This window comes from Myodes glareolus, chromosome 4 (assembly GCF_982192425.1).
Source record: "Myodes glareolus chromosome 4, mMyoGla1.1, whole genome shotgun sequence".
Classification (NCBI taxonomy): Eukaryota; Metazoa; Chordata; class Mammalia; order Rodentia; family Cricetidae; genus Myodes; species Myodes glareolus.
Genome location: NC_142029.1, coordinates 20471419 through 20543029, shown reverse-complemented (window position 1 = coordinate 20543029; position 71611 = coordinate 20471419). Strand labels below are relative to the sequence as shown.

Genomic DNA, 71611 nt, shown 5'->3' with positions numbered 1-71611 from the left:
AGCCCTCACGTCTCTCCACAGGCCTGGAGAAACCCATCTGATGTCTCTGCACCAGGCTGAGGAGGGGCTTCTGTCCTGGACAATTTTATGTCAACTTGACACAAGTTAAAGTCATCTGATAAGGGAACCTCAATTGAAAAAAAAATGCCTATGTAAGGTTAGGCTGTAGGTAGGCAAGCATGTAGGACTCTTTATTAATTAGTGATTGGTGGGAGAGGGCCCAGTCATTGTAGGGGCCACTCCTGGACTGATGGTCCTGGGTTCTATAAGAAAGCAGACTGAGCAAGTCATGAGAAGCAAGCCAGTAAGCAGCACCCGTCCATGGTCTCTGCATCAGCTTCAGACTCTGAATTCCTGCCTAGTTTTGAGTAACTGTCTTGACTTGGTGCTCAACGGACTGTGGTTCAGGCTATGCAACCCAAAGAAACCATCACAGCCAAAGAAACCAAACAAGCCAAAGAAATCATCACAGCAATAGGAGTCCTGACTAAGACAGGCTCCATGGGTCCAAATATCTGACTCCTCCACTGGATTGTGGCCCTCCTCCAAGGCATGCCGTCATCTCAAATCTTCCTTTCTTATTTTTAAATGTGGCAGAGATGTTTGGTTCTATGGTTTCCTTTGGACCACAAGAGGCATGGAGACTATGGCTCCTTATGCCCACCACAAGCATTGATGGTCATCCTCGGCTGACACCTTCCGTACACTTAGGTATCCATCTCTAATCTCTACAGCAAGGTGCTTTGACTCTGCAGTGAACCCCCTTCTACACTCACATAGTTCCTTCTGAGCTTTGTTTCCAGTGATACCTGGGATGGATAGGATTCTTACAAATCAAATCTCAACATCCCAAGGTTCGTCTCTGTCTTGAGATGAGAGGTGTTGACTCATTCATTCTTGGCTAATGTTTGTTTTTAATTTTTATCTATCTGTCTTCCCTTCCTCCCCACCTTCCCCTCTTTCTCTTTTTCCTTTCCCATCTTTTAGGTATCCCAGGTTGTCTTCAAACTTGCAAAGTGACCAAGGATGACCTTGAATGTCTCATCCTCTTGCCGCTACTGTACTTCAGTTAGTGGTTTGTCCACCTAGCAGACCTGAAACCCTGGTCTCAATCTCTATAAATCAAGCATGTTTAAATGCACCTGTAATTCCTGCACTTGAGAAGTGAAGGCAAGAAGACCAGAGGTTCAGCATCATTTTTGACTGTGCAGAGATTCAAGATCTTCTTGGGCAACAGAAAACCCCATATTAAAAAATGGGGCAGTGCTTAGGTTTCAAAATATTTAAAAACTGTCTCTTAAACTTAAAAATTGCATTATTTCTCTGTGAGTGCAGGCATGTGTGCATACGCACACCTGCACACCACACACACACACACACACACACACACACACACACACACACACACACACACCATAACACAAATGTGGAAGCCAGAGGACAGCGTGTGGAAATTGATTCTCTCCTACTGTGTGGGTCCTAGGTATTGAGCTCAGGTTATCAGGCTTGGCAACAAGCACCTTTATTCACTGGGCAATCTTACCAGCTGGGAAAGTGTATTTTGCTTATCTTTTAAGGTAGGAAAAGGACTGGGGAGGTGGTGGGCAATGAACAGTGGAGAGTCTGATGAGTCTTTCTATCTGGAGGAGGAAGAAGAGAGATTTCGGAAATGCCTAGCAGCAGAAGAAGACAAGGGCTTGGCAGGAAGCAGGGTAGAAATGGCACAGGATAGGAACTGCTCTGCGGAGAACATTGGCATATGTGCTGCGCTCTGTGGCTGTCCATCAACTCCCCTCCCTCCTGCAGGAACGAAGCATCTCCTTCCCTGCCTATTGAATTATGACTCGGGGGTGTGACTTAGTTTGTCCAGTGACTTATGAGAGGAAGTGACCCACTTTGGGCTACAGACACTTTCAATGTAAGCATGGATGTCACTTAGCTCCCCACAGTGGCTGCTTAGTCATCCCAGGTTCCAGAAAGAAACAGCAGCAGCAGTGAGCATGACTTGCAGTTACCAAGCTCTGGGTGCCTGAATCCGTTCCCTCTTGGGCAGAATTATTTGTTATTGAACCGCACCCTAGCCTAGCCTGATTAATGATACACTGTAGTTGGGTGCGGATGGAAGGGAGTCTGTGTAATTAGGTATCAACTTCTTTCCTTGTTAATTGGCTCATGTAGGAGTCCCTGGGTGGTTGGGGCTAAAGAGGAGCCAATATGAAGGACCTTGGGCACCTCATCTGTCCACCACAACCTCAGAGACTAAGAAGTCAGGAGTCAGAATGGGAAAGGCGTGGGAAACAAAGGGAGGTTCAGAAGCCCCTTCTTGCTAGTTAATATAAATGCAACTTTACAGAAAAATAAATGGCTCTTTTTTTTTTTGGTTACCACAAATGTCACTATTATCACAGATGACATTAATTTTTAAGAGAAAAAGAAGAAAATATGTCACAATTCTGTTTTGTGCATATGCTGATTGAGTGAAAAGTTTATAGCAGATGCCAGCTTCAAATAAGGACATATAAATATTTAATTGTTTGTCTTCATGTATACATTTCTGTATACACAATATGTGTTTGCGTGCACACAGAGCCCTGGTTCTCAAGTCGCGGTGGTTTCATTTCTAGGGGACACTTGCCAATGGCTGGAAACATTTTTGTTTGTCCTAGCTGAGGTCTGGGGTGCTCCTGGCATCTGTGGGAAGAAGCCTGGCACATTGCTTATCTTTCAAAGCCCAGGGCAGCCTATGTTATTTGGCTCAAATGTCAGTGGTACTGAGGTTGAAGTCAGATATTGTGGTGTACACTTTTAATCCTAGCACTTGGGAAACGGAGGCAAGAGGATCAGGTATTCAGAGTCATCTTCTGTTAGGTGGCCAGCCTAGTCTAAAGGAGACCCTGTCCTAAAATAGTCACTTTAAAAAAATAATTAAATGAAACACCAAACAGCAGTGTTGACGTTGAGAGATCCTGGCCTGGGTCCACATCTGTGATGGACATCCTTGGTTGCCAACTCTACTGCATGTGGGATTAACTAAAACCCAAGTGCCTGGGTACAACCTCCAGGGATTTTTTTTCTTAAATAAATCATTTGGAATGGGAAGACCAACTCCTAATCTGGATCTTTGAGGTGGCTTCCCAGATTCATCAGATCCACCTTTAGTCTGGACCACACCTTCTGCTGGCAGCTTATATAAAAGACATAGAAGAAGGAAGCTCTCTCTCTTTGCCTGCTTGTTCTCATTCTCATTAGCAGGTCCACTCCTCCACTGGCATTAGGGTCTACTTCTTCAGGATTCTGGAGTATACCGCAGACATCCAGCCTCATGGTCTGAACAACTACTGAATTCTTGGACCTTCCATTGGTAGTCAGTCATTGTTGGACTAGGTGGACCACAGCCCCTAAATCATTCTAATAAATCTTCCATATATATAATATATATGTTTAAAATTATGTGTAACCTGTATGTATATATTTCTGTGTATGCATTGATATATATAAAATTTGCATGTATGCATTTCTGTGTACACAATATGTGTGTATCCACATTCACAAGGGATGTATATGTGCATGTATACATTTCTGCATGTACATTTATATATGTATATATAAAACCTGTATGTATACAGTTCTGTATACACAGTATGTGTTTATGTGCCTATAATACACACACACACACACACACACACACACACACACACACACACATTCTTTCAGCTCTCTTCCTCTAGAGAACGCTGAATAATACAGCATCTGAAACCAGAAACTATGCGGGTGGAATGTATGAGGACATGGTGTTCTTTCTCTTCAAGCCTGGCCATTTACATACCTGCTAGAGTCTTTTAACAGCCCCATCTTGGCTTACTCTCCTGACTCACTACCATCAGCCCTCACGGTCTCTGAGCACAGACTCCATAGTCTTGGTGATGTTCTGACTCCAGGGGAAGATGCACAGGTTCAGAGCACAGAGCTGGGTTCAGCGGTCCCACTGCTATCTTAGGAGAACTGCTGATTCACACCTGTGTACTGTGTGGTACCCGTGGGAGCTCACCTATGAAAAAGTGAAGCTGTGGAGATGGGGTGGGAAGGGAGATTGGGAGTAGAAGGGCAAAGTATCTAATAATCTTATGAAGATAAGGATTTTGCTGCTTTTATTCTATTCTTTTATTCTGTATCTATATACATACGTAGGCTTTTGTGTGTGCATGAATTGTGGAGGCCAGTGGCCAGCCTCCAGTGTTGTTCTTCAGATAATGTCCACCTTGACTTTTTGAGACAAAACTTGCACTGGGACCCAGGACTCCCCAGTTCGAGTAGTCTACCTGTCTAGAAATCCTCCTGCCTTAGCTTCTCTGCTTCTGGGATTAAAAGAACATGCCTAGCCTTTTTGTAAAAGCAGGTGCTGGGAACGGAACTCAGGTCCTCACGCTTGCTTGGTGACCACTTTACTGACTGAGTCATCTTCTTGACCACAAGATATTAGATTTTCATGCACTATTTTAAACCTTGCCTCCTGGAGAATGTTTAGAGAATTTTTAGGTGTAGCTTATTTCTGTGCGGATAGAGATGTAGGATTTTGAAACCATATGTTTTATATATTGATATATGTTTGTCTATCTGTCTCTCTCTATATATGTACACACACACACACACACACACACACACACACACATACACACACACATGAATCGGACTGGGTACACACATTAGTAAGGAGTGGGAACTCATACTGTCCTGATAGTCACTACCACAGTCTCACAGAGGTGAGGAACTGTCATTGAGAGAGCACTGGGCTAGAGAAGGACGGTAAGCAAACAGCAGCTGCTCTGCTGGGAAGGCAGGAAGTTTTTAAGTTTTTGCTTCTCAGTTGAGGGAGTCAGAAAAAAAAAGTTCAGAGCATCTAGAAAAATGGTGAGGGCTCAGCTAGCAAGATGATGAGGGCTGATGCGATGATCCAGCAGGTAAAGGCACTTGTCACTGAGACTGACAACCCTAGTCTGATCCCTGGAACCAGTTGGTGGAAGAGAGACCCAATTAATTAAAGTCGGCCTCTGCCTTCACATGGGCACCATAATATGTTCTTGCAAAAGAATAAATAATGTGATTTTAAAACTGGTTAGCTACTGGGATGTTCAATGGGAGGTGGAGCCCATTAGAGACATGGGGTGGGGGAGTGGGGAGAGTAGGAAGGTGTCTTAGAATCGGAATGTGCTGTGTATTATATTTCTAGGTTTAAACAAACAAACAAAGCAACATATCTGTCAGTACTCTGAAAGACATCTTTTCACTCCATCCGATGCCCCATGAGCTCATGTGTTCAACTGACTGCAGGAGTCTGGGCTTCAGGTTCTATTCATGTGGTCTGAGCAGAAGAAGGAATCCAAGATTGAGCCATGCTGAAGTCTTTACCACAGTCAAAGAACCCTGTTGTTCCTGGTTTGAATATGAAACATTCTGAGCAAGGTTCATGTGTTTGATCAGTTGATCCCCAGGAGGTGGTGCTGTTTCTGGAGGGTGAGGGAGCTTGAAGAGGTAGGGGCTAGCTGAAGGAAGTTGGTCCATGTGGGGAGCAACCTTAAGGGTTATTAGGTCATCTCTCTCCCAGATGGCTTATTTCCCCTGTAGGTATAAAGTTAGAAGCTTGGCCTGCTGCACTGTGAACTCTTGATTAAGCAGACTGCTGTAAGTAAGGGGATGTCAGGGTTGCTTATGCTGGGTCAGATGCCCCCAGTCTCTCTTTCCTAACCTTCAGGGCACTTTAAGCCTTGGACTTGAGTTGGTGCCATGACAACCCTTACCTTCCAGTCCCTTATCCTTCTGATGTTCCTTCCTAGACTGCAAGAGCAAGAAAGATAAAAATGACATTTTTGCCAGCTCTGGTGGTACAGGTATAAACTCAGGAGGCTGAGGCAGGAGGATTGAAAATTCAAGGCCAATTTTGGCTTTGGAGCTAGTTCAAGGTCAACCTTGGCTACTTAGACCCACCTATCTCAAAATAAAAAGTCAAAGGAAGGAGGCTGTGGACGTATCTAAATGATAGTGTGCTCCAGGTTCCCTGAGTATAAATGAACAAATAAACTAACAAGACAATGTTTAAGGCAGGAATAGTGACATGTGTCTGTGATCCAGGACTTGGGAAGCTGGCATTTATTTTCTAGACTCCCTTGCAGCTAGATCTGAGACAGCCACATGGTGGGAGCTCTGTGAAGGGTTTAGGCCTCAGCACCAGAGACAGACAGCATGATGGGATCTCTGAGGAGAGAAACCAGAGCCCACATAACGGGAGGAAGAATCTGTTCTTGTACTTTCAGAAGATGGGGAGTTTTCAAAGCAAGAGTCAGCAACCTGGCTCTTTCATTCCCAGACGGGGCAAGGAAGGGGAATGGGTGGCTTTGGTGCAAACTCACTTTCCAGGTGAGAGTCCTGGCACCAAGGAGTCTGTTAGCAGGGGACTCACAGACAGTGTCTCAGTAGGGTCCTGTGAAACTGGGAGTGGCGGCTGCTATGGCTGCTGTGGCCTGGATTCTACAGTGAGGTCATCTTAGTGTTGCTTTTTGCTACTTTCTATGATCAAATACATATTCTCCATATTCCCCAGTGTGTTAGCATCCAGGTCCCATTCTTGCTCGAACCAAGAAAAGCAATAGTGATAGATTTGTAATCACTGGCCTTGGCTAAGGGACAAAGTGGTAGTGTCCTAATTCTCTACCTTAGCTATGTCAGAAGTGACAGCCCCCTGTGGGTCAGCTTCCATTTTGTGGTGTCTCAGAAGATGCTCTTGGAAGCCCAGGAAACACAAAATGAAGCACTATTCACAATTCTTTCTTTTGTGTTCTCTCTCTCTCTCTCTCTCTCTCTCTCTCTCTCTCTCTCTCTGTGAATACACATGATGACTGGAGTTGAATGTTATGGCTAGAGTTGAATGTTGGGTGTCTTCCTCAGTTAGTTTCAACCTTTTTTTAAAAAGTTATTCATTGTTGTTATGTGTGTATGCAGGTGTGCATGCATGTGTATGTATGTGTGTGTGTGTGTGTGTGTGTGGTGTATCTCTGCATGCATATGTGTGTTCCCATGCACATTTGGGCATGCACATTTACTTGCCATGTGTGTGTGTGGAGGTCAGCGGACACTCACAAAGTTGGTTCTCCTTTAACTTTTGCAGGGATTCTGGAGGTTGAACTCAGATCCACAGGCCACGCAGCACTTTACCTGCTGAACCCTCTACATTATCTTTTGAGGCAGTGTCTCTTGAAGCTCAATGGCTAGATCGGCTAGCCAGAGAAGCCTAGGGATCATTCAATCTCCACCTCCCCAGTGCTGGGATTCTACTGGTGCTGAGGATTGAACTCATGTCCTCATGCTTGCCCGGCAAGCATTTTACTGACGGTGTGATCTCTCCAGCCCTTGTTCACGTTTTTTAAATCCCTGCATTAAATCTCTCTCTTTTGAAAATGGCTATCTTTTCCTTCTTTCCTGCTGATTGATACAGGACTTTCTAGAAGACAGGACAGTTAGAGCCACTGAGCTGACACACTGGACTTCAAACCTCAGAGTCACAGCCAGAGCGTGCCATGAAGGAGGTAGAAGAATCGCAGTTAGTCAGCGGAACGACCCTGTGCTCACGGTCAGGGTGACTGGCTTTACCACTCTGGCTTTACCCAGTTTTGGCTTTACCCAAGTTGGCTTGGACTAGGGTGAGGCAAAATGCCCAGACACAGCATTCCAAGTGCTCACCATTGGGGTCACGTGAGTACAGGCCCAGTCAATGAGGAGTGCAGTGTATCAGAACTCTCTCTCTCTCTCTCTCTCTCTCTCTCTCTCTCTCTCTCTCTCTCTCTCCTGCAAACCTGCCCTGTCCTGTCCTGCACTTGCCTATCTCATCCTGTTTCTATGTCGTCCTGGTTTTGTCCTCAGGATGGAGGATCACAAGCCCCATATTTTAAAAGGGACCCACTAGTTGTTGCAACATGACATTTCCATGCAGCAGCAGCAGGAAGGCAGCTGGGGACATCAGTCTGTAAAAAGTTCATGCCAGGACCCAATCGCAAGGTTGAATTAGTGAGGGAGGAGGGTTCTGAGTGCCATACCAGCTGGTCAGATGTGTCTAGAACAGTGGTTCTCAATCTTCAAATGCTGAGATCCTTTAATACAGTTTCTCGTGTTGTGGAGATGTTTCCCAACAAATGGGTGAGCTAGCAAAGGAGTATTCCAGCTGCATGGAAGATGCATGGGGCCTCGCTCCTGTGCAATGGTAGTGCTGACTTATGCTCTGCAGAGTTTAAGACATGACCTTTGAGGGATTTCGGAATTGCTATGGCCCAGGAGCTCCTGCACACCATCCGGCCCTCCATTATTGAAAAAGATGGTTGATATTGAGGGGTTTCAGAATTGCTATGGTCCAGGGGCTCCTCAAGGCCACCCGTCCCCCCCATTATTGAAGAGGATGGATAATATTGAGGGGTTTTGGAATTGCTATGGTCCAGGGGATCCTCAATGCCACCCATCCCTCATTATTGAAGAAGATGGTTGGTATTGTCAACATGCTAGGAACTAGAATCTCGTGGAGACAAATCCCTGTCGTCACGTCTGTGAGGGAGTTTCTAGTCTGGGTTAACTGAGGTGGGAGGCACCATTCCAGGATTTAGGGTCCTGAACTGAATAGGAAGAAAAGCTTGAGGTGACAGGGCAGGTCTGCAAGCCAGAGAGAGAGAGAGAGAGAGAGAGAGAGAGAGAGAGAGATTGAGAGAGAGAGAGTTCTGGCACACTGCACTTCTCACTGATTGGGCCTGTACTCACATGACCCCGATGGTGAGCATCTTGGGATGCTGCTGTGTCTGGGCACTTTGCCTCACCCTAGTCCAGGCCAACCTGGGTAAAGTCAAAACTGGATTAAGTGTTCATTTCCTCTCTCTGCTTCCTCACTGTGGGTGTCATGTGACTGGCTACCGCATGCTCAGGTAGCCATGCTTCCTGGGTCGTGATGGGCTGCACCCTGAAACTGTGATGCAGGCGAAGCAAGCTCCTTTAAGTGGCTTTTGTCGGGTGTTTTATCATGATGAGAAGGAAAGTGACTCATGCATTGATTGGCAGAGTGGGAACTGAGAGTCATCATCCTCTGGGGCTGCAGTCCCCACCAGTAAGTACCTGCAGGGACAGTAAAGTCGACTGTAACATGAGGGCCGGCTTGTTTGTGTTTTCTGTGCCTCCCAGTACCCCATAGCTGTTTAGTCCCAGAAAAAATCAACCACAGAACTCCGTAAGTTATAAAGCTGATTGGCCCTTTAGGTCAGGCTTCTTATTAGCTAACGCTCTCATCTTGATTAACTCATTTTTCTAATCTATTTTAGCCATGTGGCTCAGTACCTTTTTCAGTGGGGCAACTCACATCCTGCTGCTTCAGTGATCTGGGCAGGAGTGGGAGGAATCAACTTCCTCCTCCCCAGAATTCTCCTGCTCTACTTGCATCATTTCCACTTCCTGTCTGGCTTTCCCGCCTATACCTACTGCCTTGCCAATCAGCGTTTATTTAAAACATGATTGACAGAATACAGACAATTCTCCCCCACCAGTCGACTGTCTTTGCTCGAAGCCATTGACTTTGGAGGACATTGCTGGGCAGCGGTAGATAATGTACACAGCTTTGCTAACCTGATCTGCAACATGTCCCCCTTTCTTGCATATGTCCATATTCAGGGTGAGGTAAGGGTGGTACCTAGGGCTACCTTTCATTTTTTACTATCTTACCCTTGTCCCAGCCCTGTATCTGTTTTACAGACTGTGTCCTGACGGTCTTGTCCTTGACCTCACGCAGACTGACCCTGTCTTTAGCCCTTCTGCCTTAACTTGGCTTCCTGTGGAGAGATCTGCCCAGAGCTGTGTGGAAAGCCCCTGTGGTCCTTCATTAAACCAGGAGTCAGGCATGATGGCCTAGGCCATAATCCCAGCCCTTGGGAGGTTGTTATAAGTCAGAGGTCAATCTTGGCTGCATAATGAGCTCCACGTACACCTGGGATATAAAGAGGAGACCAAACCCAACAGCATGCATGGTAGGGAGGCTGGCAGCATCAGATGACGACACTTCCAAACTCTGGGCGTCCATGAGTCTTGTACTGCCCTGAAGTGTAAATTAGGTAACTACAGGCCAAGGGACAGCCCAAAGGAGGTCACAAGAGAATGCCCTTCCTCAGAGGAGAGAAGAGTTCCCTTCAGGATGTCATGAAGACACAAAGGAAACACAATCATCCTGGCAGAACTCCGACTGACACCTTGTACTGAGCGTTCTGCCTGTGTTATTCAATACTCCCTGCAACCTCATGAGTCACACGTGTTTTCAGATCCCATGTAAGCCAAGTCCCTCACCTCCAACCTAAAACATCAAAGAAGCTATGGCAACCAAAGATTTACGGTCTTAATTACCTGCTGACTGGAAATATCTATGTTTCCCTGAAGACAGACTGGTGCAGACCAGAACTTTCTGGGCATTATGTAATACCATGATGTAGCCTGGAACACAGGAGGATGTGGAGGCCAGAGACTGACCTCAGGTCACTGTGCCCCTCACCTTGCTTTAGACAGGGTGTCTCAGTGGCATAGGCTCACCAATGAAGCTAGGCTGATTGGACAGTGGGCTCCAGGGGTCTACCTGTCTCTGGTTCTTCAGCACTGGGATGACAAGTATGTGTCTTCACACCTGACTTTTTTGCGTGGGTCCTGAGGATTGAACTCATGTCCTCATGCTTGCACGGCAAGCACTTTATGTACTGTGGCGCCATGGCCCCAGCTCCTTACCCCCAGTTCTCTAAAATGGAATGTTGTAAAAATCTCGAAACATTCGATCCACAGATGCAGTATAGCGGACCATCATTCTTTTCATGATACAGATAAGGGGAACCAAGGTTCTCTGAAGAACCAAACCCTTGCCAAACACTGGAAAGTTAACAACAAGAGTCTGTTCAAGTACAGCCTTGAACCGGAGCTGTCTAAAGCCCAGGAACAAATGCTGCTTTGTGCACACGTGGATTCAGAGGTCAGAATGGCAACATGTACTCACTTCTTGCTCTGTGATATCCTTCCCATCCTCTGGTTTGTTTCTTAAAATTAATATATTTGGGACAGGGTAGCAAATGTGTACTCTGGTGCTCATGTAACCTCTGGTGGAGGTCAAAGGGCAAGTTGTTGGAGTACCATGTGGGACCCCGGGATCAGATTTAGGTCCTTAGGCTTGGCAGCAAGCACCTCCGCCTGCTGAGCCACTTCACGAACCCCCATCCTTTGGTGCTTGGCAGAATTATGGCCCCCACGCTGAGACGCCACTTTTCTACCTCCGCCAGCGCTGGCTTTGTAGAGCCATTTCTGTTATTTCTATACTAAACTTCAAAAAGCTTTCTGTGTTTTGGATGTTTATCGTTTCTGGACCCAGTGGCAAGCAGACATTTATCCACAGAAAGCCTGGAGTTTAATGAAGCTTTTGTACTGCAAATATGTTCATGGGCTGGAAATAGAATAAACCCTTGGGCGTGTCTTCTCATCAACCCCCTTCGTCCCACCCCCATACAAGCCCTCGCTTATCCGGTGTCTCTGCCAGCACTCCCTCTGATCTCCTCCTCTCCCAGTAACTGGAAGGGCTCAACAAACACCGAGTCCCCACTTCAGCTGACAGTGCGGCAGGAGAGGTTCTGTGGCTTGTAGGAAAGCTTATGGGAGATGGAGGTGTCATTTGCTAGGAGTAGTGAGACAGCCGCCTTCTCTAATTTGAGCCTGAGTTTAACTGTGCATGAAGTAAGGAGAAACTGAGAGAGCTTAACAAAGACCACTGCCGAGGTGTGACACCTCATGCTCACAGCACCCCATGATAAAAGAGAGTGTGGGCTGTCTGGTCCACAGTTTCCTTGAGTATCTTCCTCAGGTGACTTGCCTCACAATGACAAAAGGGCTGCCTGTACCACCTGTGGCCCCTGAAGAGAGGCACCTGTTTCTGAGCTAAGCAGAGCTAACAAAATGGTTGCTTCAAGCCAGCTCTGCTCTGACCGAAGCTGCACCGATTCCCTCGCACACAAGAGCAGATTTCTAACTGATTGCCCTCACCCAGAGTTACCTGAGCTGGTCCCCAGCACTGGGGATTTAAGATTTCCCAAGCTGCTTTGGAACAATGAGGCCAGCCCCAAGAACTGGAACCACAGTCAGGCCTGCTCCAGGGGTGGTTACTACACACTGAACCGAAGCCCAGACCTGTCTCAAGAACTGTGAGGTTCTGTACCACTCTCTGTTGGCATCTAATTTCTACCCGAGCGCATGGCTTTGCGGAGGTTTCCTCCTGCTGTTTCTCGCCACCGCCTGGGCTTCATTCCACCACCAACTTCAGATCTTCTGGAACCTTCCGGGAATCTGTGGGCAAGGAGGTGTGGAAGGCCAGGAGCAGGGCACCGCTGGCTTGTGATATCTTCCTGAGTGCAGTCTCTCTACCTGCAGGGCTGCCCCTATCCACATTAATCCAGCTTTTCAAAGTGCAGGAGTATGTGGCCGGCTGTGGAAGCCTAGCTGTCTGTGTGAAATAGGCTCCTACCCATTAATACCACCACTTCTCAGTGCCCAGAGTGAGCCACAGCCATCTCATGTATGTTCTAGGCATATCCCATTGTGTACAAACATTATGTGTATGTATCAAATCCTCCTTCATACATAGGAATTATGACATAAGCATGCTTGTTGGGGGAATAAACAGATTCCTAAAAGGAGCAGGGGCTCTGATTACACAAGGCTGAAGGGATGAAGGTTGCCTTGCTTACACCACCAGAGACTGTCAGTCTGAGAAACAGAACCCATAGGAGTGATTTTGTTTTTGTCTTTGTGTGTGTGTGTGTGTGGCGTATGTAGGTGTTTGTGTGTAGAAGTACAGGTGCCTGTACCACGGCGCATGTGTGGCAGTCAGAGCACAGCCTAGGTCTCAGCCCTGGCTTTCCATTTTGCTTGAGACGGGGTCTTTCCCTTGTTTTGTTGTTGGTCCTTATGCCAGGCTAGCTGGGGACACTTGAGTCTCCACCTCTTATCTCACCGAAGGAGCCCATGATTACAGACACACAGTGCCGGCTGGCTTTCATGTGGGCTCTGGGGATTCAAACTCAGGTCCTTTACCCACTGAGCCATCTCCCCAGCTCTCAGATGATTTAATAGAGAGATTTTACTTTACTTTTCATTAAACTATGACCAAATAGAAAATACACTTGACAAAGGCAGGAAACAAGTTATGAGATAAAATAGTAATTCACAGGGCTGAACAGCAGTGCATTGAACAGCATGGCCATGAACAGAAATTCAGTCTTGATAACTCATATATTAGAATTTAAATGACACAGTCTGAACTATACACACAACAGCCAGGAAAATAACCTCACATAAGAACGAACATAAGCGTGCCTCACCTAGTATCATCGTATTATTTCTTTTCGTAATTAAAAACATACATTTTTGCTTTGCCTGCACATCCCAGGCAAAGCTACAGGTCAGGCAGAGAATTTTACATAAAACGGAGAGATTTTAGTGCAGAGAATCAAAGGCCAGAAAGACAAAGTGGCCCTTGAGAACACGGATAGGCAGTGTCCCCGAAAGAGCAGCGTCCCTCTCCTTCAGGAAGGAACAAAGGAAGCAACCTGGTGTTTCGAGAACTTGGAAGCTTACAAAAGAGCCTGGAACTAGGGAGACAGTTCAGCTGGGGAAGTGTTTGCTGTGAGAGGACGGGGACTTGAGTCTGATCCCCAGAGTTTGTGTGAAAAGGCCTGGGCATGGCAGCACAGGGTTGTTATCCCAGCTCTAGGGAGATGGAGCCAGGTGGATCCCTGTGACCTGATGGGAAAGCCCCAGGTCACTGAGAGACCCTGTCTCCAGAAGGCAGAAAGCACTCTTGAGGGATGACCCCTGAGGTTGTCCTCTGACCCCCACACACAGAAGCACACATGTGCACAACTCCCCCACAAACGCACACTCACATGTACACACACACTGACACTCACATGTACGCACACACTCACATGTACACACACACAGGAAATGGCCGAGCAGAGCACTAGAACTTGTAGGAAGAATGGATGTGCACACTGCTGCTGACGTGTCTTGGGTACTTGCTGGACTTGGTTCAGAAAATGGGGTCATCTGTGGCTGCTGGGTTGACAAAAGTCTGGCTGAGGTGATCCTGTAAGGCACAGAAAGCAAATGTCTTAGACACAGTCCCTCTTTCTCCTGCCTCCCACTGTCTTCCTCCTTGAGACTCACAGGGAAGCTCTGACTCCCTCCCAGGAAACCCCTCCCCAAAGCAGAGTGTAGGAACCACGGGCAGACCCAGAGATCCCACTTAAAGTTTACTAAATGGAGGTTTGTGCAAGCTCGAGAAAAAGGCCCTTCTGGTAGAATGGGGTCATGCTGGAGTGTGTGCATGGGAGCAGAGAAAGGAGCTGAACCTTGGGCTCAGTAGGAGGATGGGGACTGGATGCTAGCCCCCTAACTGACTTCTGGACAAGACGAGCTAGTATACAGGATACCACCTGTGTAGTCAAGGGTTCTGACTTCATCTCTCCAACTACATGTGTGCACATGGAAACACAGTATGAGCAAATCTGCCATATGTGTGACTGACTATAGATAAATATACAGGGATGGCTAATGCCTATTATAGAAGGAAGCTGGCCATACTGCTGTCCTATTTCCTGCCCTTCTGGCTTTGGATAGTGTATCGAGAGGCATCTGCGCCCCTGGTGTGTCTATAACTCTTCTCAGCTAGAACCAGGAGCTCAGATGTACAGTCTGCAGATAAAGGTAAATGAACCTAGGCCAGGAGCCATTTCTGAGGGTCTTGTGCTGAGGGACAGGGCGGGAGGTGGGAGAAAATTTCAAACAGATGCTAGAGAAGTTTGGGGGCAGCACTTTCAGAATCTTCAGAATAGACTTTCAGGTAGAATGAACATCTAGAAGTGACCTAGTGACAATCATGATGCTAACAATAGACTTAGATGAGCCTTTCTAGAACAAGGCTCAGAGAACAGAGAGCTCCTAGCAGGAATCCAGGGAACTCAGAGCTAGAGAGATGACTCAATGGCTACTCTTCCAGGTGACCCAAGTTTGGTTCCCAGCTCACAACTGCCTGTACCTCTAGCTTCAGGGAATCTGGCACCCTCTTCTGACTCCATGGGTACATGTAGACACAGACACACACAGGCACACACACCCACATACACACACATATACTGATAGAAATATTTTTTAAAAATCCAGGAACTCCTGGGAGATATTCATGAATGAAAGTGAGAAGGCAGGCCCCAGAAGAAGGTATCTGGCATGTAGGAGGGCTGTACCACGAGTCCACACAGCGGTCACTCCTTGGCCATTGGTGTTGTAGAAAGAGGTGGAACCTTGAGGCAGGCAGTGTGCTGAAGGCCGAGGGCTGAGCTGGAAGTCTCCATGGAGACAGCTGGAGGATTGTGGGTCAGCTGTGAGGAAGTCTGAGTAGTGTGCTGCACTGCACACACCGGTGATGAGGAGGAAGAGGGTGGCACTAGCTCTACCCGCTGGCTACCACCCCAAGATAATGCTTTGCTTGTAATTCTGGTCCTCCCCAAGTATCCCCATCCCATGGTGCTGACATCCAACCCCAAAGCTCCAGACTGAATCCCCAGGGCTCTTCTTGGCCCATCCTCTTCCTCTTCTCCTCACACAGCAATCCATCAGCAGGACGTATTGGATCTACCTCCAAAACATATCCGGAGTCTGCCCATTTCTCTCTACTCCCCAGGGTCTACTTCTCCCGACCTGTACTCTCCCCTCCCTACATCTCTCTACTCTACTCCATCACTGGTCCAGTCATCCTGCTGCTTCTTGTCAACTGTCACTGTTCCCAGACTCTTTCAACTCTGCTTTCCCAGCCAAGCCTGTTCTCTACCACAGCCAGAATGACCTCAGAAGACCAATATAAACAAAGGTTTGTAACCACTTCCTTTTCCTTCTCTTTATCTCTCTCTCTCTCTCTCTCTCTCTCTCTCTCTCTCTCTCTCTCTGTGTGTGTGTGTGTGTGTGTGTGTGTGTGTGTGTGCTTATTTTGCTCATAGTTTTATAGAGTTTGGTCTATGATTGCTTGGTGCCATGTGCTTGGATTGGACATCATGGAGGCGGGAGCATATAGGGAAGAAGACTGGTCACCTCAAGGCAGACAGAAGCAGAGAGAGCAACTCACATCATGGCAGAGAGAAAGCCGAATGGAGCCCTTAATGGTTTCTTGTTGGCTTAAAGTCTCACTCCTTACTACGAATGCAGACGTCCATGATTTGATTGGCATTGTCTCCTGCCTCTATTTTTCACCACTCCCCGTGTTCTAGCTGTGCTAGCTCACACTCGATTCCTTGGCCACGTCAGGCTCACGCTTGCCCTTGCCCTTGCAGTAGCTGTTGTTTCTGTCTGGAATGACCATCCCCCGAAATGGCCATGGCTGATCTTTCTTGCCATCCAAGTCCAGCTCGCAGTCACTTGCTTATCCAGGCCTTCCTTCCCTGGTCAAGGAATACTTTATACTCTCTCTGTTTCTTGTCCCTTTCTCTGTGTCTTTCTCTCTGTCTGTCTGTATGAATGTGTTCAGGGTTGGCTGGTAGGCAATCTCCAGGTTAGGGTTAGGGTTAGGGTACTTGTCTCTGCAGCAGGCTTTCCCTAGAACTGGGATTATAAACCCACATCATCATGCCTGGGTGTGTATGTATGTAAGTATGTATGTATGTATGTATTTAATGGGTTCTGGAAATCAAACTCCGGTCCTGGTAATTGTAAGACGAGGACTTTTACAATTGAACCTTCTCCCCAGCCCCTGGCTGCTTCATTTTTATATAGAGATAACTAGTCCAACCTGAAGCCAAGGCTCAGATCCCTTTTTCCAGTCTGGAGGACTGTCTGCAAAATGATCAAATACTTTGTGGCCTGGCATGACACGGTAGTGAGTGCCCCTCCAGGATCCCAGGGTTCTCTGGAGACCTAGCTGGCCAGGCTATAGCATGTTCCTAGTCAGTCCTGAGTAAAAGGAGCCCAAGAGCATAGAATTCAGCCTGCTTCTGCAAGTGGATTCATTGCCACGAGGACGGCACCAACTAACTACGCACCACCAAATGTGCAATTACACCAGAAGCTGCCCAGCCCTCAGCAGAACAATGAAGAAAAATTTGGTTCCTTGGTCTACCAGCCCAGGGCAAGTAGAAACCAACATGAGGTTGGAAATAGTTTTTTATGTGTGTATTTTCTTGGGCCATTAAAAGAGATAGACAAGCTTTGAGTGGTCTGAAGCAAACCACCATCCAATTTACAAGTAGTTATTGGGTTCTGGCTGCGGCCCAGTTGTCAGAGGCCGTGGGCAAGTTTGGGGCAGCTGCGGTGTGATGAGGTCTCTCTGATCATGAAGCTGATTTGGAGATCAGGAATGCGGCTAATACAGAGAGCCAGGCTTGCCTTAGGCTGTGTGTTGGGGTGTTCCTATACAAACTCTCTGAAGATGGAACAGTTTGTGGTAGTCAGACCAAGGGTTTGGATGGGCAACAAGAGAATTTCAAGGAAGCCAAACAGAAGCCAAGGCTTTCCACTGGCGATGGACATGGAAGGGGTCCAGTCCTCGGATGGGGAGCAGTGACATAATGGCCATCCACTCCTTCCTCTGGCCAGATCTACTTTTCTGCCTCTGCTGTCCCCCACTATTTCCCTCCCCTACTAGAGAGTGCTTAGCCTTGCCTCCCCAGCCCATAGGCACCCTACCTGGAGGATGTGTGATTATCTCCTGCAAACACACAGCAGAGGCAGTCCCTTGGCTGCCAAGCACATTGGCGCTTTAGAGCTACAGCTTGGAAAGAGCCCACAGTTGGTGTTTGAGCCTCCCGCCTCACGAGTGCCTTTGGAGGAGGCAGGAAGCGCGGCCTAGAGAGACGGAGGGGGTGAAAGTGCAAAAGCACAGGCTGTCTTTGGAGCCAGCCTGGGGGAGCTTGAGAGCAGTTCTGTGTATGGAGAACAAACGCCAGAGTGAGGCAGGCGGGGAGTCAGCGCCTGCTAATTCCGAGTTAATTTTGAATTGCCTTGAAAATCACCACGCAGCATCCAGTTCTGCCTTCGTTGGTCGAAGAAAGCAGCTGCTTTTTTCTTCTTCTTCAGGACTTGCTTCCCCCCAGCAGTGAGGCCAATTAGGCAGAACAGCAGTGGATGCTGAAGTTGGTCTAATTTCTCAGCGAAAGGTCAGGCGAATTGTCTGTTGGGAGCTAACAGGCACAGGGCACGCTATGGGAGGTGCCGTTTCTTCTGCCTGCTCCTGCCTGCGCCCGTTAATGCCTCTTTGGCATCTTTAAAGATGGTCTCCTAGGTGGCCTTTGTGACAAGCTGAGACCCCCTTCATCCTAACCAGCAGTGTTTCTGTACCTTAGGGATGACACCAGACAGGGACAATATGGTCCCTTTGCCTGAGGAGTGTCATGGGTGTAGGAGTCTTCCCACACCCACCCAGATTCTCTGTAACATAGATTTCTCTCTGTGGCTTCAGCAGCCCGGGGTTGGCTGAGCAGCACAGTTTCAGTGGCGTCTGCCCCTCCTTGTTTGTCTTGTAAAGAGCCTATGTCAGGACGGCTTTCTGAAAAGCTACCTACAATGTCTCTGGGTCCATAGACACCTTTGCATCTAACACAGCCGGTGGTTTGGAAAATGGGCCTCTGTGGCTTGGGGCCTTCGTAGGTCTGTGTCGAACAAGCAGTAGGTTGGCAGGATGCCAACTGCCCGAGAAGAGGGACTTGGTTGATCCCAGGATGGGCACAACACGGCAAAACCGTTATTTCAAAACTGTCAAGTGGTTCCTATCGGCAGAGGTGTGGACTTTCATTCCGAGGGCAGCTGCGCCCTGTGCATCGCGGGAACTCCTGTTGGGTCGAGAAGTGAGTCCACTCCCACTGTTCTGGGAAGAACTGTGGATGTTTGAGGCTGTGAATGTTTTTGATGGGCAGGCGCGAGACCAAGCTGTGTGCAAGCTGATGCCAGCGTGAGCCTGCTCCTGTCTCCTTCCACCTCTCTCTTCGTTCGTTGCTTCCAATGGCATTCTGCTTGCCGCTCACATCTCTTCTGACAAGCAGGGTCCTGGTCTGACCTCCTGGGTACCCATGTCTTTTTACTCCCCTTCCAAGAGCTGCTCTAGGCTTACCAAAGAAAGGTTCAAGGAACGCAGTTTGTTCTGGTTCCCCCTCATGGAGTCTCAGGCTTGATTGATATTGTCTTTGGTCCTTAGCATAGCGACTGCTCAGATGAGGACATAACTGGCTCACCCAGGCCCCTACAGGAGGCCACATGAGACAGAGGTTATTGTCCCCATCAGCTTTAACTGTCAACATGACACAGCCTGGAGTTACCTGAGAAAGAAGCCTCAGTTGAGGGATTGTCAAGACCATACTGGCCTTGCATTATCTGTGTGGGTTGTTTTGATTGTCACTTGATGGAGAAGTGTCCAGCCCAGCATGGATGGTACGACCTCATGGGTAAGTGGTCCTAGACTGTCTAAGAGAGCCAGCTAAACACAAGCTGGTGAGCGAGCCAGCAGCGTTCGTCCCTGGTTTCTGCTGCAAGGCCCCACTTGAGCTCCCGCCCAGAACTTCCCTCAGTGATGGACTATAACCTGTAAGACTTTTCCTCCTCTAAGTTGCTTTTGGTCAGTGGTTTTTTTTTTTTTGTTTGTTTGTTTGTTTTCCACATCAACAGAAAGAAAACCGCAACAGGGGCTTATAAGGATCTATGCATTAAAAATGATCTCAGTTGAATGTGGTGCCTCACACCTATAATGCCAGCATTTGGAAGGGCTAAGACAGGAACACTGCTGCTATTTGAAGCCAGCCTCAATTAGATGGTATGTTTGAGCCGACCTTGGGCTCCAGAGCAGGACCCTCTCTCAAAAAGCGGGAAAACAAAAAGCAAGAGAAAAAACAAAATAAAAAGAATGCACTTGTCTTGCACCTGAACCACCTGGGCTGAAGGTCTGATTATGGGCCGAAGAAACCCAGGCAAGGGTGACATGGTGCCTCCTCGAAGCAGCAACTGAAGCAGTCGTATCTTCTACCTGAACTTGTGTCCTTGAAGGGGCAAGGAAGGGACATCTGTAATTGTCTTTCAGAACACTCCTGGAGTATTCATCAAAAACAAAAGCTCACTGTTGAGACTGTCCCAAGCCATGGCCTTTGATTTAAGCCATGCTGGATATGCCAACCCCCAGGTTAGGTGTGCCAGCCCCCATGCTGGGTGTGTCAGTCCCTTACACTTAGCTCTAACTGTTGTTTATCCCCATTCTTCTTGATCATAGCTCCTGTTTCTTTCATACAAAACAAGAATCCAAAATACCCATCCCAGCTCTTTCTCTTAGTCTTTGTCCAGTTGCTCCTTAAGACTGGAAGTTGTCACCTGGCTAAGGGGGTGACAAGAAGAACCAGTTGGATGATCTGCCATCAGGCTGGTTCCTAAAGCACCCAGCACTGCTCTGGACTCAGTTACTCCAACTGAACACCTTATCTCTTGGCTTCCCACCCATTGACAGACTACGTGGAAGGCCGATGACCCCTGCTAGAAATTGTGGAAGGTCCCACTTGGGTGTGTCCAACAATTTTTAATGATACTTTATTTCTGGGGACCATATGCAACCCTGGGACTGGGTAACTCTTAAGTAAAGCCAGTCATGAACTTGAAAATGCAATGTGTTGATCCTTGGGCACAGTCACAAGGACTCTTCAAGTATTTAAATCAAGTACAGAGCTCTCAGACAGTCTTGGTCATTTGGAGGAATTTCTGACTCATTGTCTATGACTACCCTGTTGTGTTAGCTAATTAGATGTCAACTTGACACACCGTAAAGTCATCTTAGAGAAGGGAACCTCAATAGAGAAAATGCCTCCATAAAATCAGGCTACAGGCAAGCCTGTCGGGCATTTTCTTTAATAGTGGTTGGCAGGTGAGGGTTCAGATCTCTGTGGGTGGTGCCATCCCTGGGCTGGTGGCCCTGGGTTCTAGCAGAAAGCAGGCTGAGAAAGCCATGGGAAATAAGCTAGTAAGCAGCTCCCCTCCATGGACTCTGCGTCAGCAGCCCCTGCCTCCAAGCTGCTGCCCTGTTTTGAGTTCCTGCCCTGATTTCTCTCCGTGATTGACTGTTACCTGAAAGTGTAAGCTGAAATAAAGCCTGTCCTTCCCAAGTTGCTTTGGTCATGGTGTTTCATCGCAGCAATAGGAACCCTGACTGGGACACCCGTGAAGAGTTTGCTCAATGACAGGGACGTCAAATAAGAAAAGGGTCATGACCCTCCTTGGTCTAGGCCCTAGCCAGCTCCTTTAGTACCATAGTCTTTCCCCTTGCAGGTCACAGGAAAGTCTAAATAGTTCATAATTCCTCTGCATCAGCACAGATAACTGTCTTGAACAACTGGGAAAAGTACAGAAAGAGGAAGGGGGCTTCTCCTGGCTTCCTTACTATCTATGGCTAGTCCAAGACTGGAAAAGCATGATGGAGGTCTTACCTGTCTTGAAGTCCTGTTGGAGTGGCCTTGATTAAGTATTATTGGAGACTTCTCAACAGACTTGGTCTTGCCTTATGCTGGTCAAATTAAAGTGGTTGATCAAGTGAGATAATCACGGGAAAAAAATACCCCAAGCCAAGACTGTAAAAGCAAGGGGCGGGTGTTGGCAGGCAATTCTCTGTAGGTCTTTTGAATGCCTGCATGTTCCCTGAGTGGTGGCGCTGACTGTCTTTGCTCCATACCATCTTTTCAAGGATGAATTACAAACTGATTTGGCAGACAGTGTCTCCCACCAAAGCCAAGGAGGACAGGCATAGGAAAGACCCACCTTTCCTCAGTGAGGGATGGGTACATGGTCTTTCTCTTCCTATGTAGCAATCCACTGTATGAACAGGTCATCTGGCCATTCTTGTGTGGTCTTGAGGGATTTGGGGCTTAGAGAGTTAATGCTGCTGGCTCTCCCCATGGGTAATGAACTTCTTTGATGACCTAGTATTCATATCTATCTATCTACCTATCTATCTATCTATCTATCTATCTTTGTCTTTTAAAGTATTTATTACTTATTGGTATGCGTCATTGCTATTTTTACCATTCTCTATATAAAAGGAATACTGTCTCGACTGGGGAGATGGCTCTGGGGTAAAGAGAAACTTGTCAAGCAAGCCTAAGACCCAGATTTGGATCCCAGGACCCATGTGAAAGCGGGGCACTTCAGCAGGAACATCTGTGATCCCGGGGTCCTGTGCAGGGATGTGAGAGGCAGAGCCAGGAGAATCAACAGACACTTGCAGGCCTGTAGCCTGGATTGAGCTGTCTCAAACCAAGTGGAGAGCTGAGGTGCCAACCCGGGAAGATTGTCTTCTAATCTCCACAAGAGCACTGTGGTACACACAAGTCCAATAACACACAAGAACATGCGCACACATACCTGACGTGGGGAGAGGGAAGGAGGGAGGGAGAAAGGGAGGGAGAAAGAAAGACTCTTGTTGACAGGCAACCTTCACAGCCAGTGTCGACTGTGCCAGAAATCTTGATCGGCTGCTTCAGGCGGACTTCAGAGGGGATCTTTTCCTGTCTGTCCGCCTAGCCTGTCTCAGTTCATCACAAATGTGTCTCTGGCCTGGATCGACCCTGAACTTGGCATATTTACAAATCTTCCCCATCATGTGTTACAGAAGCTAGAAACACAGAAGACTGGAGCCTTCGCCTTTACGATGATGGGCTGGTTTGTAGTTTGGGGTACCATCCAGAATGCTGGTCTGCCCACTGTGTGTGTCCACCCTACACACAGATCTGTGAGGATGGCTGGGTTTTATTACTACTATCTTCATTGCTATAGCCCCCATTTCCCCCTTCTGCCAATCAGGGTAACTGTAGTTTTTCCTTCTAAGGAGCTGGCTGGGAACAAATAGGCTCAGTACAAGCCAGCTCCAATAAAGTCACCCTTGTTATTGTCATCCCGTTATTCTCCTCAATGTCCTTCCTCACGGTGCCCACCTTGACTTGCCCTTTGTAAGGCTTGCTTTCCTCTTAACAGCCTGTCTATAAACCAAGTCTCTCTCTTCTACACTGAAATTGGCCAATTTACATGACACCCTTCACCACGGTCGGTCTCTGGATGTGTCTCTAATCTAATCAGACTAATTTCAATTTCCTGGATTTAATTACTTTTAATTCAATTAATTTAGAATGCAGTACACAAGGTGATTAATTAGGAGATGTTACTGGGGGACTCCGAAGGTGAATTGTTGTGCTTAAGGGTTTAAATATTATTGTAGCTGCAGCCAGCAGTTGTCCCTTCACTCAGGAGACCTTGAGAGTGGTAGAGTTGGAAGAAACCATGTGAGTCAGAGACTCATACTGAAGCCTCCTGCAAGATGGTGTGGTGTGGGAGAATTGTCTGTATTCTGTCAATCATGTATTTTAATAAAACGCTGATTGGCCAGGTAGGAAGTACAGGCAGGTCAACTGGACAGGAAGTAGAGGCAGGGCGATGAGCATAGGAGTATTCTGGAAAGCAGGAAGCTCCCTCCGGCACTCCTGCGCAGACCACCGAAGCAGCAACATGTAAGCTGACAACTGAAAAAGGTACCAAGCCATGTGGCTAACATAGATAAGGATAATGGGGTAACATAAGTTATAAGAGCTAATAAGTAGCCTGACCTAATGGGCCAATCAGCTTTATAACTTATAGAGATCTCTGTGTGATTGATTTTCTCTGGGACTTGCTGGCTGTGGGGTACTGGACGGTAACAGATACCCCAACAAGCCGGCCCTCAAGCTACAATGGTGTAGAACTCTTCCACTGTAGTGTATCCCGCAAGTCTCAGGAGAGACAAAGAAGACCCAGTGGCCAGTGGCCAGCAAGTGGGCACTTGACCGTACGAGGTGAGCACAACATTGTCTTTCAACAGAAAGGTTTACAACAGTTGGCAAACAAGCTGCAGGGCTCCCTATGAGCTGTCCCATACTTCCATGATTTCTTTATACATATTGATGGAGCACCTGTAATGATGTGAATCTGTCTCTGTCTGTCTGTCCATCTGTCTCTCTCTCCATATGTGTGTGTGTGTACTTGTGTACGTATCTGTAGAGACCAGAAGTGGGAGTCATATCCCTTGGAGCTAAAGGTGTTTGACAGACTTGTTAGGAGGACACTGGGAACTGAACTCCAGTCTTTTTGTTTGTTGGTTTGTTTGTTTTTTGAGATAGGGTTTCTCTGTGAAATAGTCTTGGCTGTCCTGGAACTCTCTCTGGAGACCAAGTTCTGTGCCTTGAACTCACAGAGGTCCGCCTGCCTCTGCCTCCCGAGTCCTGGGATTAAAGGCGTGGGCCACCACCACCCAGCTCCGAACTCCTGTCTTAATGCAGTTGTCTGACAGGCACCTGACTTCTCAGGAGGATGCTAGGATATGAACTCCAGTCTTCATGATTGCACAGAGAGTGCTCTTAACCAGAGAAGCCATTTCTCCAGCCCTCTATCTTATGTTCTGAGACAGGATCTGTTGCTGAATCTTCAGGTCATACTTGGGCTAGTCTGGCTAGCTAAGGAGACCCTGGGATCCACCTCTCTTCACCCTCTCCCCTGAAGAGCTGAGATAGAGATATGTACCACAACACCCATTTTGGTTTTAAATGTGGGTAACAATAATCTGAATGCAGGTCTTCATGCCACTGAGCCAGCTCCTGGTCCCATCAGTAACAGTGTTAGTAAGGTATTTTCTGTGCGCTTTTTATATTACTAATTCATCTTATTATCGTAAGACCTAAGTATAATCAAGTGTCATTTATGACAGGAACATGTTCTGAGAAACATGTCATTAGGTGGTTTGGTCACTGTATGAACATCTGTGAGTATGGTTACACAAGCAAAGATGGCCTTGGTGTCTCTAGGTGATAGAAACCACAGGGATCCCTGTCATAAGTGTGGTCTGTTGGAACTAAAAGATCATTCTGCTGAGCATGGAGTTACTACTCTACTGTCCAGATGAGGGAAGCTGGGCTCAGGACTGATGCTGGCAGGGTGTCTTAGCTAGCATTCAGTAAGTTCAGGTTGTGACAGGCAGTTGGGTAGGGCAATTAGATCTAAGCATTTAGTTAATGATTTTTCCTCTTGCATTTCTGAGCGATGACGGCACTGACAATATTTAGAGTCCTAACTTTGGGCCAAGTATAGCCAAAGATATGACCTTTCTAGGCGTTACCTTGTCCTGTAGTGACTTGGAATGTGGCTTTCTTTTTCTTGTTCACTGAGAGGAACCCATCTGGTGCTTCCCCATAGTTCACCTGGGGAGCCTGACCCTGAAGGCCAAGGTGAGCCATTCTCTCTGCACTTGTCTCAAAGGGGCCATGTATTCTGCTCACCAGCCAGGACTTTGGACTGTAGTCTTGGTGAGTTCTGAGAGGCAGATCTAGGCTGACCCCCTACTTTGATCTAGACCCTCCTAAACTGAGCAAGACCCTGCACCCTGAGAAAACAGTCTCCCTAAAATGTGACTCCAATTCCAAGGTCCTACATGAACCAAATGAGCTCTGTGGGTATGTGTAGGGCTCTTGTCACTGTTGTCCTAGAGTGTTGGGCCATGATCCAAGTAAGGAAAGAAGCCAGCATGGGGTGGGCCATGACCTTCTGCTGTATGAGCCGTGCCTAACAGGCCTGGCCCCTCGGCCAGGAGAAGGAATGACACAGGCAGCCTTTAACATATGCTCTTTGAGTGGATGAAGGACAGCAGGTGGAACTCACAGGGAGACTCTGTGAAAAACCAAATGGACATTTCAGCATAGAGGTGGCCATTGCCGGGAGTTTTCTCTGTAAAGCTGCTTGGTAATAATTTACTCGCTTGGATTTTCCTTTCTGGGTTTTTCTTTTTTTTTTCTTTCCTTGTCTGTCTATTCAATCTTTAAGATGTAACTAAAGCAAAATTTCCTTCAGTAGGGCTTCCCTATAAACCCCACCTCTTGGCCCCTACTCTGGGCCAGGTCTGCTGTGGTCCCATAATGCTCTGGGTTTATTTTTGTTATTGTACTCGAGGTGCCCTGCAGTGACCTGCTGATGAGCCGGGCTCTTTCATATTCTGTCCCTGTGCCTCCATCACCTGGCAAGATCCACGTGGTTACTCCTGATTGAGGCATGGGGAACCTGTAGCCCTTCATGATTGAGGACCATACTCATGCGACCAAAAAGAGACGAAGATGACTGACCTGGTGCCTGAGACCAAAGCCCATGAGCTCATCACCTGAATTTTACAGGGGCCCCATATTCTGTCACTTATGAAGACTTGGGCTTCTGTGAGATTTGGATGTGACAGTATTAGGTACTGTGTATGAGATTTGGGTGTTCTGTATCACAAGACAATACTTGGGACAGTAATATTATTGTAAAGAGAACTAGCTTGCTTAGATCATAGTTTCAGAGGGTTATTTGTTTATTGGCGGGTCTCATGATTCTCAGGCTGGTCTTGAATGTGCCGTCATACCTGGTTTACAAGGCCCTGAAGACTGAGCCCAGGGCTTCATACATACTGGATAAGCACTCTACCAACTAAGCTACATTCCCTGTCCAATGGTTTGAAGAACAAGATTCTGGAGGACAGCTGAAGAGGTCACTCTGTTAACAAAGTGCCCACTGCACAGGCATGAGGACCTGAGTTTGAATCCCTTGCACCCATGTAAGAAGTCAGGTATGGCTGTGTACACCTGTAACCTCAGTGTTGGTGGTGCAGAAACAGGCAGATTCCCGGAGATCATTGTCTGGCCAGTCCAGCTAAATCAAATAGCTCTAGGTTCAAGGGAGATGCTAGGCATCAACTTCTGGCCTCCATGTGCACATGCTCACATGCACACATGAGCACAAATGTGCATATATACCACACGTGCACACTATATACACACACAGTAAATAAATAAAATGTCCAAGATCAGGTGGGCCCTATCAGTTTTCTAGTGAGAATAGCAGACAGTAGCTTATCTCTGTGTATGTGTGTGTGTGTGAGTGTGTAAGAGTGTGTGTGAGAGTGTGTGACAGTGTGTGTATGTATGTGAGAGTGTGTGTGTGATAATGTGTGTGTGCATGTATGTGTGTGTGTGTGTGTATGTGTGTGTGTGTGTGTGTGTGAGCTTTCATTACTGAACATGAAGTCAGAGAAGGAAATTGGTACCCTACAGTCCCTTCTGAAGACATACTATCAGCATCCAAATGTTGTCTCACTAGGCCCTGCCTCCCAAAGTTCCTCCACCAGCTGATTGGCCACTATGGAGCTCAAGACGCCCTCACAATGGGAACTTATGGATCTGCTTAGATGGTACACAGACCATAGTGTCAACCGTTGTGTCTGGGGCAATAACCCTGGGGAGTGGCACCAGGTCCTTCTTTGGAGCCAGGTCAATCCGACAGCTTGTGGCATGGCATGTACATAATCAGATAACCACCAAGTCTGCCCCAGCAGCAGGCTGGCACTCTACTCAATGCAAGGTCCTAGGGAAGGCATGAAGCTTCAAAACCAGAGCAGTCAAAGGCCCTGCCGCTCCCCACCCTCAGGGCTCCTTTGAGTCCAGGCCAAAGCCCCTCTTAACACCCTTTTTCTTCCATTTTACAAAGGTGAGGAGAGTCTAGGCCTGAGGTTTTAAGACTGAATCTCACTTCTATTAAGATGGCTGTTGGCCCCAAAAGATTAACTCGCCCCGTAGCCTTCCCCCTTGAAAGCTGATCCGAGTGGAAAAATGGAGTTGAAAATCCCCCTTCCTTCCCCTCACACCTCAGCAGATTAAGGGAGGCCTGACACTGAGTTGCAGGGATTTATGGGAGTGCGCAGCGCTGGCTTTTAAATGCTCACTCCCTCTTTGCGAGGTTGGCAGTGCTGCCTCCCATAAATCCTCCCTCTCTGGGATGTCTTAGGCTCTCCTCGCCAGCGATGCGGAGGCCTGCAACACCTTTTCCGTGCAGTAGCCTGTGAAAATATTGAAGTCGGGCCCAGAAAAACACCAGCCCAGAAAGGGGGAAGCTTTGATGTTTGCGAGTTCTTTTTTCTTTCTTTTTTTTTTTCAGACAGTCCTTGCCAAATCTTCATTTTTCTAGTTTACAAGGAAAGGGATTCTGGCCATCTGTCGGCTGTCAACCCATGTTTGTTTGGATGAGGATTTTATTTTATTTTTTCCTCCCCATCTAGCACTCCTGTTCTTACAAGTAGTTTATTGGACTTCATAAATGTCAGCTTTTTGCATGCATTCTGTAAGCAGCTTACAATTTAGTGTTTAATCAAAATTGAGCAGTCAGCGTCTGTAATCAATCGGGAGTGGGAGTAACGAGGAGCTAGAAGCTGAGAGTGCCCCAGGACCGTGGTTTATGCCTCCCAACTGTCTCCATTAGGATTTAGTTCTTGAAGGCGCGGGGGTGGTGGAGTGATTTGGGGGAAACAGCACATCCTGGGCTCCTACTGTGTGCTGTTTTGTGAATGTGTTTCTCACTGCTTGCCAAAACCATACCGCCCCACAAACCATCAACCCACATTCTGTGGCTTAAAAAAAAAAGTCGACTTTTTTTTTTTTTTTTTTTAACTCCTTGACCAACAAGAGAGCAGAAAGCGAGAGATCTCTCTGGTCTCACCTAAACTGTTTATATGCCTGGGCATAGGCTAGCTGTGGGGTGACTTTGCTTGGCCTCCTGTAGTCCAAGCTCCACTCCCCAGGTCTCTCACCCTCCAGCAGGCACAATAGGTTTTTTTCTTCATGGTGACTGCTGCAGATGCAGAGGCGGGGAAGGGGGGAGAGCACAGCCACCAGAACACTTTCCCCAGTTCCTACCACAGTGGTAAACATCTCTTTGGCCAAAGCAAGTAACATGGCCAGCTCTGAATGAAAGAGGGTGTGCCTTAGCCCCTGCAGACCACTGTAACCAACTGCCCTAAGCTGAATCCTTATGAAGAACACAAATTTGTGTTCATTGTTCTGGAGGTCGAGAACTCCAAGACTGAGGGGCACGCCCTTGGTGTCTGAAGAGGACCTGCTTACTGAGTCAGAGACATCATTTTCTTTCTTTATCTTTGCATAATAGAAGGGACCGTGCTGTTCTCTAAGGCATCTTTGAGTGTTTGTGTGTGTGTTTACATGTCTGCATGTCTCTGTGTGATGCACAGGTGTGTGCAAACATATGGGAGTCTCAGGTTGACATTCAATATCTTTGGTGGTTGTTGTACACCCTTTTTTAAGAGACAGGACCTCTCATTGGCCTGGGGTTCACCAGTTTGGCTAGACTTGCAGGATGGTGAGGCCCAGGGATCCCTCGTCTCTGCCTTCCCTGGCAGTACAGCTGGGTACTGCCACACTCAGCTTTTTAGAAGGTCCTAGGGTTTGACCTCAGGTCCTCCAACACTTTCCTGGCTGAGTAGTCTCCCCATAGATGCTCTCTTTCCATGACGGCACTGGTCTCCTTGGGAGGCCCGCATCCTCATGAGCCAGTTATCTCCCAAAGTCTCCCTTCTGTTAACACCATTGTGTTGAATATTCGCTTTCAGCATATGAATCCTGAGGGGGAAGATTTCGAAACCTTATCCAGGAAATGCTGCCATCCCCTTAGAGGGAGAGGCAGGGAAGAGTCACAGGCAAAGGCTTAGAGATGGGTGTGCAAGAACCAGGGTCTTGAATGCCACCAGTCTGTCTCAGCCAGGCAGCTCTCTCATTGCTACCACGCCGCTGTCCAGATGGAGAAGTGCCGAGAAGCAGCCATTTGCTGGGTTTCTCAGCAATCAGCAGTGAATCCAGGCTCTTTCTCAGCCCAACTTAGGCTGCCTCCTCTTGACTCTAAATCCACTTTTCAGGAGGAATGGGTGCAACGGAGCCTTTGACGTCAATTCCTCTCAGCTAAATGATGAAATGCGCCCAAGTAGGGGTGGGCACAGACGTCTGGCTCATTGTTGTCCCCCCCCCCCTGCGCCCGGCTCCTGTCTAGACCCCAGGGCAGCTGGAACTCATTGAAAGAGATTACCCTGCCTCTGGTCACTTCCACACCAAGCGCCCCAGTAGATTGTGTGGACTGAGGAACTGTATTGACAATGAAACTCAGGGTTTCCTAAGAACGTCAGAATCATAGATTCCAATGTCTAGGTAAAAGAGCCTGACATCTTAGCCCCATTTCCCTGTGTCCTCCTTCCTTGCTGAGCTGAAGAAAGTGCCCCGAACTAGAGGAGAATATCACTAGCCAGGGACAGCAGATGCTGCTGGACCAGTGAACCTGGGACACCAGTGGTGGCGGCGAAGGACTTGTGAGCAAAGGGGCAGTTCTGTTTCCTGCTCCGGCCCAGCTCTAATCCAAGAGTGTACTTCCTGTTTAAGAGAATGCTTGAGTAGCCATAGGTGAAGCTCCCGTGAGCAAGCGGGTGCTCCTAAGAACTATATTGGCCAGGTCACCCCCTACCGAGCCTCTTTGACCTTGGCTTTATGTCCCTCCTTCTACCACTGTGCCTTCATTCTCCAGAACCCCCTAGTCCACCGTTCCATCCCAAGCTTGCTGAGGACAGCTGTGTGTCAGAGAAAGCCAGCTGGCCTGGTTGGGCTCTACTTGACGGCTGCTTATTTCTGGGTACTGTTAAGAAACCTCCTTTGGCCTCAGTTTCTTCCGTGGTAAAATGAGGTAACGTAGGTCACAGTGTGGTTGATGTAAAAATTGTACGTCACACCCAGGAGGAGGTCTTGCGCGGGGATATTCCATTCTCATTCTTTCCTATCCTTGCCCTCACTGTCTGACCTCCTCCCGGCCCCTGTCTATTTGAATCTCCACAGCACTTTCTAGCCCTTCAATAATTCAGCGTTAATGTTTTATTAAGCAGAGGCTTCCTAATGGGCTGTTATTGACCTGGCAAAGAGCCAATATCCCCCTGTGGGACTCTTTGGACTCTGATGGGAGATTACTGATGAGGAGCTGCTGGGATGGTGCCCTCTGGCTGCGAGGGCGTGGCCAGTTCCTAGCTATCCCTCTTGTGCCTCTGGAGGCCTTCTGACCTCTTGAATCTGCTTCTGCAAAAATGGCGTTTGCATTACCCCGGCTAAGGTGTCTATGAATATGGAATCTGTGTGCGGGAAGCTGCAGTTCCTCTCTACTTCATGCCCTGTGTCTGGAGCGCTCGCGCCAGCCCTAGTGCTGGGAGAGGGAATTGTGTAATTGGCCTCTCTGTGGTACCTACTACCCAGGAAGGCCCCCAGGAGTGCTCACACTGCCTTAAAAGTCACCACCACATTCTCTTCTCAGTGTCTCTGATAGCAACTCCACTCCTAAGAAGCCTCTGTAGGAAAAGAAATACCTCTAGGGTAGCCAGGGAGCCTCTGAAGGCTGATGACCAGGAGGCAGAGAGACGTGGAGGGAGCTCCGAGAAGAGGGAGGATTCCTGGTTTTTGTTTTTGTTTTTGTTTTTTTTTTCCTGACTTCTGTGATTCTCGATGTGGCCTTGGAGGGAGCCACTTCCATCTCTGGGCTTTTGCTTTCTCCATGATGTACTGAGCTCTTAGCATGGGGACTGAAGATGGGTCCCACTACTCGGTGCACTGGCTACAGTTGCTCAGATTACTGCTGAGTCCTAATTTCTACAAACGTGTGACCAGATGGATGACATTTCTTGAGAGATGTGGCGGCACAGGGACATGGCTGCAATGATGAGGCACACCTGCTAGATTGGATGCTGATCAGGCCTGCTCAGTAAACCACGGAAGGGTCGGTTCTCTCAGTCTTTATACAGCGTCTCTGAGCAGCCTGGACCGGAGAGGTCTCCGTTTGCTGGCCTTCATGGTCCCTGCAGCCTAGCGCTGGCTGACATTTTCTCACTGCCTCTTGCTGACCCTGGGCATGCCCTTGAAGCCCTTACCTCTGATGCTCCAAAGCTTCAACTCACTCTGTAGCCCCTCCTCCTCTTTCTTCCGTCTCTCTTAGTCCTGGCTGGCACTTAAGCGCTGCTCCAAAGCTCCCTCCTCCAGCAAGTCTTCCCAAGTGTCTTACCCCAAACTCACCCCCGAGGCTCTGTGCTTCCTTAGTCCTTCCTTCAGTGTACCCCCGAGGCTCTGTGCTTCCTTAGTCCTTCCTTCAGTGTCTGCCCACTGTCATAGCCAAGGCTAACCCTTTGGACCAGCTCCCAGCCTCGTCACTCTGTGTCAGGATGACTCACCTCCACATAGCTGCTGAAGCTGCCTCCATTTCCTGGGTGCTTTGTCCTTTCCTGAGCCCATGGTGAAAGCGCTTCATGACATAAGACTCAGTTCATGTGCCCAGGACTAGGAAGGGTTCGCTGTGTTCATGTGTTACAGGGTCCTGTGATCCTGAGTTATTTGTTTCTGAGGTCATAGTGTTCCTCATGGGGCCTGGCACGTATAGAGTGCTCAGTAAACTTGGCGTTGAGGAGCATTCTCTCATGAATCTATCACAGGACCTACCGGAGGCTAGGCCTGGGACCTGTGTGTTCATAGGGTAGTTATTCAAAGACTAGTTTATTGAAACTGAAGCAGGGCCTTGCCACTGGCTCAGTTGGGGAAATTGTTTCTGTGGTGAATGTGTGTGTACGTACGTATTGTGGATGTGTATAAATGGATACATTTATGTGCAAGTATTCTGTGTGTACACATGATTGGATAATTACATATGTAGGCCTGTGTATATATGAATTTGTATGCATATGCACATGTGTATAAGTATATATGTATGCGTATGTATGTGTATATGACTGTGTATGTATATATGAGTATATGTGTGTGCATGAGTGTGCCTATGTGTGTGCCTATGAGTGTGACTATATGTGGATAAGAGGGCATATACCTGTGCATGCACATACATGTATATGCACAAGTATGTCTGTACATATGTATGAGTATATGAGTGTATATGAGTACGTGAAAATGCCAGTGTACATGTGTGTTTATGTGTGCATGAATATGTCTCTGTGTGGACATATGTGTACAAATGTGCATGTGAGTGTATATGTGTGTATGTAATTGCAACTACATGTTCACATATGTGTGCATTCTCTATTGTCAAGATGCTGGGCATATGGCGGTCTCCTTTCTGTAAGGGAAGGTTTAGTCTTAGAACCATCATGCTTCTTCCTTGCCACACAGAGATTTCCTCCTTGGCATTAGATTGCCACTCACCAGTTGCAGAGTCAAACACAGGAGTTCCTGGAGAGCAGGCACTGTGTGGTCAAGAAAGGAGATGGAGTTTTTGCAGGAAGCCCAGCATGGGTGCACAGACCAGACTGTGTAGGCTTGGGCAGGTCTCTGCCATCTTAAGTCCCCTGGGCTTAAGATGGGCTTCCCATGTGCCTCTGTGTTCGGTGTTTGCAAAGCCCGGTTTACTTTTCGTAAACAACTAGCGTTTACGGCGTTTGCAGGAGAACGCCGAAGCATGGAGGACCTGTGTTGTCTTGGCTGCAGAGCAGGAGATGATGCTGAGTTGTCTTTAGTGCTGTGCTATTCCATTCATGGGACAACATCTCTCAGTGCTGCCCATTGGATGACACCTGAGAAGGCCTTTCACGCAGCATTCGGTCAACGGAGGCTGAGGTTATTGACGTCTGGTTCCACCCTCTTGATTTAGGGATGAGAAACCTAAGGTCCTATAGTAGCCGACTTAGTCCTGGCCAGTTGTAGAGATGCAAATTTTCATTTTTCCCTTATGCGAGGTATGTATGGAAAGTAGATAGAAGGAAGACCTGCTGTCCTGGTGGAAGTGAGACATAGAAAAAGGTGGGCTGCTTGGCAAGATGAGGACCTATGAGGATCCCCCCTCTCCCCACACTCCCAAGCCTCAGGGAGGCCAATCTCCTCATCTGGGGCTCTAGATCTGACGTCAGTGCCTGGTGACTCCCTCAAGGCCCTTCCTCACAGGTAAAGAGCTGGATTTGAACTCTGGTCTGTCTGAACGAAGCTTTGCTGCTCTTCTCTGCTTCTCCAGCCCAGAAATGGGGTTAAAAAAAATCAAGGCCCAAACTGTTAGCACCAGTTGTGTTAGGGTGAAGGTGAGCAGGCTGTTTGCGCCTCTCCTGGGGTAATCAAGGTAGCTCCTTGGGGGCCATAAAGGTGGGATGAGGTGTCTTAAGACACAGGCAGCCCTTGAAACATGAAGTGGCTGGGATGTTCCCTGGTGTACCAGGAAGCCAAGGGCAGTCGTTTCTCTTGGGCTACTTCACTACCTCACTACTACACTGGGTGACACCAACTCCCAAAGACCAGTCAGCATCATGGCTTTCAAATGACAGGGTGACCACAGAACCAGGGGTCTGGGAGCCAGGTGCCAGGGGAGCTAGGCAGAATATTGGCAAGTTTTTGGCTTTGTTTTTAAAATTCAGATGGAATTTAAAGATATATACTTTGTCCTAAATGTGCCCTTGCATGTGTCTACATGTGCACATGTGTGGGTACATGCATGGATGCTTATACTGGACCTTTAGGACCCTTACTATAGGAAGGACTGCTTAAGTCTGTACCAATGAGCCCTGCATGACCTTCTCCCTCATCTGAGGTGTCTGCATTCCTGAGCCAAAGAAGGAACTGGGGAAGTAGTTAGACATCCAGGTTCGTGTTTCTCAGGAATGACCTGCTTGGAGTTCCGAGACCTGCCCAAGGTCACCTGGTGACCAGGAGATTGGAGCTCCAGGTCCTAAGTCCCATGTCCGTCTCCACATGGACTCACACACATTCAGAGCATGCTCAGTCCACCCTTTCTGCCCACCTGACAGGTTGCTGGAAAACGTGACGTATAACTTGCCCCAGTGCACCTCTGACTCTCAGATCTGTCCTCACTCTTCGTGTGTCCTTCTAGATGTCTACACAAAAGGACAGACACATGAGGCTCGGTCTGGACTTGAACCAGACCTGTGTCAGGGTATTTCATGCTGGTCCGAACATGAGGAACTAGGGCTGGGTTCTGGGGTAATTAGAATCTAATTCTCAGATGATTGAGGAACCGGTCACAAGGCCACAACCAAAGTGAACAGTTGCGTCTCACTGCTCCAGCCTGGATGGAGTCTCTGGCGGGTGTCAAAGGGCTCTGTCTCTGGCCTCCTCTTAGTCAATACTTTTATCAGTAACTAGAAGGGATTTGAGGTGGGAAGAAACTATGAATATTTATGAGCCTCTTTTATGGTGTCTGACACAGGTCATTTCTTTGGCTCCCCACAGTTTGCCGCCTGTCTTACTCCTTCACAGACTGTGAAATGAAGACTGAGAGAGGGGAAGCAGGCAGGCTCTCATGGACACTGGAGGGCTGTGGGTTCAAAGGTAGAACTGCCCCAGTTCTCACTTGACACTAAGCTGTCCTATCACTGAGCAGGTAAGAGGGATGGACAACAGGTGAGGAGCTGAATCACATTAAAACAGGCCGCAATGGCTACACACAGAGACGGAAGGCAACAGAGACCTCCGCACATGCGTGACTTCAGAACACCCACCAGTTGTAGACAGGATGTGGGGTGGCTGGGTCAACAGCATAAGTAAAAAGGTGTTGGGTGTTAGAGGACAGGAAGCTCCATCTGAGTCATTGGTGTCAGGTGGCAGTCAACAAAGCTGCCTTCACTGTCACTTCCCTGAGAAGAGCCACCAAGAGTGAGAAAGGAGCCCCTCCCTAGTGGCTTGGGTCCTGGGAGCACAGCTCAGGCCTGGAAAAACCTCTGTGTGGCAGGGAGGGGCAGCCTGCAGGGGCCTAGGAAGGTGGGGTAAGGGGCTGCTGTAAACAACTTTGAGTCCCCCCTCCTCCCCTACCTGTGCAGTTACAGCCACTTCTTGATGACATCGGCCTTACATGCTTCGAGTATGCGCTATGCCCAGGGTTTTGAATTTTTATTGCTGTAACCTGAGTGCACACAAGAATTCCTTGTCACCCAGTTTTGACATGAAAATCGATTCCAAGTAGCACTAAAAGTAACCGAAAGGAAGTAAAAGTCACTCCAGTCTTCACACATACCTCAGAAAGATGAGAAGCCACAGGCTCCCTGCTGGGAGTCTCCTGCCACAATATTTTAGATCTTCTCTTGACACAGCCACTGTTTAGATACCCAGCATTCCCCTGACCCCCAGCCAACCTGACATGCTTTGTCTTTGATCCGTCCTCATCTTCGTCATATGGATGGATTAAGTGGTTTGTTCTTTTCTGTCTTTATTACACAGATTGGTTAATGTTTGGTCCTTCTCCATCTCCATCACATGGATGGGTTAATGTTTGGTTCTTCCCTGTACCCATCACATGGATGGGTTAATGTTTTGTCCTTCCCTGTCTCCATCACATGGATGGGTTAATGTTTGGTTCTTCCCTGTACCCATCACATGAATGGGTTAATGTTTGGTCCTTCCCTGTCTCCATCACATGGATGGGTGAATGTTTGGTCCTTCCCTGTCTCCATCACATGGATGGGTGAATGTTTGGTCCTTCCCTGTCTCCATCACATGGATGGGTGAATGTTTGGTCCTTCCCTGTCTCCATCACACGGATGGGTGAATGTTTGGTCCTTCCCTGTCTCCATCACACAGATGGGTGAATGTTTGATCCTTCCCTGTCTCCATCACATGGATGGGTGAATGTTTGGTCCTTCTCTGTCTCCATCACATGGATGGGCGAATGTTTGGGCCTCCATCTTCTCCATCACATGGATAAGTTAATGCAAGTCTGCCTTTTCATGACCCTTCTCTCCTTTAGCTCAATTTTTTAAAGTTTTCTTCCTACATTTCCAAACTAGTCCCTGCCAAGGACAGCTCAGGCTCTAATTGAGAAAGTCAGAGTTCCTTTCCCTCCAGGTTCTAAGTACTGTCCATGACTCCCTCATCCCCACCAAACTGGGCTGTGTGAGACAGAGCCCTTCTCTGAGACCCGAGGGAGATGAGGAAGAACGAGTGTGATGGGGAGCGGCAGATGGGAAAGATGCTAGAGACCCTGGGGACATTCTACCAACCAGCCTAATAGTCATCGTGTCAGGTCCATGGAGTTTGTGTGGAAAAACCTCCCTGAGGAATGACAAACCACAACACAAGCCACCATTGACAGGACTTGTAACGCCTGGGAGCAGGCAGAAGGCCGTCTTCTCCATAAAGTCCCCATTATCTTGCTTGCTTCCTTGTCTGTTGCAAAGGTGACTCTTGCTTCTGTGTGACACATCCTGAGATCTTCTAGGAGATGTCAGACTGTGGGGGAGATGATGGCAAGCCCCACATAGTTCACATGCCCCTCCCCCACTTCCCAGCTTCCTTTGCTGCTATCTCAGGGAGGCGTGGCTTGTTCACTGACAGTCTGACACCAAGGCAGGTAAGAGCTCATGCACCTCTTCCTTCTCTCTCTTTGCTTGTGGTGACTGGTGACTCTGTGCTCCTTATGCCACGCAAAGAGGATGAGAGAGTTACTGTCCATTGTCAGCTTGACGGAATCTAGAATCACCTGAGAGACACGCCTCTGGCCATGCCCGTGGGAGATTATCTTGATTACATTAATTGATACAGAAAGACCAGTCTTGATTGTGGGTAACACAATTACCTCAGTAAGGGGTCTTAGACTATATGAATCTAGAAAATGAACTGAATAATAGCATGTATATATTCATTGCTCTCTTACGACTATAGATATCCTGTGGCCACTTGCTTCATGCTCCTAGTGCTTTGACTCCCCCTACCCTGTGAGGTACTCCCCCTACCCCGCCAGCGCCTCCAGCTCCCAAGAGACCCTAGGTCTTGTTTGTCCCTATACTCAACTGAAATTCCCACACTGTTGCGGTCTGACCTGGCCTAGCCCAGAGAACGCCAAGAATGCCAGAATTAACTGACCATTCTCCTGGAGAATTCTTTACTGAGATGAAGGAAGGTGCTGATCTCAGAGCCACCCAGCTGCTGATTGACACTTTCCTCCCCGCAATCATACAGCCCAGATGGCACTTCCCGTTTGGCAACTCCTCACGTGGCTCCCCCAGCCCCCACCAGCTCTGCCTCTCCCTTCTCCACGGTCAAGTGTGCTCACTAGTAGATATCTGCCAAGAACACATCCCTGTGGCTGCCAAGGAGTATGTGTTTGGGAGGAACAATCTAGAGAATATTTAGAGATGAAAGAGGGCCAGGGAGACAGAAGCCTTGTTTTCAAAGTGAGCGAGTGGAGGCTTGATGTCCAGCAGGCTCTGGAGCAGGAGCTGGAGGAGAGGACGCCTGCTCTCTGTAGAGAGGGCTTGGCCTTGCAGGGACAGGATAAACCGCATGAACTTTTTAAAAGTCCCCCCCAAGCCCACCACGGTGACTCAAACTCATAATCCCAGCACTTGGCAGACTGAACCTAGAGGATCAAGAGTTCAAGGCCAGCCTCAGCTAAATAACAAAGTCAAAACCAACCAGAGCTACATGAAATCCTGGCTTAAAACCTTACAACAAACTAAATAAAACTAAAGCAAATAAATACAAGGTCCCTCTGTAACACATCTTTTTGTTACTAAGAAAATAAAGAATATAGAAAATAAGTTGCCCGACATACCAAGCAAATGAGAATGGCCGCATTGAAAGGAACTTTCTGAAAGGCACCATCTGATGAGATCGGCATTCTCGGCTCTTGTGATGAACGGTGACGTGTGGTCAGGAATGCACGAAGCGTATTGGAAATTTACACATCACCCACAAAGGCTGTACTAGGAAGGAGTCACCAGTCTTAAGACAGGCCAGAGCCGTCGTGGTGACAGCCTCCTAGGGATGGTGCCCAGCGCTTTGTCACAGTGAGCACACGTGGAGCCCTCTGATGTCTGAACATTCAGAGACCGTCACTCTCAAGCGTGATTATCTTATACCAGAGATTATGGGATGGCTCACAGCTCACCCTGGCCTGGGGAGAAGGGCTGCTGTGTACTTTATGGGTGGATAGACGGTGTGCAGAGATTTCCCCCGAGATCACAGAGCTAGCAGAGGGCCAGTCTAAGACTCGAACCTAAACCCCCAGGCTCAGATTTTAGAAGAAGAACACAGAAGCCAGGTAAGGTGAGACGTGCTTATAATTCCCACATATGGGAGGCTGAAGCAGAGTATCGTGATTTTGAGAATAGTTTAGGCTGCATAGGTAGTTCCAGGACAGTCTGGGATACATGGTGAGACTTTACCGAAGAGTGCATAAATAAATAAATAAGACCCCCGGGCAGTGGTGACACACGTCGTCTTTAATCCCAGCACTAGGGAGCCAGAGACAGGTAGATCTCCATGATGAGGTCAGCCTGGTCTACCAAGTGAGTTCCAGGAAAGGCTCCAAAGCTACAGAGAAACCCTGTGTCAGAAACAAACAAACAAATAAGTAAGACCCAACTTATCCTTGGTGTTAGAAGCTGGAGCACACTTTGCTCATGTACGCTTGGAGTCCTGGGGAATTTCCACTTTCTGCACATGCAACTAAGGCTGGGCTCTCTCTAAAGATGCAGCAGCTATGAATATTTGGAGAGGCAGGAAGGGTAGTTTTGAAAGATATGTATTTTTTTTAAATTTTCCATGTATGTGCCTTCACGTAAATGTACCACATGCATGCAGTACCTGGGGCAGCCAGAAGAGAGCATCAGATCTGGAACTGAAGTTAAAGTGGTCATGAGCAGTCATGTGGGTGTCGGGACTCAAATGCTGGTCCTCTGCAAGAGCAGCACACTCTCTTAACTGTGAGCCATCTTCCCAGCCCCAGCAAGAAGGACGCTTCTGTGAGAGAGCAGAGCCCTGGGGTTTCAGTGCGGACTCCGCCAGACTCATGTGACCTCCATGAACCCTCTGGTTCCCCGTTTGGAAATGGGAAGGAAGTCTCTGACCTGGTCTGTGGAGTTCTGTGGAGGCTGGAGCTATAGCAGTTATTTTTGTGTCAATGTAAGCAAAATACTGACAGAGACACGTAATAAGAGGAAAGACTTATGCTGGCTTATGGTTTAAGCTCTAGCAGGGAAGGAATAGCAGAGCTACTCACTCATGGCTACAGGAATGTGGAGCGGTGACCACTCACGTGGTGGTAGGCCAGGTGGGAGTGTAGTCTGGAAGGGGCTAGGCTATCTCCAAACACCTGCCTGTAGTGACCCACTTTTGCCAACCAAGTCCCACAGCCTTTAAAACATTGCTGTCTGCTAGGGAGCAAGTGTTCACACACATGAGCTTGAGGCCAATCCTTCAGATCCAAACTGGAAGAAAGAAAAAAACCAACAAGAGGACAAGGTACAAGTGTTTGGAAAAATCTATGAAGACGGGTCTTGTTCCAATTAGGAATGCATTTGGCTACGAGCCATAGAGCAGCGGGGCCTTCACTGGCTTGATCCTATTTACTGACTTCGTAGCGATAATAAGGGGCGGGGCAAAGTGATATAACGTGCCGTGGCTCCCCTCCACGGCTCTGCGCCTGGCTCACAGCTGCACAAGCTACCTATAAATCCAACATGGGTGCCATCCTGTCCAGCTTTCCAACCAAACTCCAGGACAGACAAAGAAGGGACAAGGGTGGGTGCTCGTGTGGGGAATGAAAAGCCCCCTCAAATACGCGACAGCCACAATCAGATGCTTACCCTGTGGAACAGAGAGGCTGAGCAAGCGAGTGCTTTAGGCTGGATACACTAATGTCCCCAACACATCTATGGTTTTGATGAGGTGGAAAGAGAGGCCTGGGAGGGTGTGGGGTGTCAACCACAGTCTCATACCAATACAGGGTCTGATTCTGAAGTGTTCTTTGACACTCAGCTTCTGCTGGGAGTGAAAGTTTCTAGTGCGGATTGGAAATGAGGATGGAGACTCCCCGGCTGCAGGTTTGGAAGGCTAAGCAGTTAGAGGAAGAGCTCACCGGGTTATCTCCTCCATCCGCTCAGTTGCACTAGTCCCACTGACTGGGGCTGGGAGCCGAGTCTCAGGAGCTCATTAATAGCCGCTGGGTTTGTGTACGTCTCTACCCAAAGATGTCTAACCGCAGACTTCCTCTTGACTCCTGGCAACAGGGAGAAAACAAAACCACAGCAGTTTTCATTGCTGAAAAGGACAGAACCGACTTGTTTGTTTAATAAGCCCAGATGGAGGAGTTTCGTTTCTGAGAGGAAAAGTTATACTGCCAGGCCAAGTAGTCTTGGCTGGGCCGCGAAATCCCTGGGCTCCACACTGAGATACCCTGGCTCTGCAATTTAGAGGCTCTGTGGTCAGCGAGAGGAAACCGCCAACCGGGAGCTCAGTAGAGCCGGGGCTTGGAGCACTGCGTGTGACCCACAGAGCCCAGTGGAAGATATACCCTCATGGAAGGAAACTGAGGCCTTCTCCCTCCTACCACCCAGGGGGCCTCCGACCACTTCCTGTTTCAAAGTCTTCACTTGTGTACTTCCCCCCCCCCTTCTCTCGTTTACTGGTATTTATGTTAGCGATTGATGAATTCCCATTTTGTCCTTTTCCGTTTGCTTGTTTCACTGATCCTATGATTGCACATTCAGCGCCTTTATTCTTAGGTTTTCTTCCGTAACGACGGAGGCTTTTCAGGCCGTGAGCTTTTTTCTTAAGGTCAGCTTTTCTCAGGGTCCTTTAGATTTCGGGGAAAGCATTTCCTCTTTTCATCAGTTTCTCTATGGTTTTGTATATATGTGCGTGTGTTTATGTGTGTATGTATGAGTACAGGCATGTGTATATGTATGTGTATGTGTGTGTGTGAGAGAGAGAGCCTGTGCGTGTGCTCTGTGTACATGTGTGTGTTGTGTAGGCCAGAGGAAGATATCTTCTTGCTCTCCACTTTATTTTGACTTTTTTAGATTCATTTTATTATAGGTGTGTGTTCCTGAGTGTTTGTCTGTGCACCATGCGCATGCAGATGCCTGAAGAGGCCAGAAGAGAGTGTTGGGCCCCAGTAACTGCAGATGCAGGCAGTTGTGAGCCACTCGACATGGGTGCTGGGAAACAAACGCAGGTCCTTTGTGAGAGCAGTGACCACCGAAGCAGCCTTCCCACTCTAATTGAGGCAGGGCCTTTCACTGAACCTGAAGCTTACCGCTTCAACTAAGCTGGTCAGCCTCAAGATCCAGGGGTCCTCCTGCATTGCCTCCCAGTGCTGGGATTGCAAGAGCAAGCTGCAAAGCCTGGCGTTACATGGGTACTGGGGATCGAACTCTGGTCCTCTTGTTGTACAGCAAGCACTTTACCAACTAACTGAGCCATCTCCTCAGACCCTCTTGATGTTTTAAAAAGTTTTATTTACATGTTTTTATTTGATCCATAGGGTATCTAGAAATACATTTTTATTTCCATATTTTTATTTCATCCATTGGTTATCTAGAAATGTGTTTATTGACAGGCACAGGTGCTGTGAGTCAACTGTCAGGGTTAATGGCAGCTCTTAGCAAATTTTTTCAAGTAAAGGAAATAAAATGTCACCCATGCTGGTTATGAGCATCAGATATCTCTGTGTTTGTAAAGGTGCCTTTGGAGCATCGGTGTGAGTGGGAAGAAACCTAGGAAATATATAATTTGGTAAGAAAGTGATAGCTGGTTGGTCAGCCGGCTGGGTCTGATGGCACAGGGTGCTAATTCCAGCTACTCCGGAAGCTGAGGCTGAAGAAGCCCCAGTACAAGGCCGGCTTGGATGTAGAGCGAGTTAAAGGCTAGCCTGGGCAACTCTGTGAGATCTTGTCTCTAACTAAAAGTGAAGAAAGGGGACTGGGGATGAACTTCATGGGCAGAGGGCTTGTCCAACATGCACAGACCCTGGATTCAACCCACGTGAGAAAGACAAAGGGTTCTTCCAGCTTCTGGCACTGTCCCCATGCCACCTGTGAACTTTAAGCCATCTTTGACAGGCTCCTCCTTCTTCCCCGTCCCTCCTTTTCCCTCCAATGTGCCTTCTTCAAGCCCCTGCTATAGCCATATTCTGAGCCCAAGCTGGATGCCTCGGTCACTGCCTGTGGCGGGAGAGACAGGAGTTCCTGAATAGATGTGAAGCCCACATGGCAGCCATCGCTCTGGTGGAGACACACACTTGTCCGGCTGACACAAAGGAAGAGGGCAGTGAACAGCTTCAGGTAGAGAAAGATACCTGGAGCAGCTGAAGGGCCGCCAATAAGAGAAAACGATCCCTTGGGAGAAGGCGACAGATGGAACTGTGTGCAGTCACAGACTGGGTCTGCTTTGAGGACAGCATCACTCCTCATAGGACATTGATGAACTATGGGGGGTCTGAGTTCCACTTCTGGATCCCACAGGAAAGATCAAGAGTTTGGGGGAACTCAGGAAAGTGGGTGATAGAAACTGGATGCGATTCAAATGAACTCATGGGAGAGTCGACGTGCACAGGACCCAGGCAGGGCTGGCCTTGACTGTGGAGCAGAAGATTGGGGGGGGGTGAGGTTGAAGAAGACAATCCCGGCTTTTCACCCAGGCTCTGGCACTCCCTAGTCCTGTGATTTGGGGTCACTGGGAACCTCTCCGAGCCTCAGTTTTGTTGTATCTAAAATAGGAATGAGGGACCTGAAACCCATAGGAATCAGGTCCAAGAGAGGGAGAAAGAAAGACAAGGACTGAGGGGGAAGAGAGCGGAGGGATGGGGAGAGGAGAAACAGAGAAAAGCAAGAGGGGAAGGCAGAAAGGCAGGTAGGGAATAGGGGAGAGGAAGGGAAGAAATAGACAGAGGAAGTGATTGCTCCCTCCTGAGTTCTGACAAGCTGAGCAAGCGAGCAAGCGACGAGCTCTGAGTGAGGAGCAATGCCCAGGAACCTCTCCTTCCTCCTGCCTGGGAAGCCCTGCGGTTTGAAAGCAAGCCGAGAGATGAGGGGAAGTTGGCTGGGCTGAGAAGGAAGGGAACTGAGCTGATCCATCTGACTGACAGGAAATGCAAGAGGGAGTGGCGGGGCTGCAGAAGGGAACTGGTGGCCTTGGAGGATGGGCTGGGGAAACTGAACTTACTATGCCACAGGAAGCCATGAGGAACTGGAAGCCAGAATGGTGGAAGAATAAACCGTGACAGCTGTATGGTGATGGGGTGAGTGGAGGCAGGCTGTGGAGTCCTGGAACGCTGCCTTCAAAGGCACTTGTCTGAGGCCAGGCCCTCGAACAACAGACACCAAGGCTGGGGGACCTAAGCAGGCACTGTTCCCCAACACAGGGAGGCAGAGGCCAGGGGTCATAACCACGCCTGTAGGAGTGGCCTCTTCAGGCCTGCACATTTATAGACTTTTCCTAACCGGAGTCCCTCGGCTTCAAGGAATAGCTCTTTTGCTTATACAATGACCTTAGGCAGTCTTTCGCAGAACCCAAGGGTGACAGATTGGGCCATCCCTCTGTGGAATTAGGAGTAGAAATGGCAAAGTCAGGCGTGTGGCTCTGTTCCCCTTCTCCTCTGTTCCTCTTTCCTTGTCCCTGCACTTCCGGGCTAGCTTTAGTTGTAAAGGGGAGTGTACATCTGTAGGCTCCTGCCCTCCCCTACCCTGTAGCAACTGGCATGGAACCTCTGCCTGCCGGGAGGGTCCCAGAAGAGTCTGACTGACTGTATGAAGAAGCAGTAGATGGGCTGGGGGAGAGGCCCCTTCCTCTTCTCCCTGCTCCTTAGTGTTTACAGCCACATGAGGATGGTCTCTAGACTGCATGACTCCTTAGAGGAGGGGAGGGGGCGTCCGCTGAGGTTGTCTCTTCTCTTGACATCAAGAGGGTGGAGAGAGCCCACCCTCAAGGCAGAAGACACAGGTTCTGAGAAGGAGAGTGACAGGTAAACTTGGGGAGAGCCAGCGCCATGTGATTGTGCCATGGCAGCTGAAAGAAGCCTGACAGAAACCTCTGGAGGGGCCTGGCAGGTTGGGCCTCTGCAATGCTGGGTCCGGTTCTGATCTGTAATGGGACCGCAGTTGCGTTGACAAAGGGCTTGTGAACCTGAACTTGACCTCCAGAATCCACACTAAGAACCTCATTAGCTGGCCATAGTGGGATATGCTTCAAACCCTAACACTGAGGCACAGAGATAGGTAGATATCTGGGGCTGACTAGTCGGCTTAGCTGAGCTTATCTGGCGAGTTCTAGGCCAGTCAGAGACCCTGTCTCAAAAACAAACAAACAAACAAAAACATCAAGATGGACATTATCTGAAGAATGGCACCCAAGGTTGACCTCTGGTCTCTACACGCACGTACACACGTGAGCGAATGTACTTACGGCTACTCCCCTCAATAAACGTGCACAAGGTCTCTGGAGACTGGAAACTAATCTATAAAGAGCAGGCGGCTTTGGGCTGGGGTGAAGGACTTCTGGGGAGCCAAAGTTGCTCTTTGGCTTCTCAAGTTCCTTTACAGTTCACACAGTACCTGGGGGAGGCACCCCAAATGTTTGGCTATTTTCTCTTAAGGGGAGGAGGCTTTCTCCTTTTCTGGTTCCTGTGCGGCCCGGAACTGGACTTCTGGCAGGGGTGGGAGTGGAGGTTCCTACAGACCCAGGAGACTCTGCAATCTTTCTCACGGAGAATGCTTTCCAGAAATGGTAGAGGAATCCAGCTGGAGCTGAAGAACACAAGAAGGCCTCATACTGGGAGTGACCATAGACTCCCACTTCTCTGCAGTGGCCACCTCCTAGGAGAGAGGCTGTGGCACCGTAGCCAAGCACACAGACTCTGGGTTTGCTCATTCAGGATCTCATGTCAATGTCTGACTTCCCCAAGCCTCAGTTTTTTCATCTGCTTAATGGAACAACAATGGAACAAGGAGAGAAGGTGGTCCATAGGAAAGCAGCTGGCGCCGACAGGCTCAGCAATGCTGTTTTCACTACTGCTCGGCTCTACAAAGCCTTGCCCCAGCCTCTCCCGGCTTCTTGGTTTCCAGTGGACCTCTGTGTTGCCTCTGAGATGGTGACCCCTGCCTTTCAGCTCCCGCCTCCAAGACAGCGCTCTAGGACTTTGTTTACCTCTGCTCTGAATGCTCCCTGCAGGAGCCACTAAGTCAAGACCTCATCATCGCACAGGGGTTCAGCCCAGACCCCCAGTCCTTTGCTACAGCTTTGCTCTGGATCCAGGAAAGAACATTCCCACCCCTTTGCCCCCATGTTCCCTGTGTACCTGGAGGAGGAGACTGACGCTTCACTGGGCGACAGTTTGATCTGATCCTCTGATTGTGGGACCTCGGCTTTTCTGTGCCTCAGTTTCCTTGTGTGTCACGTGGAGGGAATAACACAAAGTGCTTTCTTCAATAAGGCCTGGCGGCGTGTTGCCTAGGAAGGACTCCCTAATGGTCGGCTGTTTCTGTAAATGAAAATTTCAAAACTGCATGCTAATGACTGTCTAAACTTCTCTCATGTGGGTAGATGGTGATTTATTTAACCATCTCCTTGTTTGGGGGCATTTTGGCTGTCTCGAGTTCTTTGCTGTTAGAAATACTGCCGCAGTGGCCATCTCGTATATAAATCTTTCCATTTATGTCTGATTAATTTCTCAGAAGAGCTCCCTGAGTATTGCTTGTCTTAGAACAAAGCCTTGTCCCCCAGATTTTTCACTGATGCCCTTTGAAATGAAAGTCGAGCCTATTTTCCATCAGAGAGGGAACCATATGGAATGGGTTAGACAAGACGAGGTTTGGGGAAAAGGTAGAAATAGGTTCAAGATGGGATTAGACCTATATCAGGACGTCTGACGTGAAGCCAGTTACACAGCTCCCCTCCCAGCTCCTGACTGGAGGAGAGGCAGGGGTCTTGATCCTCAGGGACCACTGATTCCTCTCTTTGAGGCAATTCCAAGGGGCTTTGATGTTCTGAGTGTGGGAGAAGTTGAATTATGTGGCTAGCACTGGACACCTCCCACCAGGAGGGGGCGATGTCGTCTGTTTCTGTCAGCAGTGAGGCCTTGGATTTGTTGTTGAGTAGGATTGCTTTTTGTTGCCTTAAAACTTTGGCTCATGTTTTCTATATTTCTCCTGTCTGTTTTTCTTCCCTCCCTCCCACCTTTACACTTTTCGCTATCGCTTAGATTGCCTTTTTTTTCCCCCACCCATTCACTCAGGAGGAAGCTAACATATGCTTTCCCTAGGCCAGACATCAAGACTGCTTTCAGACCACGCTGGATCCCAGCATGCTTGGAGACTCTGCCTCACACACATCAAACAGATTAAATACTTTTTTTTCCCTGTGAAAAATTATGACTTATTTTTATAACTTTGCTTTTGAAATTCTTTGGCTACAAGTAATTCATTTGATGTAGAGTTGGCTTTGATTTCTCAGCAATTATCAGGGGGGCTCAGGAATTCTTGCAAAGTGAGAAAATCTAACCTGCACATCGTTCTGAAATGTAATGAAAATTTTACGAATACTAAATGAAACTGTTAATGAGCTTGATGGAAGATTTTGTTTGGGAGACATTTCATTAAAATTTTATTAATTTCCATTGTAAAGTTTCCCCTTCATGTTTTAGAGCCAAGGATCTTGTTTGAGGGGGGAGGTATTATGATTTTTATCTCAAGCCCTCTAGTGCCTAGTGGATGGGGAACTCTACCAAGCTGAAGGTTCTGCTGCTTGCACAGAACCACCAAGACTCCAAGAGACTGAGCTCACTGTCACGAAAGAGGCAAAGTATTGTTATCGTGGGACATGCCAGAGCATAGTGAAAAGACACTGGGGAGAAGGTGATTGGCGTGTAACTGGAATTCTAGCAGAGAAACTCTAGTTCTCAGTCCTGGAAGGCTCGGCTCAGCCACTGGTCTGAATGTACCGTAAGAAGGATAATACTGAAAAGCAGAGAAAGATTTTTATTAACACTTGGGAAGAAGAAAGTCCAGTGACCGTGAATCCTCTTTAGGACACTGGCATGGGCTTTAGGTTTAAATAGAGAAAGAACTGGGAAGGGGGAAGAGGTCTGCATAATTAAGCAGGCCTGCTCAAGATGCGGTCTTCCAGAGTGGTCCAGTAAATAGAGGATCTGCTCTGCTTTGAAGTGTGCCATCCCATCATAGAGGCTTGCTTTCATCTTGGAGGTCATCTGTCCTGCAAGGTCATCTATCCTGACCATTCCTGGAATCTAAGGTGACTGCAGGCTTAGGAAAATGAGTTACCTTTGTGTTTCTAGGCTCAAAGAGGGAAGGGATAGGACAGGTAGCTGGGTACTCCCTGAGTGATTAATGCACCTCCGGAGTCAGTCAGGAGTCTAACCCCAAATAACACACACACACACACACACACACACACACACACACTGAAAGCAGAGAAGGGAGGCTTACACCCTGCTTCAAGTTACTTTGCAAGGCTTTGTCTTTATTGCCAACACGACAGGATCTGGTCGCCTGGAAGAGTGAACCTCAACTGAAGAGTTGCCTTGACCAGGTTGGCCTCATGCCCATGTCTGTGAGGAACTGTCTTGATTGATGATTGATGTGGGAGGACCCAGCCTATGAAGGGCAGCACCATCCCTAGGCAGGTGATCCTGGACTATATAATGAGACTAGTATAGAATAAGCCAAAGAGTGAGCCAGTAAGGAGTGTTCCTCCATAGTTTCTGCTACAGGTTCCCACAATGGCGGATTATGAACTGGGAGTTTAAGCCAAATAAACCCTTTCTTTCCAAAGTTGCTTTTGCTCAGAGTGTTTTTTGTCACAACAACAACAAAACCCAAACTAGATTAGGGCCCAAGTGAGGGGCCTTTTTGCTTTTTACCTGGGGTGGCTTCTACAGGCCTGTTTTGCCGGCCTGTGTGAAATCAGAACTTATTAAGAGGGTCGTGCAAGCAAGGGCCTGGGAAATGGTCAGGTAAGAAAAGGACCTGTCAGAGAAAACAGCTGGCTGGCCACTTTGCTCAGCACAAGCTGAACTCCAGACCTTTGCTCCCCATGACCTTGCCGTTGCCTGGAAGTTCCTCAGAGCGTTTACTGCAGCAGGATTGCTGTGGTTTGTGATTTTTCCTATGAGTCTGGAGGAGCAGGGGGAGCTAGAGAGGGAATGTTGTCTGTCCAGGAAAAAGGCAAAGACGTACAGCGAGTTGCAATTCCCCCTGAAGCTGGTTTCAAGTTTGGCCTGAAAGTCCAGTCCCTACACCCTCTTCTCTCCACCCCTACAAACCCCCAGCTCCAACCTTTTCTTGGAGAGCTGGGCCTTTTTCCACTTGGGAACTTCTCCAGCCCTGGACCCACTGAAGTCCCTTCTGCTGGCCTCTGCTCTAGACAGCCTGTCTTCCGTGCTCGGTTCCTTCAGCCAGAACACCAATGATTGCCTAATAGACTGTAGGCTACGTGCATAATTTATTCCTGTGAGTAATTGATCACATTAGGATGAGCAAGGGCCATCATTGGGAAGGGAAGGGAGAAGAGGCATCAATAACCAGAGGAAGAGAACCGGGCTACAATCAGCTAATTAGCTGTCTCGCTGAGGCAGCTCTTTAAACATAATGGGCTGAAGGTTGCCACTGACAGGTCAGCCACACCTTCCCCTCCCTGCCCTCACTGTGGTCCAGCTCTTCTCCGGGTTAGCGTGAGCTGCAAGGAGCCCGAGCCGGAATCAGAAAACTCAGCCACTAGCTTGAGTGATCTCAAGCAAACCTTTCCTTTGGGCTTTGCTTTTATCAGCTGTGAAGTGGAGAGAGGGCTGCATGAGTGGGTTCCAAACACGGCTTTTATCAGGAACCCCAGACTACTGGTAGACGTAGATGGTGAGGGTGTAGCCCCTAAATGACACTGCCGTTGCTACAGGGGAGGTCAGGCGTCTCCTGTAACTCACACCATGACTCCAATGGCCATTAGGCTGGAAGGATAACCCAAAACTTCTGCTCTGCTTTGGCCCTTCAGACTGTTGGCAAAAGTGCTTTTCCTTAGAGACTCACCGGAAGTCACATTACCACTCTGAGGAAACTTGTCTCCCACTCCTGCCTTGGTTGTTAGCACACTACCAAGGAGGAAATCCTTCTCCAGTGGCCTTTCCTAACCTGTGCATACACTGGCTGGCATCATGGTGCTTCTGACCACTGTGACATTGTGTCGGGGGTTCCCAGAGATTTAACAAGTGCAGTGCCAAGGCCCCCATGCTCAAAGATTCTGCTTCAGTACGTCTGATAGGGTGGCACATCTGCTTAGGGTGATAGGTGTTCAAATGCTGCCAGGTAACTGCAAGGATCTCTGTAAGCTAGAAACTTAGGCAGATAGCACATCTGGCATACTTGTGCATCGTGGAGCTGGGGAGGAGCCAGTTCTCTCCATGAAGGAAGTGTGGCAGTAGCCTTGCTGGCCTTCACACCTTCAAGTGAGTCCAGACCATGGCCGTCTAACCTTTTGTTTGTTTGCCTATGTGTATGCAGGGGTGTGTGTGTGTGTGTGTGTGTGTGTGTATGCCTACACCTGTGTGTGGAGGTCAGAGGTTGATCCCAGGTGTTATTTCTCAAGATGTTCCCACCTTTTTGGGTGTCCTCTCTCTCTCTCTCTCTTTCTCTCTCTCTCTCTCTCTCTTCCTTCCTTCCTTCTTTTGTTTCACTTCTTAATTTATTCATTTATTTATCTTACTTATTTGTTTGTTTATTTTTGTGCATGTCGTATGTCACACCATATACTTTATTACCCCGAGACAAGATCTTTTCTTCAACCAGACTCTCACCGTTTCAATTAGGCTGGCCAACCAGCAAGCTCTCAGCATTTGCCTGTCCCTCAATGCTGGGGTTTACAGGTACTCAAAGCTGTGCCCAACTTTTCATGTGGGTGCTGGGAACCTCTTTTGAGTCCCTGTTCTCTCACTTCTTCCTGGTACTCTGATTTGGCTGGGCTGGTTGCCTGGCCAGTGCACACCAGGGGCTCCTCCTGTTCTCATCTCCCTGCAAGCACTGGGGTTGTACAGCACCACTTGAGCTTCACTATATGGGTGCTGGGGATTGAACTCAGATTCTCATGCTTGACGGCAAACTCAGTACCAGCTGAGCCATCTCCTCAGCCTGTTTTCAAGTGTTTAACATTTTGGTGTAATGACAGCTACAAATATGTTGGGCTGTGTTGTAACTACGGGAGCTCTTGTGGTTGTGGGCTTCAGGTTAGACATACCTTACGAGGGGGGAGGACTCAACTTTTTTGTTCTAGAACAAATGAGAGATCTGGGATTTTTGTTTTTTAGGGTTTTTGTTTGTTTGTCTTTGTTCTTTTTTGTTTTTAGAGACAGAGTCTTACTATGTGTCTCTGGCTGACCTTAGTATGTAGACCAGGCTTGGCCTGAAACTCACAGAGATCCTACTTCTGCCCCTGAGCATGGGGTTTAAAGGTGTGTGCCACCACACCGCAGCAGATCTGTTTTTAAACCTTGTGGTGCCGACAGAGCACACAGGCAGGTCACAGGAGCACCTTAAATGTACCCTTACCTGTAAGATCATAACTAATTCTCTAGCCCAGATGGGAGGGTTGAGAGTAATGATTCTGAGTTTGGGAGGCTCACAATCTGTGCAAACTGTCTATCCCTCCTCCCAGCTTCCCTGGGGTCGCCTGAGTGGGTCTGGTGGAAGCCAACCTGACTGAATGCGGACCCTGCTCATTCCAAGAAAAGCAGGGCTTCGAGAGAATCTATGGTTGCCAAAGGCCAGAGGGCTGAAGGTGCAGCCAGGGAGCTGAGCCTCAGCTATTGGTTGAGGTCATAATCTCTGGGATGGTTCTCTCCTGGGTAGCCACATCCCTTTCTATTTTCTCTACTCTCTTCTAGGCCTTGTCTGAGACTCAGCAGTCTGTGCACTGGCTGGCAAGTGAACCTAAGGGCTAATTTGCAACTCTTGGGGGCTGTGTCCTCTTTTACATCCATTTCCCCCTTCTTCTCTGGCTCGATTGTTGCTGATCCCTCCTACTTGGTCCACTGGTTCCCATTATTCCCCTGTGGACACTTCTCTTGCGGCAGCCAGAGTGACTTCTGACAATATACGTCAGAGGCCATCAGGATACTCAGTGGAGGAAGGTGCTGGTCACCGGGCCTGAGAACCAGAGTCTCAGGAGAACCGGAGAACCCTGGGACCCGCATAGTGAAAGCAGAGCACCAACTCTTTCACACACCTGCTGTGGCACGCGCGCGTACACACACACACACACACATACACTGCAATAAAAAAATTAAAGATACAAATCAGATCACGTCATTGCTTTTGACTGGCTTCCTTTTCTCATGGAATAAAACCCTATCTGGTGTATAAGGAATGCCCTGGGATGCCTGCTTATTCTCTGAGGATAAAATTCACATTCCTTCCGTGGTTACAAAGCCCTGCAAAGCCTAACCATCTGCTTCTCATCTTGCCCCACACTTCCTACCTGTACTTGCTTTGTGAGGCAGAAAACTGGCCCAGTATTCTCTCTGCCATCGGGTGTTCTTGGTTTGCACAGGGCCACACTCTGTTCCCACGCCCTTCTGTGGACTTAAGACCATGTACCTGAGTCCTGGGTGAAGACCTTGGATGCTGTCTCCAGGGTGACCCTCAGTGTTCCAGGAGTCTTTTCTCTTTGTTCTGGGCTGTACATAAAGGGCACAGTGGAGACTCTAGGGGTTGTGTGTGGTTTGTGGGGAGGAGCTCAGGTTTTGTTTTGATTTTAAGTATTTTTGCTTTTACATTGTGTGCCTGCCTCTGTGTGTGTGTGTGTGTATGTGTGTGTGTGTGTGTGTGTGTGTGTGTGTGTGTGTACATGTGCATGCCATGGCCCGCAGTGGGTTCCAGGGACTGAGCTCAGTTCATTTGACTTGGTAGCGAACACTGATACCTGCGGAGCCATCACATTGCCCAGAGCCTGGGATTTAGGTTACTGGGTAAGAAACCAGTCACCAATTATCTGGCGAGAAGCTCAAGCAAGTTTGACTATTTTAACTCACAGAGATTTGAGGCTGTTCGTTCTAACAGTTAGAGGAACTTGCCCTGACTGATCGTTCTCAGTTCTTTCTCCTCCATTCTTGTAGCAGCTACAGAAAATGCTTTTTCCTGAAAGTCACTACATGCTTGTGTCTTTCCTAGCCTCCAGGCCTTCACTTCCAAGTCAGCACTCCACTAGAACTTTATATTTATTTTCCGGCTGTTTTTTTTTTTTCAGAACTGATTTTCACAACTTATGAGCTTAGTTATATATAGTGCATTGTCCTGCCTTCTAGGATGTAAGCCCCCGTGGGTGCAAATCAAGTCTCTATTCCAGATCAACTTTCTGTATCCTGTGCCAAAATGTCCGACGAGGAACAGTTGTTCAATGCTATTAACCGAGGATTGAATGAATGAACAAACTTGTTATGGATGATTCAGTTGAAGTTAAACATTAACTTCATTGAACACCGACTTGGTACAAGGTACTGTATATACATTTAATTTGTTCTCTATACCATCCTCATTTTAACGGGGGAGAGGTAAGATTATAATCCCCGTGTTATATATGAAGACCAAGGGACACTGTCTGCAACAGTAGTGATGCCCCTCCCCTGACAGTGTCCTCCAACCGCCATCTTATTCCTAAAATGTGAGTCTTAATTTCTCCATTTTCTTTTTTGAGACAAAGTCTCAGTGGACCTTCAATTCTTCATCCTCCTGCCTCAGCCTCTAACGTGCTAGGATTACAGGTGTGTGCTACCTAACCTGACACATCATCTGTGATTCGTCACCCATAGACCAAGTAGCTTTCCCAGCATCCCAGAGCTGACTTTGAGGGGTGGGGAAGGAAGGAAGAGAGGCGGCCTCACCTCCTGTTCTTTCTCCTCTTCTTCTCCCTGTTTAAATCCAGCATCTACCTAAGTGAGGCAGGTGATCCTTCATAGATCTACACTCCCGCCCTGCACCCCCTTTGAATACTTTGGTAACAAAGTTCTTCTAAGTTGCCCTAGCTGGCCTTTGAACTCACCGTGCAGGCAGGAGGAGGTTAGACGTGAGCCCCTGTTCCCTGAATAGCTGGAATCACAGGTTTTGCCGTCAGACCCAGGTATCTGGCCAGTCCAATTCCTTCTAAAACCTACCCTCCTCATTAGACATCCCAAGAGAATGTCCTGACCGTGGGATGCAGAGGCATAGCATTTCTCTAGGGTCCTGTGCCTGGGTTTGTTATAGGAGTGTTTGTGTGTGTGTGTGCGTGTGTGGTTATGTTGACGTAGTAGGTGCACAGACGTGTCCATGCATGAGGGTCAGAGGAGAGCCTTAGGTATTGTTCTTTAGGCATCTTCCTCCTTTTGTTTGAAGACAGAGTGTCTCCTTGGCCTGGAACATCACCAAGTAGTTAAGCTGGCCAGGGAGGCTGTGCCTCCCTTCTCACCTTTGCTGAGATTACAAATTTAAACCGCTGCTCCTGGCTTTTGAGTATGGGCTGTGTGTGTGTGTAGGGGGGATACAGATTCAGGTCCTCACGCTTGCTTTGCAGACTGCACCATCTTCACAGGCCCTGTGCTCCCCACTGACACATGACAGGGTGCTGTGTCTCCTGAACAGGCAGCTCCAGAGTCCAGTGTGAGTCTTGCTGGGTTGGCCTTTATCACAGAAGCGGGGGATGGGGAGAGTGGCTGCTGATACCGCGCAAGCCGTTTTTTGGCAGATGGAGGGATGAGGCAATCGGTCTGTCTGTGGGCTGGTTGTGTGCTGAGGAGTCTGAGGGAACACATCTGGAGACAACGATGTCCGCTAGCAACTAGCAGTAAACTTTAACAGCTCTGCTGTTCTGTGACTTGGCGGGCTGCGGGATGGCGCACAGAACTCATGAATTCTCTGGAGTGGAAGCTAATTAGGGAGCAATTTTTCAATTACGGACCACTGAGCAAGCCTTTCCCCGCCCCCCCCCCCACACCACCCCTCTCCGAAGCTCTCCATTTGTCTACTTTCCTTTATTTCTTAATCATTTGATGATTTGACAGCAATTATTTGTCATTTGAAAGAGCAAATTGTCAGGGAGCCACTGTCTTCCCCCCTTGGAAGAGCCCCTCACCCCGCAGCCCCACTTCCTAGGTGGCAAGGCTCGCTTTGATAAATGTTTTTCATTCCTGCCCTTCCCCCACTCCCACTCCAGCTAGGGCTGGCAACAGGAAAACATTAGCTGGTGACGTGGGCCTGCTGGGATGGAAACCCTTTTGCCTAGAGGCATGGAAAAGAGCAGGCTCGGGTTAAAAGGAACCCCGCCCAGGGCTGCAGGCCCACCCACGTCACCTAGGTTGAGAATATGGGACATTTTGTTTAGAGAACTTGGGTCATTTCTCTGGGCTAATAAACCAGCTTGACAATCAGGAATGCAGAAAAAGAAATGGGGCAAAAACAGTGGGAAAAGGGGCCAAGAAAAAAAGAAGCAGCCACCAGGAATGGGAAATCTTAAACGACTTTGTTTAAATGTCATGCGACTCTCAGAACCCTGTTCTCGTATGTATTCGAGTTAATTAAATGGAAAAATGTCAAATTAGTTGCTTAAAATATTAATGGCAGGAGTTATCCCAGGCTTGAGAGTGGGCAAGGGAGGAAACTGCCCTTCCAGGCCTTAACCTTTCTGCTTGGAGACTTCTTCAGAATCCTTAGTTCTTTATTCCACAGAGTGACCCTCGATGGGAACTGGAATGCCAGCACCTCCCCAGTGACATTTTACTTCCACAAGGTCCCTAACGAGGCCCAGCAGCCATCGAGACGGTTACTCTTGAGTCTGGGTGATTCAGCATCGGTTTCCTTTCGGTGTGTGAGCACCCACATGTGTGTGGGGGGTGGGGTGAGGAGCCTCACATGTACTTTTTCTTCTTTCTCAAGTGCAGTCTACCTACTTTTGGGGGGAGAGAAAGGGGGACTCTCTCATTGACCTTCAGCCGTTCTGTTTGGCTAGTGAGGCCCAGGGAGTTGCGTGTCTCTGCCTCTCCAGGGCTGAGATTATAAACCCATTCCTCCAAGTCCTGTGTTCCAAATGTGTACTGGGAATCCAACTCAGGCCCCAGTGTTTGCATGGCAAGTGTTTTCCCGACTGAGCTATTTCTCCAACCTCCTCTTTGGGTTTATGAAGGAAGTTCTGGTTTGAAGAGACCATTAAAATGTGAAATTGGAAAGATTACTTATAAGGAGGTCTCCGTGCATGAGCCAAGAGTTACTCAGCATCCTCGGCCCCACAGCCTGTGTTATTTGAGCAGAATGCTGAGAAAACTGAGAGCCTCTCAAGGATTTTAGGTCTGGTAGACTCTAACCTCGGAGCTCATAATGTGACCTCGTGGTCGCTTGTGGAGCAGGCTAAAGCCCAAGAAAACAAGAAACGTTCCCAGTGTCCCACAACTATTGATAGCTGAATCAGGCTAATTTATTTAGGCATCACTCTTCCTGCCTGCCACCCCAAAGACGTGGAATGTCCAGGGAGGACAAGACCAGAAGCCCAGGGCAGTGCCCTTCGTCAGGCTCTGAAGAGGGAAGGGCAGTGGGGGGTGTATGCTGTGGGCACCAGCAGACTCCACCTTCTTGAGCCTTCTTCCTCCCTGTAGCAGCGTCTGAGTCTCATTTTCTTCCCATTCTAGAAAAGACAGCAGCTGAGTTAGGATAGATAATGGCATTCAATGAGGAGTGGGTCTAGGGCTTGGGAGATGCTCCGTCAGTAAAGCGCTCGCTGCACAAACACGAGGACCCGAGTTCGGAGCCCCAGCACCCACCTTTGTGGTCCAGGTGGTCAAGGTGATGCACACTTATTATCCCAGCATTGGAAAAGCAGTGACGGGAGGATCCCTGGAGCTCACTAGCCAGCCAGCCTAGCGCAATTGGTGAGCCCCAGGTCCCTGTGAGAGCCCTGGGCTCAAAAACAAGGTGGGTTTCTCCTGAGCAACGACACCGGACTTGTTGATCTGGACAGACACTAGTCAGTATGATCTAAGTGACCAACATGGACGTCCATCAGTGTAACCAGGCACAGGTGTTAGGCACTTTGCTCATAGGGAAGTGGAAGAGTTCCGAGCAAAGCATGTGGCTGAACTGACCCTGGAGAGATGAGTAATCCGGCCACAGGTGATGGAGGGATTGCCTCTTTGTCAATAGCTGCTACCAGCAATAGGAACGTCAGATAACAAGGATGGATGGACCCAACTTCCAAAAGTAGTGTCCATGGGAGGAAGAAAATAGTCTGAGATGTTATGTGGTAAACATGTATTTCAAGAAACCCTATTATACGTGTGCTTTTTTCGGTATCAGCCAGTGTGGTAGGCTGAATCACGCCTCCCCCCTCCCAGTATATCCGAGTCTCTGTCCAGAACCTATGAATGTTACTTTATACAGCAGAGGTGCTCTATGGACATGGTTAAATTAAGCATTATGGGATGGGGAGATCACCCTGAATTAGGCAGTTGACCCAATGGAGTCATAAAAGGCCTTAACATATATTACGCAGAAAGGCCAGTTATACCCGTCACATCAGTCACTGTCCCCCAGGGTGGAGTTGCCACTCTGCCTGTCCTTGTGGTATTGCCTTAGTATACGGGCAGGGATGAGACAGGGAGATGCAGAGACATCTGTTTCTTTCATGCTTTGTGTGTATGTTTGTGCGTGTGTGCATGTGTGTGTTCATGATGCAGAAGCTGGATGGCGACCTAAGGTGTCAGTCTCAGGAAGGCTATCTGCCTTGGCTTTTAAGTCAGGGTCTCCCTCATTGGCTTAGTGCTTCTGCATTAGGCTAGGCTGGCTGGCCAGTGAAGCCCAGGAATCTGCCCATCTCCACCTCCCTAGCGGTGGGATCGCCAGCACGTGTCACCATGTCGAGTTTTCACACAGGTTCTGGAGGGCAGACTCAAGTCCTTGTGCTTGGAAGGCATGCACCTTACTGACAGAGCCATCTCCCTAGCCCTAATGTTGCTGATTTTTGGGGTCTTGGAGGCGTCTGCGTGTGTTCAGAGCACGTAGGTGGAAGGGCCAAAGAGAGAAGCAGGCAAATTAGAGTGAAACCTTTCGAAGAGAGAGGGAAGGGCCTTGGGGCAAGAACAGGTGACCGTTGGCAGATGAGAAAGGCAATGGAGGGGCTTTTCTCTGGAGCCTCTGGAGAATCCAGTTTTTCCCTGTCTTTGACTTGAGTCTGGAACTCTTTTGGTTTTGAACTTCTGCTCTCCAGAATGATAAGTGAATAAATAAATTAGTGCATGTTTTGTATGTCTATCTGTCTATGTGGCCACAGGGCAGCCTCTGGTATTGCCCCGTGTGCGTTCTTCACCTTATTCTTTAGAGACAGGGTCTCTCATTGAGACCTAAACTTTTCAATTTATTTGAACTGGCTGGCCATTGAGTATCTGTGATCCACTTGTCTCTACCTTCCTAGCCCTGAGATTATAAGCATGTTCAGCATGCCTTTCCTTTCCTTTCCTTTCCTTTCCTTTCCTTTTAAATGAGGGTTCTAGGGATAGAACTTGGGTCCTCATGGGTGCCCAACTCTCTGGTCTATCTCTCTAGCATGATGCATGCTGTATTAAGGTCTGTGGTTGTTTGTTAAAGCAGCAATAATATCATCAGTGACTGCCAAAATAATCAGTGGGCTCCAGGCCTTCTCATTGCCAGCCCCAGCAAGTGGACTGGGACAATTTTTCTTCCAGTTAGGTATCAGGCATCGGTCTCCTCCGATTGTCTTGTAGGACAGTGGCTACAAGGGGCCACTCTTTTCATTGCAGTGACAAAAACATAAGAGAAAACCAACAGATCCTTGCTAGGCTGGCTGGACAGTACACTTGAGTTGACTGTCTGATTGTCACTGGAGGTCACGAGACCAGCCTACCACTTGAAAATACATACAGTATGGTCTGTAAAAGACTCTGTAAGGCCAGAGAGCAAAGAGTGGAATGGGTGCCCCCAAGAACAGACATGCCAAGCTGCCACACTTTTTCTAGAGGATTGCCAATAAGCATGAATGGGCAGATCACCCTGAGAAGTCCTTTGGGGGAATAAACCTGCCTAATTTTAACATGGGACTCCTGTGAGCTTGGAATTCTGCTATCAACCCAAAGATCGATTCTGAGCCCCGCTTGTATTCAGTTTGCTTTCAAAGATCTGAGGAGAGTTGGGTAATGGAATTTATCTGGGCATTGAAGAATAGGTTCAGTCTAGCAGACTGGGGAGAGAGAACTGTTTGGTTTCAACCCTGGAACAAATGGCTGAGGTGCCTAATTAACATATCAAAGTGGACCTGACCTCCAGATTCTCCCTGTATCCCTCAGTCCCCGCTGCCATAGGACCCTCCTAGCTGGCATACTCTGTCCACTACCCTAAATGCTCCAGTCCAGGGGGCTGGACTGCCCTTCCCTATATAATCCAACCATTTTCACTACCTGCTCTCTTTGTATTTGGGGCCTCCTGGCTGGTACCCTTGGTTCCCCTCTCTTCTCTATCCCTTCCCCTTCCTGTGTCCCCACATGGGACCAGTACAGTCCAGCCATGTCTACTCTGGGCCCTCCCAGATGTCCAGGTCCCTGCCTCTGACTGGCTCTCCCACTATCTACAGTAAACTTTCTCCTCTTCCGTACCTAGGAGCAGTGACGTTGCCTTTCCTTTTTATTTCGTTGTTTCATGCAGGTACCTATGATAATTAATCTTAGTTGCCAGCTTGGTGAGATCTAGAATCTATCACCTTGGAGATGGGTCTCTGGGCTTGCCTGTGCGGGGGTGGGGGGTGTGTGTTGATTGGAAAGATTGTTGACTGTGGGTGGTGGCATCCCCTAGGCTGGAGTCCTGGGTGTATAAATAGAGAACAGGAGCTGAGAAGCAGCGTTCTTCAGTCTCTGCTTCCTGATTGTAGATGCCATGTGAGCAACTGCTCCAAGCACTTGCTGCCTTGACTTACCCACTGTGATGTATTTTACCCTCTGGAACGCAGAGCCAAAATAACCTGTATTAGTCAGGTTCTCTAGAGAATCAGAACTAAAAGAATAGATGTATAAATGAATGTGTGTGTGTGTGTGTGTGTGTGTGTGTGTGTGTGTTTACGGTAGTGGCTTACAGGCTGTGGTCCAACTATTCCAATAGTGACTTTTTCCTGATGGAAAGTCCAGGAATGTGATAGTTGTTTGGTGCATGAGGCTGAATGTCTCAGCTGGTCTTTAGCGCACACCAGAATCTCCAAAAAGTAGGCTCTAATGCCCATGAGTGCAAGGCCAAGCAGGCAAAGAACAAGAGGTTCCTTCTCCCATGTCCCTTATACAGGCTGCCACCAGGAGGTGTGGCCCAGACTTAAGGTGGGTCTTCCCACTTTAAATCACCCAGTCAAGGAAAATCCCTCACAGGTGTGCCCAGCAGCCTGAGTCTTAGTTAATTCTAGATGTAGTCAAGTCGATGACCAAGAACAGTCATCGCATGGCTCTCTCTGTCTCAAATGGCTTTTGTCTGGGTATTTTATCAGAGCAACAGCAACCAAAGCAAGCAACGGTCATCAAGACGAGATCCCCCAAAGTGGAGAGAAACCGGAATGTTCCCCCCTGGTGCGGGGACTTCTCTCAGGAGCAGCTCACCCGGTAGTCTCGGAGTGGGAGAATCCTGGTGATTGTGTGCTGTCTAAGTAATCATGGCGGTCTCTCTGGCCAAAGGGTCTTTTCAGAATCCCTCTGTTGCAGAAGGCAGATGCTCTTGGCATTCCAGAATGGCATACCTCCCGCTGGACTACTGCATCCGGGGGGACCCAGGCAGAGAAGCGAGTTAGGGACACAGCTCAGTCGGAAGGGTCCATGCATGAATCCTTGCTTTGATTCCCAGCACCGCACAAACCATGCATGGTGGGACGCCCCTGTGATCCTAGCCCTCGGGGGGGGTAGAGGGTTAGAAGTTTAAGGTCTCCTTCAACTACTACATGGATAGTTTGAAGCTAGTCTGGTCTACCTCAGGCCCTGTCTTGGTTGGAGGTGGTGAGAAAAGGAGGGTAAAGAGGGAGGAAGGAAGGAAGGAAGGAAGGAAGGAGGGAGGGAGGGAGAGAGGGAGGGAGGAAAGGAAAGAAGGAAGGAAAAGAGCACATGAACAAGTCATAAACAGATTTCCTGCCCAAGCTTAACTCCTCCCAGTCCACTAGTAGAGTCCTCCTGAAGTGGAGATGTGGACAGCTTCCGTCTTCCCAAGGGCCCAGGAAGAATCAAATGAACCAGTCTTTCAACCCACACTGGTACAGGTGGATAGACCTGCTGGGAGTGGCATCTCATGCGGAACCCAGAGCAGCCTCAGAAGCAAGGAAATGGTGCTCAGGACTCATGCAGAGGCCTGAGGGGAGACAATGCGAAACCTAGATGTCCCTGCACCACCCTCCCTCCCCAGGTAATGAGGCACCACCATGTGGGCAGGGCTGGCCACTCTGGGGGAATGGTGACTTATTTGACACACCTAATTAGCCTATTTCCATGTAACACATTTTAATGGAGGCCATTACAGCCTAATAAAAGGCAACAGCCTTGCCATAAATCCCATGACCAACAGGAGGGAAAGCCAGGCAACTAGGAGCCTGACCTAGATCGAGCTGCCCCTTGGGACACAGGACTGAGAAGCGAATGTCTGTCAACTCACACTCTGTATCTCTAAAGGACACAGACCACGTGCCGAGCTTTCTCTCCTTCAGACTCCCAGGACTCAGGCTAAAGGTGCCAGTGAATGGAAGGGCAAGACCCAAGACCAGAGGTGACCCAGTGCAGCCGTGGTAGATGGGAACAAGACAAAAGAGGTCAGGGGATGGATTCTAGGAGGAACCGGGTTGGACTGGGTCTTGAAGAATCAGTAGGAGTCTTCTGCATGGGTAAAGGAGTGGGTGAGAGGAACACAAGAGAAAGGAGACAAGAAGGAGTGGACTGAAAGACAAGAAGGGGCCTGGTGAGTCCAAGAATCCTGAGCCTGAGGAAATGGAGTATGGGAAAGGAGTAGGGTGTGTGGCCAGGAGGGGTGTGTTAGGGTCGGGATGAGCAGTTCTACAAACAGGAGTTTGGTTCTTCTGAACCACAGAGAGGAAGTTGGAAGGAAAAAGAAATTGGATTATGTCTATGAATCGTAGCTCAAAAAAAAAAAAAGTAAAGAAATAACAGTAAAGAGAAAAGCTCTCTTTAGATAGCACGCACGGACTGGGCTGGTCCGTGGGCCAATGTCTCTGTCGGCATGCACTGTCTGAAACAAAGATTTGCTGTTGGCACTCACCTGCCTGGAACCTTTGCACACTCCTCATATCTACAGGGCACAGAGCCAGCTCCTAGGCTGCTCTTTAGCATCTCCTGTTCTGAGTCTCTGACTTGTCTCTCTGAGATCCCGTCCCTCTGTCGCTCTCCCTGGAATTGTGAACAGTCACGAGCTCAGTTCCCTTTTGTTTGGCTTCTTCTCAGCCTTTACCTTTTCATATCCCTCCCTGCTCACATGTCAGGCATCCTCTTCCTTTCTGGAACCTTCCTGAAACTCCCTGGAAGGACGGATAACACTATCTTGGAGTTTGAAACCATCTGTATTTAAACTCGTGTGTAGACACATGTCCTTTCACGAGGCCCTGAGCTCTACATGAGCTGCCCCATGGAAAATGGGACAGTGCCATCTCCTCGTGGCTCGACACAGGTGCCTGGTGCATAGGCCGAGGCCTGTGCTTTCCAAACAGTACTGAAGCCTGAGAAGTGGCCAGCTAAGCCAGCTGAAAGACGTTTCAGCAGTACCCCTTAGCTGGAGGGGCTCTGAGGTCTTGCTTAAGGCGAGCACCTCATTTCCTGTAGAAAATCTGGGGCCCAGAGAGAGGAAATGACTTCCTTGTCTTTATCCAGCTGTAGGGGAGGAGGCCTTTCTGGGATGGTGTGTGTTCCGCCTCACTTAGGAACTTGCTATTCACTTCCATCTCCTGCACTCCGTTCAAAGGGACCTCTGCAATGCCAGCCTCTAAGGGACCAGCAGTACACACTCCGCAGTGCTCCCTCTGAGGGCACTCTGCGTTCCTGAGAAGGGGCCAGCCACCCCAGGAGGAGTTCTGGGAGTCACCAGAACCTGTGGGCATTGCTCCTGCGGGATCGGAGAGTGACCCAGGATCCGATGCTGCTGGAGCAGGAGGCTGTGCTGTATAGTGTTTGCATTCCCCAGATGCGATGTACTATAGGGGCTGCACCTGCTGCTTTTCATGGACCTGGGGAAGCCCAGGAGGACTGGGGTTTGTTTTTGTTTCAGAGAGAGGGGCGGGGAGAGAGAAAGAGAGATACATGGGCACTATTTCTGAGCCAGTTGCAAGATCTCTTTCCCTTGAGACTGCTAAATAACCAAAGGAGTATCTGGACATTCCCTAAGTTTCCAGCCTCCATCCCTGCAACAGTGACTGAGTCCTACTTTGCCAGACATTCAAACGTTTAAAACCCTGTGACCCTGTGCCAGAAGAGGAATCGCTCTTGGGCAAAGGAAGCCTGAAATAGTGCACAACATGCCAAGGCCCCTTGTTTACAGGTGGTGGAGCCTCAACCCAGACCCTCCGACCACAGGAGACCCGTGTGCCCCAGTTCTGGAGGGAGAGGCGTCCTTCATGCTGGACTTCAATAGTGACGTAACACCTCATCTGGAGCTGCATAGTACTGTTTGTCCCCAGTCATGTGGGTAGCTTCACTGAAAGTGATCAGCTCCAAACTGCTTTCTAGGCCCTGTTCTGTGACTTCTTAGGCTGGAGGTGACTTGCACCAGTGACTCTCGAGTACCAATGGAAGACACGGAAATCCTGGGAGGCAGTGCCACAAAGCTGAAGTTAGCAGGCTGATAAATGACTGGGGGCAGGGCAGACTTGATTCTGGTCTTTTCTCCCCAACTCAAGTTTTTTCTTTCTTTTTTTTCTGAGTTACTTCCTGCCACAAGCTTTCTTTCTCCCTAGAAACCTATCAAGTGGAGGTTCCTCCCTCTGCCCTGGAAATATCTCTGATGTGGGGAGTGTACTTTCCCATCTCAGACTGTGGGGTTAACTTCTTGTTTCCAGGGTGCAGAGAGCACACTGGACTCAGAACTTGGAAACATGGATTCTGTTCAGGACTGCTGTGATGTCAATTTTGATGTTTCCAGTCCTTGCCTGGGGGTGTCCCTGGCAACAGACACAAAACCAAATGTGAAAAGATCCCCATCCCCCACCACTAGGCCCTCCCACCTATCAGATGGGATGAAAGGAAAGAAATGACTGGTTCCTACTTCTAAGCCCTCTCAGACATCAAGGTCGTAGTGGAGTCTGGGAAGTGCCACAAGGTGGCTTCGGTTCAGGTCATTAGCTTCCTGACATCTGAAGTGAGAGAATGGCAGTCTGGGGCCACTCCACAGCAGGTGGGCGGGGCCCACTCATCAGAGCAGCACCATAAGTTCCCCTAAGGGGGTAGAAAGTCAGGTGGAAGGGGTCTTAGTGGCATCAGCACCTAAACCTAAGAGCCTTGGCCGAGTCTTTTAGGTGCCTTCCCATCTGGGAGAATGGGTGAACAGGGAGAGGAGGGGAACGCACGACCGTCAGTGGCTGAGAAAGGCTTCCGTGCGAAGAGGTCCGCTGGCCATCAACCAGAGAGTTTTGTGGTGTGTTCAGTGACGTGGAGGCCAGGACCCCTGCAAAAAGTTATCACTGTTGTTAATGTTGTTGTTGTTGTTATTTGTGTATGCCCCTGCTACAATGTGTGTGGAGGTCAGAGATGAATTTGTGGGGTTGGTTTTCCCTTTCTACTTTATGTGGGTTCCAGGGACAGAAGTTAGAGCATCAGGCTTATGTCAGGGTAAACTATGTTTACTAACTGAGCCGTCCCCCTAGCCCAAGCCTGAACCTCTTACTGTGTGCTTTACCCCTGTGGGTAGAGTGCCTGGCTCAATGGAAGGTCCCCACGGGTAGACATAGTGTAGAACCTCAGGTCTAGGAAATGGGCGCAGATTATTCCAGAAGCACAGATGAAAACACTGGAAATATTCAATTCTTGTTTTGTTTTGTTCAAGGACTGCGGCCTACAGACCTCTGTGCTCTTGGGACCTTGGAGAATGGCATCCAGTGGACCTGTTCCATGAGGTGAACCAATCTGTAACTTCACCCTGGCCCCGCCTCTCCTAAGCTGTGTCCATGGAGGTATGGCCTGTCTTCTGAGTGGGTCTCTGCACCTGTGTCCTGGAAGCAGCAACTCCGCCCCCTTGAGGTTTTATGCATTTGCCAAGAGCAGATATATGATGCTCTTGACCTGAAGCTGAGGGAGGAAGTGGTTTGAATCCCACATCTTGATTTACTGGGTGGGGTAGTCACCCTTCACCATGGCTTTTTCTGCTTGGGGCCAGCCCAGACTGGATGTGGTTTTCTCTCTCTCTCTCTCTCTCTCTCTCTCTCTCTCTCTCTCTCTGTGTGTGTGTGTGTGTGTGTGTGTGTGTGTGTATGCGCACATGTGCATGTGGTAGAGAGAAAAAGAGAGAGAGAAAGAGAGATTGGGAGAGAGAAGAAGATAGAAGATAGATAGATAGACAGACAGGCAGACAGACAGACAGACAGACAGACAGACAGACAGATAGATAGATAGAAGAAACATGTATTAGCTACCTTCCTTTCTTTGCCCCTGAATGACTGTTCATGTTGAGGGGCCCAGGACTCTCTGAAACCTGCTCATCTTGCTCAAATGTCCCGGAGTCAGGGAGGAATAGGTATGCTTAGGAAGATTCCAGTGCATAGCAGAGGAAGGAGAGCATTTCTGATGTAGGTGGGAGTGGAGTAGGGGTGTCTTGCCTGAACATCAAGAAAATAAAATAACATGAAGTAATTAAGCCCCATTTTATCTCCATTGGGTCTTAAATCACCTCATATGTTGCCTCAGTTTTAGAAAGTGAGATAGGCCCACGCCTGACTGAGCAGCAAATTAGCTGGTTATTTTCTTTAACTGCCTCGTGGTTTCTTCAGAGAGACCCTTTGCTTCTAGCCTGGCTGTCCCCTAGAAGGGTTTACAAGTCCCTGAGAGCCCTCGTGCTTCAGGAAGAGAGCTTCTCCATCAACCCACCTTTTCCAGGAAGTTCCATGTTGCTGGGCCTCAGTTTCCCAGTCTTTCAGGGAACCAGTCCTTCTTCATAGGGTTGATTTAGTGGTCTAGGGGGTGGAAGAACTCTGTGGAAGCTTGCCCAGCCTGTTCTGGATAATATGGCTTGTGTGACCTCCACAGTCACAGGGTACAGGGTACCATTTCTACAAATGCTGTGTTAGGCTTGGTGATCCAGGGATGAGCAGCATGTGACCAACTCTTTCTGAGACCCCACAGTCTGTCCTTGTACTGGAGAGGAGCTCATGTGACTCCTGGGCCCTCTTGGGTTTTAGGGCAGTTTGGTTCCCTGGGACTTTCTGGTAATGAATTCTTACTATGCTTCCCTAACCCTCACCCTTGCCCTGCAGGGCTAAGATGGGCAGGACTGAGGGACTTGACTTAGGCCAGCCAGGTTCAGAGGGTATGGCAAGATGGCAGTCTTGGGGAGACCCGGGCTCCTGCCTGTCTGGTTGTTGTAAAGTCGCCCCAAGTTTTAATCTGTATTTATTTTTAGACACAGGACATATAGTATAATGGCTTCATATCACATACCTGTGATCTATTAAAGGGGGAAATGGAGGACGCTGAGTTGTTTTGGTCACATGATTTGCAATGTGATGAGAAGGTTTTCCTGCTGTGCAGAATTCTCACTTGTGTCCCTTCACTGTGAATGTCAAATGACCCGAGGACATCTCCAAAGCAGGATTAGAGAGAAAGCTCGGCACCGCAAAATCCAGAGAAAGGTCATGTGAAAATTCTCTGGGTGCTGAGACAGCGAGGGCTGGTCACTATCCCAAGAAGGACAACATGCCACCGGAGATGGGTCCCCTTAGTGTCACTTCGTATAAGGTACCAGCATGCTAACTTGCGATGGGTGGACAGCGGGGAGTAGACTGCCATCCAGGTGTGCACCACAGTCATGCACAGGTGTAAGTCAGAGGTGCACAGGGATGCCACGTGTGCACCGGTGTGTGACGTGGTCACATGTACATAGACAGCGCACAGCCATGTAGAGCTCATTGGTCTCCCAGCAATGACTTTTGAAATAGAGATGAAGGATGCGTATAGATGTGCGCTCTGCAGAGACCTGGAACCTCACACTTGCTGTCTCAGGTCTGAGTGTCAGGGAAGCACCTTTGGGGAAGGCCTTATAGCTCCATACACCAAGCCCGGAGGTGCCAGCGCCTGGAGATTGACACAGCCACAGATCTTACAGGACAGGGCAGGACTAACTTGTTTAGCCTGGTCTGGGCCACTTCAGCTTTCATCAAGGCCACCCATGGTGGTACTGGACCATGGTTCTCCCCAGTGTGATCCAGTTCCTCCACGGAAGACATCAGCTGGAGATCCAGGGTGCCATCCAAGGGCTACAGACAAGTCTTACTTGACCGGAATCATTTTCAATAGCTTCATCAGCTGCTAGTATGGAAATACGAGGCATTTCATATTTAAACAACCAAACCCCCAGACCTACAAACTGGGCCTGCACTGAGAATGTGGGGAATCTGGCTCCACTGGTCAGACTCGTACATGGCCCTAGTCACTCAAATGAGAGGACGGCAGAGTGGCGGCCACTCTCTCATCCAGCACGTGTGTGCTGGGCCCCACCAAGCCAGCCTTAGTCAAATTCCAAGCTCGTCGGATCCTGGGGAGAAATCCAGGTCCACCTCTGCCTTGTTTGAAACATGAGGAAGTGGAAGTCCAGGTGAAGGGTTACAAAAACCGACTCTCAGAGAACACTTCCCCCTTTTTTAGAGAGCTCCAGTATGGAAGACAGCTGGACTTGCCAGCCATCCTGTTGAGTTTCACTCTACTCCCAATACACAAAGGATACTACAGCTAACCCTCACCCCGTGATGCACCTCACCCCTACCATCCAGAGTGCCTTACACCCCTACTCTCAATATATAGCGCATCCCATCCCCACGACACAACACATGCTACCCCACCCCACCTCACGACGCACCTCACACCTCCTTCACCTTCATCCCTGCCCCCTGGAATCGTCCCAAATTAAAAATTCCAAACAGACCTGGGATTAGTAGCCATTCAGTCCCTGGAGCATTGCCATTCGAAGCTCTCCCCTCCAACAACCCAGATCCTGAAGTCAGAGCCAGTGCGCCCTGACGGCCCTGCTGTCAAGACAGGCTTCCTCTGTTCTCCGAACGCGTGTTCTCGCCCTCTTTTGCCCGTTCTGGCTGCCTCGAGTCCATATTCACTAGCCATCACTCGCGGTTCACTCGTAATGATCCCTTGGATCTTGGAAGGGAGCCCGAGGAGCCCTGCGTATGTATAGATCTCATTTTCACACAACAGGCTGCCTAGCAGATGGGGACCCAGACCAGCCTCCAACATTTAGCTGAGTGTAAAGATGTGGGAAACTAGAGGACTTCTGAAGCAGTCCCTTACCGATGCCAGCGTTCAACCTCGGAGAATTTTCATGGAGGAAAAGAGAAAAAAAAACCTAAAAAAACAAACTCCACAACAGCAACACATACATATACACAAACCCAACAAAACCACAGCTTTCCTTGCTCCCCCAAACCAGATGGCACATGGTATGGAACCAGGAAAACACAGACTCAAGCGTTTGTTTATTTAGCATCGAGTGTAATATGGCTTTGTAGTCCCTTGCAAGGAAACACCAACCTTCCAACGAAGGAAATGGTGAACCAGAGTCGCACCTAGGGACAGCCTTTGGGGGCGTGTGTCTGAGGGCCCCAGATCCAGAGAAGGTGTCACAGGCTGAGGCCTCCGGCCTGTGTACCTCTGGCCTGGAACCTGGAGGTCTTCACTGTGAGCACTAACGGGCGATCCATATCTGCTGCGTGTCTTTTGTAGATGTTTTGCCCTAAAGGCAGCCAGGCACAGGAAGAATGTGCCTGCGTCATTGCTGAAACATCTGTGGAAAACGCAGCTCCAGGCCGCTGATGCCAAAGAAGGGCTTGCACGCTTGAGAAAAGGCTCTCTGTTCTGGCGTTTGGGCCTTCGGGTCCTGGAGAAGGAGACCTTTGTGCTTCAACATAGGTTTCTTTTCACCCTGTCTTCCAGGAGACCCAGAGCTAATATTACAGGCTGAGATCAAATAACTCTAAATGAGTTAAGTGCCAGAAACCCAATCCAAACGATTTTAAGTAAAAAGGTAACTTATTAGGTCAAATAAATACAGATGGCTTCAGAGCTGGCTGGAATCATAGTTAACATGGTTAGTCTCTCCTTTCTAGACCTTAAACATGCTCTCTCTCTCTCTCTCTCTCTCTCTCTCTCTCTCTCTCTCTCTCTCTCCCTCCTTCCCTCCCTCTCTCCCTCCCCCCCTCCCCACAAGTCAGCCACTGCAGTCCCAAACTTTTCAAACTCAATCCTAACACACCCAGGGCCCCCCTGGGAGCATCAGACTACTCCTCCTTTGCACACACTTCATCTGTGGGTCAGTTAGAGTAGCCGGGGACTTGGGATTCTGACTGACAGGCAGTCTTCAATGGGGTGACCCAGCAGATGAGGGCTCCACTCTACCTGAAGCACACGCATGGAACAGAACACCCTAGGGCATGTGAATATGATGGAAGTGTGCAAATAAGGGACCCTAGGATGGCTTTCTATCCCTGTCCCTTACCCCTAACTCATATCTCTCTTTCATCATTATTGATCCTAAAAGTTATTAAACACCGGAGTAGTCTATTCTAGATGAGTGGACAAGGAAGGGAGTGGCTGAAGAGTTTGGAGAATACAGAGTTTGGAGTGGTTTCTTGGTGAATGGTCCCCTCATAGGCTGGGAATCCTGGAACTCACCCGTTCCCAGGGCTGTGGTGCAAGGTCACCTTGACCACCGCCTGGTGACAGCATCTCTGATGGCTGGAACTCAGAAGTCTGACATCAGGCAAGGGCTCTTCCTGTCCCATATCTGAGTGTGGCCTCTCCTTCTCAATCTTTCCTAGGACAGCTCTGCTTCCACTGGACAGCCCAAAGTTGCAAACTGACCAGCTCTTCAGAGTGGAACTGCCTTCCAGATCAAAAAGGAAATTTTCATCTTTTTGAGACAGGGTTTTGTATAGCCAAAACTGGACTCAAACCTCATTTGTAGCCAGGATGACCTGGAATTCCTGATCCACTTGCCTCTACCTCCCAAGTGCTGGGATTATAGATCCTATAATCACACCCAATTCAAGCACTAGTATTGAGCTCGGTGCTTTCCTCTATGTGCATGCATGGGTCCGACAGATCCACATCCCCACTTCCAAAGAAAACATCTTTAAGAATGTTTTGTCTATAGGTTTGTTCATCCTTGGGCAACAAGTTACTAATAAGAGAGAACTTTAGACAATATATGCATTCATCCTTCCCTATTGTCCTGATGTTCAGAGATCAGGTAGCTCAATGGAGTCTTCCCAGCAGGCCCCAGGAGGTTGCAATCCAGCGTTAGACAGAAGGCAAGCTCACTGGGAGGCTGGACTGAGGAGAGAAGAGGCTTCGTTTCTAGCCCTGATAGGCAGTGTGTATGACTCATTCCTTTGTGACTGCATAAGAGGGTCTTGGCTTTAGGCTTTGGGTGGGCTAGGGACCATCCCTTGGGCTCCAAAGTCTCCCCTCCACAACTCTTTGCCACTTAGGCCCCCAGCACAGGATAGCTTGTTTAAAAGCCAGTGCAGAGAATCTCCTTCCAGACTCCATATGACATTTATAAAGTACCAGAGCTGTAAGACTGACGTCTTCCTTCGCTTGCTGTATATACCGCAATGAGACCACAAGAGGGATGCCCCATGTCCTTTATTAGAGCATATCAGTTAGACACAGTCACCATTCTGAGGGGTAAGGAATATTAGGTAATAACAATTAATAGATATGATTGTCATTGGAACTCATTTTATGATCTCCTACACGTTGGTGCACCATCAGTATTGTTCCTATATCCACGTAATAGACGGTTCCTTCTCTGTGTCAGACACCATGTGGGCCTCCACACCCTGGCAGCGCAGAAAGAGAGCAAGGGGTGGGCAGGGTCCGCAGTGAACTAAGTGCTTGAAGGCTGTGTTTGGAAGTCTAGGGGTCACATACAGCTTTGAGATCTTCTTTGACCTTGGAGGGGACCCGTAGGAGACAGGAGGAGAGAGAAGGTGGCAGGGAAGACAGTGGTGTGGAGACAGAAGAGAAATATTCATTTGGGGAGAGCCTCTGCCACCTGGCGTGACTGGCGCATGAGCCCTTAGGTGATGGGGGACAGAACATCAAGGACTTCAAAGCTGGCTTTGGAGATGTGTTTTTCCTCTGCCATCCACGGAGGGCCACCAGGAGGCCCTAGGTGAGGCCTGGAGTGGCAGCGGACAAGCTTGGGTTCCAGGAATCCTGAGCACAGCCGAGGCCATAGGATGAGAAAAGCTCCATGTGTCTTCTGGGTTCAGAGTTTTCACTCCACTGCCCCTCCAAAAACCCCGGGAAAGGCAGACTTTTCTCAAGCGGTTTCAGCCAGCTGGACTGTCAGTGTGGTAAGTCCTGCACTGTGGCAGCTGCATAGAAGCAGAAAGTCCCCACAAATCCCTCTCCGCTGCCCTGACCTTGCAGCAGAGCTCCGAGTGCAAAGCCTGTCATCTGTTGATCTGGAGAACTTGACAAAAGGGCCTTTGATCGGGGCTTGTTTTTCCCTCTACTTAAGTTTCCCGATGACACATAATAACCATCTCAGCCCCCGGCCCGCAAGAGTGGCCTCGCTCTCGGCTTGTTCCCACCCTTTGCCTCCCTTCCCTGTGGTCTTCTCACACCAATATTAATTGGCTTGTAAGTGGTTACATGTGTCCCCTTACGTGTT

General features: G+C 48.7%; 1 long non-coding RNA gene across 1 annotated transcript; it reads right to left on the bottom strand.

Annotated features, from left to right (window-relative positions):
* Nucleotides 1-13222: 13222 nt before the first annotated feature.
* LOC146894559 (uncharacterized) lies at nt 13223-36117 on the bottom strand. Its single transcript, XR_015001529.2, has 3 exons — nt 35968-36117; nt 33159-33726; nt 13223-14182 (listed from the first exon to the last, which is right to left on the bottom strand). It is a non-coding gene; the product is annotated as an uncharacterized LOC146894559 (long non-coding RNA).
* Between the last annotated feature and the right edge of the window lie 35494 nt (nt 36118-71611).